Here is a 60,252-nt window from a genome sequence, read left to right as displayed (position 1 = left end):
CAACGAGACCCTTTCTGATTAGAAATGTTCTAGCAGGATTTTGTACCCCCAGGCTCCTTGTGCCATGAAGTCTCCAGGCCACATCCTGCGAGTGGGGCCAGCCGTTCCCTTCTGCAGGGCGATTCCTCCTGTGCATGGAAGTCTCCAGGCCACAATCCTGGACGTGCGGCAGCCGTTCCCTTTCTGCAGGGCGATCCTCTGTGCATGTGAAGTTCTCCGAGGCCACAATCCTGGAGTGCGGCAAGCGCTTCCCTTTCTCAAGGGACCTCTGCTGCATGGGAAGTTTCTCCAGCGCCAACAATCCTGAGAGTGGGCAGCCGTTCCCTTCTGCCAGGGGACCCTTACCCGAACCCAGGAATGAAGCGCTGTGCGAGCGTGCCTCTTGGCCGCCTGCGCCGCCCCGGGAGCCTCCTCTGGCGGGCCCGGGCTGCTGGCGCTGGGTCTCTTTCGTTTTAGGAAACTCCACGCTGCCCCACAGTCGGCCGCACCAGCTCACACTGGCGCCGCTGCAGAAGCCACTCTTTTCTATCCACATCGTTGTTCGGTTAGTAATCTTTTTCTTTGGCCACATGGCACTGGGCGATTCGTTGTTTCCCCCACCAGGGATCTGGAACCCACGGGCCCCTGCCCTAGAGCGCTGGGGTCTTACCCGACCGGGCGGGCCAGGAGGCCCGTCGTACTCCACAGACTCTTAACGGAAGGCCATCTTCGCACCGTGAGGCGGCGCCTCGGTGCAAGTTTGGATCTCTGTGGTGACGCTGAGCGTCTTTCACACACCTGCTGACTGACAACCGTGTGGTCTTCTCCAGAGAAGGGTTGCTCAGGTCCTCCCGCCGTTTTTTAATTGGATCGTCTGTTCTTTCTTTTTTGATACTGAGTTGTGTGATTCTCTGTACATTTTGTGCAATGACCCTTAACACGCGTGTCTCTGAAACACTCTGCCTCCGGAAGGCGGCCCATTCCGTCTTCCTTTTTGCGCACAAGCGCCTTCATTGCTTGGGGCCGCATGCTTGTTATTTTGCTTCTGTCGCCCTGCCTTTAGGAGCAGGCCCAGAACAATACGCCCGGCTTGTGCTCGTCCCACGGGCTGTATGGGTCTGGGGTCATCACTCTTGTACACTCGTGTGACACCTGGTGCGGCGCACCAGCTCTCCCAGCACCTTTCACAGAGGAGCTCTCCTTTCCCGGCTATGCGTTCCTGCCCTCTGGACTGTTCACTTCTAAACACTTTTCTTACGGAGGGTCTGGTTGACTTACAGCGCTGCAGACTTCTGATGCTAGCGGTAAGGTGCAGAGCACCCGCCTCTGTGTTCCCCCGTTGCTGAAGAGAGCGCCGAGCTGCACGCGGCAGGACCTTGTTTATCCATCCTGCGGCGTTCTAGTTTGCACGTGCTGACCCCGACCCCCAGCCCTTTCCCCGCTCCCTCTTGGAGCTGGCCTGGTCCTTGGCCTTTATGCCCGGGAGTTCCCTGCGGTTTCGTAGACAGCTTCAGCCGTGTCGTGTTTTAGATCCCGTATGTAAGTGGCATCATGTGGTATTTGTCTTTATCTTACTTTGCTTGGTAGGATAACCTCTCGAGTCATCGATGTAGCTGTAAACGGCGTGATTTTATTCTCTTTTATGGCCACGTAATATTCCAGCATACACATGTCCCACTGTGTTCACTTTAAAATGGATTTTATATGAATTGCCCCCCGATGATTTAAAAAATTATAGATAGCTCCTTAAAAATATAAACCATACCTTTTCATTTTAAAAATATTATTTCAAAATGAAAGTTAAGATACAATCCACAGAATGAGAAGAATTACTTGCAAGTACTAAATCTGAAAGGAATTTTGTGTCCAGAATATATAAAGCGCTCTTAGTAATAAATCTCCTAACTTAGTAATAAAAAGACAACCCGTTTTCAAAGTGGGCAAAGGACCTGAATGAGCATTGCTCCAAAGAAGATACACAAATGGCCAGGCAGAGCATGGACCAGCGCTCGGCGCCACTCTTCCCCAGGGAGGCGGGGCCGACACCACAGGGAGACGCCCCGCACGCCCCGAGGAGGGCTGAGGCCAGACGAGACGAGACGCGGAGGGGCTGCTGTCCTGGCGAGCTCCCAGCGGGCCCGGCCGCTGCGGTGGGCAGAGCCCGCCGACCCTCAGTCGTCAGGCGGTCACCCCAAGGCCTGGCAGCTCCGCGCCCTCCCAGAGAGCGGAGGGCACAGCACTGCCCTGAACCCCGCTGCTCAGAAGGCCTGGGAAAACGGGGCAAGCCAGGTGTGCAGCTGGTGAGGGGCGGACAAGCTGTGGTCCCCACCCAACCGCGTGACCTCACCGTGACAAGAAGTGCCAACACCCCGACAGCAGGGGTGATCTAGAGATCGGTGCTCAGCGAGAGGAGGGAGGGGTCTGGAACCACACGGGGGAGCCCACGGGCACGAGGCACCCAGACAGACAGACCCACCGCGGGGAGGCAGGGCTCCTCTCTCGGCAGGGCCGGGGCGGGGGCCAAGAGGGGCCCCAGTGGGTGCGGGCTCATTTGAGGATATGAAAACCTTCTCAAATTAGATCATGGCGGCGGTCACACAGCCCTGAGAATTCATGAAAACCACCAAACCGTAGACTCTGGAAGGGTGAGGGGTGTGGTGTGTGAGCAACACAGATCAGGCTGCTCTGAGTAAAAATAGTCGAGGGCGACGCAGGCCCGTCTCGGTGCGCTGCGAACCCTGGAACCACAGAAGGCAAGGCTGGTAGACTTGATCGCTGCAAAACCTGCAAGTTTCCACCGTGAAAACCACCACGAGCAAAGTCAGGACAACCTCCGAGAAACGTCTTCACCTACTGTCTCTGAGAGCAGCGAACCCGCCTCTGTGAAACCCCCACAAAACGGAAGCAACCCACGCCAGTGACAGCGGGCGGCCCAGCCCGGGGCCTGGAGGTCACACCTGGTTCTACAACGGCCCCCAAGGCGGGGAAGGGCAGGGAAGGGCCTGAGTGAGGCTGCCAGGCAGAGGCCTGCGGGCGTGGCCAGGAGGGGAAGCCTGGCAGAATCCTTGAAGTTACAGTCAGAGCCTTCCGACTTCCCCTCCAGGAATGGAGGCCGCCTTGCTGCCCTGGCGGGACGATGTGTCCGTGGGGCCATCCGTTGGCCCAGGGCCTGTCTGGGAAGGACCCCCCCGCACCCCGTGAGCACAGCGAGCCTCAGCAGGGCCCCCGCACTCCCGGAGCTGTGCACGCCAACACGACCGGGGTCCAGCCGCACGGTGGGTGTCACGGGCCTCAGAAAGGGGAAGCACCCGTGCGGGGCTCAGGCCTGGGGCGGGCTGGAGCGGAGGGCCGGGCTCCATCTGAGGTGGCGGGAATGTTCTAAAGCTGATGATGGGGACGGCCGCACGCTCGGTGAGCGTGCCGAAAACCGCTGAAGTGTCCCTAAAAGAGCGAGTCACACAACGTGTGAGCCGTATTTCAATAAAGCCGCTTTAAAGCACGTGCTACAGAAAAGCAAAGTTCAGCGAGAAACGTCGACCAGAACGCACAGACCAGGGTGCCCAGCTCTCCGCACCCTGGGCCTCCCAGGAGCCGGCCTGGCTCATGACCTCCGGCCCAGGACTCACCGGCGCCTTGCAGGCTCAGCCTCGCCGGCCCCTCGAGGTCACGAGAGCGCAAGGAGCAGAGAGCAGAAGAGGCTGGAGCCCCTCACCCCGGACCCCGCTCGCTCCTCACCCCCAGCCCAGCCCAGCCTCCCCGGGACCTCCCTGTCCCCCGCTCCTCACGAGGTGCGCGCGCTGCGGGCTTGTGTCAAGGTGGCCTCGCCCTCCCGTCTGGCCCTAGGGTGGGGGTGCTTCCAGCCACGTGGTGTGTGTCCCCGTGCACGGGGCGGCCTCGCTAGGGTACGTGTGGACTCTGAGTTGGCACGGAGGCCGGGGTGGGCCCGGGACTCTGTGGGCAGACAGCAGGCCAAGGCCTGGCTCCTGTGACCTTCTGCGACTCTGAGTGAGTTACCCACGACGCCCTGACCACAAGGGGCCCATGTGGGTTCCCGGGGCACCGGGCAGGCGGGGGCCTGCACGGGCTGGGCTGCGGGCTGGGTCTGAGGCTGCCGTGGCAGCGGGCAGGCACCCCCCCGGCCCCCGGCTGGGTCTGAGGCCGCCTGGCAGCGGGCAGGCACCCCCCACCGGCCCCCCCGGCCCTGCCATACCTCCACTTGCACGTCCTCCCAGGTGTCCAGGCGCACGGACTTGACCTTGCTGACGTGGGGGATGTTCCGGTGAATCCCAGAGCAGCTCAGACAGATGAACACCCCCAGGGTGTACGAGGCCCAGTCAGGATCTGCAAGACAAGGCCAGCCGTCGGGGGTCTCCCCTGAGACGGGGGTACTGGACCCCGGCCCACAGGCCTGCACGCCCACCCCCCTTTCTGGGCTTCGCTTCCTTGCTGGAGCCATGCGAGGGGGACAGGACACCAGGTTCTCACAGGGTCTGAGGGCCCCGAGCAGGGGTCCCGGCCACCCCCACAAAGGACCAGCCCCCCGTTGTCCCAGGAACCCCCCGTCACGCTAGCTTCCCGCTGAGGGCCTCAGGGGAGAGACTGGAAGCCGGGAGCCGGGGCTCCGTCCACTCTCAGAGCAGGCGGGACACGGAACAGACAGGTTCAGGAGGAAGACTGCCACGTCTCCACGAGGGCCCTCAACCCGGCCTCTGCAGACTCTCCGCTGGGGGCTGGGGCATGGCCAAACCCCGACCCCTGATAGGGGCCTCTGGCCACTGACAGGCAGCGGCTGCGGGAAGGGGCTCCTGTTGTAGCCAGGGCAGCGGGTTGTCGGGGGGGTACCCAGCCCAGGGACAGGGCCTGGCTCTCTCAGGCCACTGGGAGCCCCGCCCCGGCCTCACCCCTGCACGTCGGCGGGTCCCAAGCAGAGCTGGCGTGGGGGTGGCCTGGACCCAAGGCCTCAGCCAGCTCAGAAGAGCCGTAAGCAGGCCCATCCTCCCCACACCCGCTTCCTGTCCACTGCCCACATCCCCCGACTGCACCCCTGCCTGCGGGGCCCACAGACACCACGTCAGTTCTCTGGGTGGAACCCCAGGGAATTCTCCAGCCAGAGGGTGGCGGCCTGGCCACAGCCCCTGTGCCGCCAGGCCCCACTCAGCTGTGGCCCCCAGGCCTCCATGACCACCCGCTGGCCCCCGGCGGGCGCTGGGAGGCGGGTAACAGGGACATGCCCAAGCCCAAGGCCCCCACCGCGACCCGTGGACAGGACCAGGCTTCCGAGGTCCTGGGTCCCCGGGCGCGTGGGGACCCCAGTGCCAACACAGCGGGCTTGGGGAGGGAGAAGAACACCAGGCCCCCAGCTCCGAGCCTCCCAGGGAGCGGTGGGAGGGAACGCTGCGCGTCAGGGAGCCCCCGATGCCCTCCAGAGCCGGGGCTCCTGACAGAAGAGCCCTGCCCGCGACTGCTGTCCACCGGCTCGTGGGACCGCGGAGAACACGTATCTGCAGAGGCGCTCCCCGCAAGCGTCACCTGGCTGCCACCGAGGACCCAGGAAAGCGCCTGCCCAGGGCCCTGAGCAGGCTACACCCGGGGCCCGGCCCACCCGGCACGGCTACCGTGTCCCCCCCTCCCAGGAGCGCACCCTCTGAGCCAAAGCACGGCCCCCGCAGGGAATGAGGAAGCCAGGATGGAAGGTCAACAGGCCCGGGGGCATGAGGACCAGGCGCACCGGGGCCCTCGCGGGGAGCCCAGGTCCTCTGAGCAGGAACCCTCGTGCGCCGGGGCGGGGACGAGGTGGGGGCCTGGGCACAGGGCAGGGTGAGGGCCACGGCTCCCTCCCGGCACCCCCGCCCCGGCGCCTGCGCCGGCCTCCCTGCGGGACCCGGCCCAGCGGAACTCACAGCCCTGCGGCTCCATCACGCCTGCCCTGGAGTCTCAGGGTGACGGTGGCCACGTCGTCCGCACTCAGAAGGGCTCCCTTCACCCTCCGACAGTCACACCCTGTGTGTGTTGACAGCCCCAGCACCATCCCAAAAGACAGAGAAGCAGGAAGGTTGGGCCTGAGGAGCCGGCGGCTCCCGCGTCCTCCCGGACGGGCATCCAGCGGCCGGGCCTGGAGGAGCATCCGCAGGTGCGTTCCAGCCTACCCCAGACCCTCACACCTACTCGGGACGCAGCTCGGCCGCTGGGGTCCTGGGGTCCACAGCCTCCTCACCCTTGCTGACCACGGCTGGCCACGCTGCGGCCCCGCTGCCAGCCCAGTCCCACAGGAACGAAGCCCAGGGAGGCATAAGCAGGGGCTGAGGTCGCACCACAGCAGGCGGCCAGCCCGGGTCTCCCAGGACCACCTTCCTGGTTCAGAGCAGGCAGGTTCCGGGAGCGTCCACCGGCCGGCGTCCACAGGGGCCCCAGCCCAGCGGCCAGGCCGCGAGGAAGCCTGTCCTCCTCTCGGGGGCAGACGGCTCCTGCCTCCTCCTGCCTGGGGTCCCCCGGCAGCACCGGGGCAGGGAGATGGTTTCGAGTAAGTTGGAGGCAGGGGCCTCTCAGCCGGAAGCCTCCACACTGCAGCCTGTGAGCACGCAGGCTGCCTGCAGAGTGCCCCTCCGTGTGCCCCTCCGTGTGGGTGAAGAGGCACCGGCCGCCCCTGCCCCAGGGCCCGCAGTACGGGCGCTCGAGTCACCCGCTGGCCGGGCGCGTGCCTGCCTGCCCTCTGCCCTGCAAAAGGCTTCAAACCCTCCAGGCGGCAGCAGGGCACCCCTGGAGGGCCCAGAAAGGCTCTCTGACCAAGCGATTTAAGGGAGGGTTCAGACCCTGGGGGGAGAATCCTGGGGGTGACTCTGAACAGCAGTCTAAGGCCTCAGGGATCAGAACAGTGACTGCCCCAGCCGCCTGAAGCTGCCAGAGCAGGAAGTGGGGCCGAGTGCGTGTGCGGCTGTTCAGGGGAGCCGGCACCCTGCAGCACCTCTGGGTATAACTGATGACCACTTCCGGTCCACCTGGGTGTCTGCGCTTCAGTGGATCAGCAAGTCACTTGCCCAGCCCTTCCCTCCCCCGGGAAACAGCCTCTCAGCACAGTCTCCTGGGGGGGCTCAATGCCCACCCTGTGGCCAAAAGCCCCAGGCGGGGGGCGGGGAGACCTTCAGCTCCAGGGGGCCAGCTGTGCCCCGACGCCAGCACCAGGAGACGGCGCGGGAGCTGGGGTGCACGCGTTTGCAAGAGCCTCACCCTGAGCCCAGGGCCCCAGGGCGGGACAGCCGGTCGGGCGCCCCAGCAGAGGGCCCCATGCTGGGCCCAGCTCTGCTCTGGGGGCACGCCCTGGCTGGGCCCCAAGGGTGAGGGGCTGCTGTGCCCCTCTGTGCACTCAGGATGCAGGGACCCCCTTCCTGACGGCCTGGACTCAGCCGCCAGGACCTGTGTCCCCAGCAGAGGCTGTGGGTCAGCAGCTCTGGCCGAGGGCACGGCCTGCGTCAGCAGAGTACAGCGCCCCGTGGCACAGGGGTCGGGGCTGCCCCGCGCTTCTCTGGGCCCCTGCACGGGGCGGGGAGGGGGGCACGGTGACCAGACCCGCCGGCCAGCCAGACTGTGCCCCAGGCCGCCAGCTGCCCACTCACCTCTCCTGCCCTGCAGCTGCCCTGCCCCCCCAGCCACCCTGCCTTCTCCTGGGACACTGCGTGACTCAGCCCCCTGGCTCTTCCAGGGCAGATGAGACACGTCCTGGGGCTGAGGCGGGAGGAGCAGGTGTGCCCCTTGCTGAGCCCGGGGTGGGGGGGCCCCCGGCAAGGCCGCGGGCTGCAGCGGGGAGGGCTGAGCTCTGGGCAGAGGCCCAAGGGGCACCGAGGTGGGGGGCGGGCGCTAGCCTCGGGGTGCACTGCCCACGCCCGTTGCAGGCACCCCCTGCTGAGCCGCCCCCCATGCGCCCAGCGCCTCTGGGGTGTCCACCCTCGCCTCCCACTGGAGCCCGAGCTCTGGGGGGCGCTGCACCCAGCAGACGCTCAGCGCCTGTCTGTGGCCACACCTTCTCTCCTCCCGCCCAGTCCCTGGAGAGGCAAGCAGTGGACCCGGGCCTGGCGTGGCCTCCCCCCCTGGGCCCCGCTCCCTTCTCTCTCGGATCGCTCCCAGCAGCGGCCAGACCCAGTGGTCAGAGCCCCTCTTGGGCCCGAGGGCCTCCTCGCCTCCCAGCTGCGCCTCCGCCGCTCCACCGGGTACCCTCTGAGACCCTGGCCTCCCTGGCGCCAAGCCCAGCCCTCCTGGACCAGGCACCACCGCGGGCCCCCTGCCCACAGCCCCCCGCAGGCTACGCACACCCCACCAGGGGCCCTCCAGCTTCTCATCTGGGCTCTTGGCTCTACGATCTGAGCTCGACGCAGGCGGTGGTCACGCAACCAGGGGACGTTCTAAAGCCGTGAATTCTTCCCTTTCCATGGTCAGCTCTGCCTTGCGTGACTCTCGCCACAGTGAAGGTGAAGGAGAGCGAACGGGGATGCAGCTTCGGCCGGCTCTGCCGCCCCCAGCCCGGCCCTCAGCTCCGGAACCCCCGCGAGCGCCAGGCATGCCCAGTCCATCCGCCGCCAGCGTCCCGGGCGCCTGGACGGCTCCCCCTCTTCCCGCAGCCCCTCCCGGCCCTTCTGCCCGCACCCGAGCTGCCGGCACACCCAGCTCCTCAGGCTTCGACGGTCCCCCCACCACTCAGTCCTTCCGCGCCGCGGGCACCTCTGAGCCCGCGTCCCAGCGCTGGACACGCGGCCTTCTCCACTTCTCCCTGCAACAAGCGAGGCTCGCAGGGGCCCGGCAGGTTCCTGCTTCGGGAGGAGCCGCGCCCCCGTGACCGGGGGACCCTGGCAGCCACGGTACCACCTGTCCACAGGTCACACCGCAGCAACAGCCTCCCCCCGTGAGCGCCCCAGGCCCGGCTGCACCCACACGCCCCCGTCACGGAGGCCGCTCACCCCCACCCGGGGGCCCCGTACTGACCGCCGCCTGGCCAAGGCTCCACGGCCCCCTGTTGCCCAGTGCTGCCCACTCTCACCAAGGCCTGTGCCAGGGCGGCCACGGGCAGGGGAAGCCCAGCCCACAAAGGCTCGCCGGTTAACCTGGGGCCACACACAGGCGGGGGCATCCGGCCCCTCCATCAGAGCTGCCCCCCACGACAAAAGCACCTCGAGCGCTGCCTCCTCTGGGGATCCTGGTCACAGCAGGGGCGGGCCTGCTCCCTCCACGGGGCAGCTCCCACCATCCCGGGCCCCACCAACTGGTGACCCCGAGTTGCCCCTCTGTAACAGTGGGGCCCCCCTCCCTGTGGCCCCTCGAATGCTCTGCTGGCTGGGCCCCCACGAGGACCGCCCAGGGCTCAGTGTCCTCCAGCTCCCCTCCCCCGGGCCCCTGAACACGGCTCAGGCAGCTCCCCACTGAACCCACCCCAGGCCGGCCCTTAGCTGAGGTGACCCCGAGCTCCCCTGCTGTCCCCAGAGCCGCCGCCCACTCCCTGAAGCAGCCTCGACAGGGCCGGGTGGGCAGTGGCTCCAATAGTCCGAAAGCTTGTCCTCCACATTCCAGCAGGCAGCATCTTCCCGACCCCCAGGAAGGAGGGGCTGCCGCGCCCGCGGCCCGTCTGGCCTCTGCACGGGGCCACCTGCCCACCGGCCACCCCCACGAGAGCGCAGAGCTCAAGCGAGGCACAGGGCAAGGTGCCCCAACACTCACACCCAGGCAGGGCAGCGCCGGCTCTGGGGCAGATCCAAGGTCAGCCCCGGCTGACTCCGGCTCTGGGTAGGGCTGCCGTGGGCCAGGTGAGGCTGGCACCCTGCCGGCCACCTCCGGGCCTACACGCTGTCCTGGACAGCCACAGTGGAGGGCCCATCCTGGACAAGATTCCGGGAAGCTGGTGGGGCAGGGAGCACGCGGAGTCTCTCCACCTGGAGCGTCACGGCGCCCGCAGATTCGGAAGACAGAACTGGTCCTGAGCTCCGGAGCCTGCGGGAGCCTGCCAGCTTCGAGGGGCGGTCTGCACGTCTCTGCGTCGGTTCTGCTCAGCTTCAGCTCTGAGCCCACGTGGCTGCCCGCCCCAGAGTCTCCGTGTCCTTAGACTCGAACGGCTGGCGAGACACACAGAGAAACCAGAGCAGGAGCTGCACCTCTGTGCTCAGCAGGGTTCTCGGGACTCTGGCTGGAGGGTCAGGCGAGAAGTGAGAGCCATCCACCTGGCAGAGGAGGAGCGGCGGCAGCACCATCTCGTTCGCCAGCAAAGCGGCCTGGCGCGTGGAAACGCGTAAGGACGCCACCGAAAAGCCACCAAGACTAGTAGATGAATTAAGCAAAGCAGCAAAGGGTTCAAAGTTGACACGCAGGAAACCAGCTGCCGTATAGACGCACGTGTCTATACTCACACACCACATATACACACGGGGCAGTTTCAGCAGGACACCACAAAAGTAACGCCATTCACATTAGCATCGAAAGAGCAAAGTGCTTCAGAATCTTCTTAGCCAAGGAGGAGAAAGACCTGCGCAACGTAACGTTCCTGAAAGAATTTAAAGAAGAAATAAATAAAAGGAAACACATCGTGTGTCCATGGATTGCAAACTTCATACTGTTAAAATGCCAAATTACCCAAAATGATCTAAAAAGTCAATGCGATATTTATCAAAATTCCAAAAAAAATTCTTTTGCAGAAATAGAAAAACCCATCCTAAAATTCATATGCAATCTGAAGGGACCTCCAAAGCTACAGTAATTAAATCACAATCGAAACATACTGGCGTAAAAGTAGGCAGAGACCAACAGAACAGAATTGAGCCCAGAAGCAAACCTCACACATACGGCCAAATTATTTCCTGACAAAGGCGCCGAGATCAGCGGGAAAAGCTGTCTGTTCAAGAAACAGTGCTGGAATGTTGGCTATCACCTGCAGAAGAGAGCTGGACCCTGACTCACATCAGATGCAGAAATCAGCTCTAAACAGACCAGGCGCCTAAGTGTGAGGCCTAAGCCAACAAAGCCCTGAGAAGCAAACACGGGAGGACCTTCGTGACACCAGGTTTGAAAATGCTTTCTTGGACGTGACACCAAAGGGCAAAGGCAAGAAGAGAAAAAACAAGCAAACTGGATTTCATGAAAATTAAAAAAGCTTCTTCTTGGTCATGCCATGTGGCTTTGTGGGATCTTAATTCCCTGACTAGGGCCTGAACCCTGGCCCTCAGCAGTGAGAGCACTCAGTCGTAACCACTGGCCTGCCATGAATTCCCTCATGAAAATATTTTAAATTTTGTGCATCAAAATATACTATCTACCAAGTAAAAAGCGAAACCACAGAAACATAGAAAATATTTTCAAATAACATATCTGATAAGGGGTTAATATCCAGAATATATAGAGAACCCCCAAAACTCAACAACAAAAAAAAACCAACAATCCAATTTCTAAGTGGGCAAAGGATTTAAAAAGACATTTCTCCAAAGAAGATATAGAAATGGCCGGTCAGCACATGAAAAGATCCTCAACGTGATGGATGATTTAAGAAAGTGCAAATCAGGACCACCGCGAGATAGCGTCTCACACCCATGAGGCAGCTGCTGCCCCCAAACCAAAGCCAAAGACGGTGAGGATGGGGAGAGATTCAAGCCCACGTGCGCCGTTGGTGGCGTATGAAATGCTACGCCACTCTGGAAAGCAGCGCAAGATCCCTCACAAGCGGAAAGGGAGAGCTACCCAGCTGGCCCAGCAAGTCCACCTCCGCGAGCACACCCAGAAGGACCGCGAGCAGGCCCTTGAGACGTCTGCTCACCCACGTCGACAGCAGCTTCGTCCACGACAGCTGAGACGTGGACGCTGCCTAAGCGCCCACCGATGGAACAACGCACAACTAAAACGGTCCATCCGTACGGTGGCGTATGATCTGACCTTAAAATGGAGGAAACGGAAGTCTAAAGAAAGCTGGGATAGCCATGCTTAGGAAAAAATACTCAGAAAAAAAAGACTTTGAGACAAGTATTGCAATGAGAGACAAAGAAGGGCGTTCCATAAAGAGATCAGCCCAGCAAGGCAGCGTGAGTATTCACAAATGTTTAGGCACTCAAAGCAGATGGCTGGACGGCATCATCGACTCGATGGACATGAGTTTGAGGAGCTCCGGGAGCTGGTGATGGACAGGGAGGCCTGGCGCGCTGCCGTCCACGGGGTCGCAAAGAGTCGGACACGACTGAGCAGCTGAACTGAACTGAGGTACCCAACACAGGAGCACCCCAAAATGTAAAGCAAGTGTCAACAGACGTAAAAGGGGAAAAAGACAGCAACACAGCGGGGGGGGGGGGGCGCTAAGACCCACGCTCACCAGTGGTCGGACTGTCCAGACAGAAAACCAAGCAGGAAGCTCTGGCTTTGGACAACACACGTAGGAAATTCCATGCAGAAGCCACAGAGAGCACACATCCTCCCCGAGTGCACTCGGGCACCCCCAGGATCAGTCGCACGTTAGGCCAGAAAACAGGGCTAACCTGAGAAGGCCGAAATCGCACCGAGTGTCTTTTCTAACCACAGCAGTATGACACTGGAAGTCAAGAAACTGGACAACTTGGAAGAAACTGATTATTTCCTAGAAACATGCAACCTGCCGAGACCGAATCACGAAGAAACAGCAAATCTGAACAGGCCAGTAACTAGCCAGGATACTGAGTTCATAATCAAAAACCTCCCAGCAACCCAGAGTGCAAGACAGACAGCCTCACTGGTGAATTCTTCCAAACATTTAAAAAATAATTAATACTAGTCCTTCTCAAAGTCTTCCAGAAACAGGAGGGAACACTTTGAAACTCACGGTACAAGGCCAGCATTACCCTGATACCAAAATCAGATAGATACCTGGTTTTCTGTATAAAGATACACAAAAAGGAAATCACAGGCCAATATCCCTGATACAAAATCCTCAACAAACTGTTATCAAACTGAATTCAACAATGCATTAGAAGGATCATATACCATCATCAGCTGAGATTTATTCTAGGGATGCAAGTTCAGTTCAGTTCAGTCACTCAGCCGTGTCTGACTTTTTGCGACCCCATGGACTGCAACACACCAGGCTTCCCTGTCCGTCACCAACTCCCAGAGCTTGCTAAAACTCATGCCCATTGCGTAGGTGATGCCATCCAGCCATCTCCTCCTCTGTCGTCCCCTTCTCCTCCTGCCTTCAACCTTCCCAGGGTCTGTTCCAGTGAGTCAGCTCTTCACATCAGGTGGCCAAAGTATTGGAGTTTCAGCTTCAGCATCAGTCCTTCCAATGAACATTCAGGACTTATCTCCTTTAGGATGGACTGGTTGGATCTCCTTGTAGTCCAAGGGACTCTCAAGAGTCTTCTCCAACCAGAGTTCAAAAGCATCAATTCTTCATCACTCAGCCTTCTTTATAGTCCAACTCTCACCAGGGATGCAAGGACGGTTCAATATTCCCAAATCAATCAATGGTGGTGGGTTAGCCGCTGAGTCGTGTCTGACTCTTTGAGACCCCGTGGGCTGTATCCCGCCAGGCTCCTCTGTCCGTGGGATTTTCCAGGCAAGAATACTGGGGTGGGTTAGCCACTTCAGCCTCCGGGCATCTTCCCAACCCAGGGATCGGACACGAGCCTCCTCTGTCAGCTGCGCGGCAGGCGGATCCCCGACTGAGCCGCCAGGGGAGCAACAGAGTCCGTGCGGTCCGCCAGACGCAGAGAAGAAGCCACGGCCCTCCCGACAGACGCAGAAGACGCACTTGACAAGATTCAGTGCCCATCTATGAAAAAGCTCTCAGGAAAGCGAGCAGAGCGTCAAGCCTCCCGACAGCATAGTCAGCAGAGAACAGCGGAAAGCCCTTCCTCCAAGACCAGGAACAAGTCAAGGGTGCCCAGGCTCGCCACTGTTATTCAACAAAGTGTTGGAACGCTTAGCCAGAGCAAACAGGCGAGAAAAAGAAATAAATGGAACCCAAGCAAGAAAGGAGAAAGCAAGGCTGTCGCTGTTTGCAGACGACAATGGGTGATACGCGGAAAGCCAAGCCTCCATGGAGAGGCTGTCAGAACTATTCCACGACTTCAGCAAAGCTGCAGGACAGAAATCAGTGTACATCAATTTACTGTGTTTCTTTACACTAGACACCAACACACACAAATGATCAGAGGCTCCCCTAGCAGCTCAGCAGCAAAGACTCCACCTGCCAAGACAGGGGGACACAAGTCCAAGCCCCAACCCGGGAAGACCCCGCGCGCTGTGCAGGGGCCAGCCTGCGCCCCGGCCACTGAGTCTGTGCTGTAGAGCCCAGGAGCCGCCGCCGCTGAAGGCCAAGTGCCCCGGAGTCTGCTCTGCAGCAAGAGACGCCCACACACCGCAGCTCGACACAGAGCCCGCGCGGCAGCAAGCGCCCGGCACGGCCCAAAACAAAGCCACACAAATAAAAATATCAGAGAGAGAAAGTAAGATAACGGCACATTTACAGTTGCATCAAAGAGAATAACACACCTAGGGACAGGTTTGGAGAAGGCGATGGCACCCACTCCAGAGCTCTCGCTTGGAGAATCCCATGGACGGAGGAGCCTGGCGGGCTGCCGTCTATGGGGTCGGACACGACTGAAGCGACTCAGCAGGGACAGGTTTAGGCAAGGGGATGAAGGACACATATGCTGAAAGCTGCAAGGCACAGAAGCCAGAGACCGGAGACACGGGCGGACGGAGACGCGCCGCGCTCACGCATAGGGACAGCTGACATCAGAACGGCCACACTCCCCAAAGCCATCCGCAGTGTCAAAGTAGGTATCTGCAGAGACCCCTGTCAAGATTCCAGTGGCACCACAAAACAAACCATCCTAACGTGTTTATGAACCTCGAAGTCCAGACAGCCAAAGCGAGCTCTAAAAAGAGGAACAAAGCGGGCGGCATCACAGTTCCCGATTTCAAACGACGTTACAAGCTATCGTGATCGAGAAAGCGCGCAAAAAAGGATAGCATTAGCATTAAAGCAGACGTGCGCATCAAGACGCACGCAACAGAACAGGCAGCTTAGCGATCAGCCCACACCTCTGTGGTCAGTTAATTTACAACGAAGGAACCAAGACTATACAAAGGGAATCGGACAGTGTTTTCAATAAACAGGGAAACTGGACCTCCATGTGCAAAAGAATGAACTGGGACCACTGTCTTACAAAAAATCAGCTCAGAATGGACTAAAGACTTGAGTGCAAGGCCGGGAGCTGCGGAGCTCCCGGAGGAGCACAGGCAGCGAGCTCCCTGACGCCAGTCCTGGCGATGAGTCTGGGCTCTGACCCCAAAAGCAAAAGCAGAGAAGCAAAAATGAACAAGTGGGGCTAAAGACTCCTGCACAGCAAGACCACCAGCAGAATAAAGAGGCGATCCACGGGAGAAAGCATCTGTAAATCGTGTCCCTAACAACGGGCCTAAAGACATCCAAAATCACACGAACTCACGCGATAGCAAACCAACAAAAGACTCAACACTTCAGTTAAAAAGTGGGCACAGCCTCTGAGGAGACATCGTCCCAAAGAAGAGATGCCGATGCCGGGTGCGTGGAGAGACGCTCACACCACGAACCACCAGGCAAACGCAGATCAGCTCCACAGTGAGGTGTCAGCTCACACCCATGAGAAGAGCCATCAAGAAAAAGACGGAAAACAAGAAGCCTGCAAAGACGAGGATGCAACGGTGGCGGTGGATATAAGGATACATCTGGGCGAATGCAGGCAGAAGAGAGTACGGAGGTTCCTCAGAAAGTTACAATAGGACTTCCGCACAATCTAGTAATTTCACTTCCAGATATTTCACTGAGGGAAACGAAAATGAATTCATAAAGATATCTGTATCCCCGTGTTTACCACACACCGTCTACCACGGTGAAGCTATGGATGGCTGGATAAAGACGGGTCACACACGGATACTGTTCAGCCGTCAAAAAGGAGGCCTTGCCATTCGTGACCACGTGGATGGATCCTGAGGGCGTTACGCTGAGTGAAATAAACCAGACAGAAAGACAAATGCTGTATTAACACGTGCAATCTAAGAAGCAAAACCCCAAACCCCACACTCAGAGAGAGAACAGGTTGTCAGAGGTGGGGCTGGGTGAAGAGGGGTCAGAAAGTACCAACTTCCAGTTACAGAATCAACGAGGCCTGCGGACGGAATGCCCAGCGTGCTGACTGGGGCCGACAGCGCGGCAGCAGACACCCGGGAGTTGCTGAGAGCAGGTCTGAAAGGCGCTCGCCACGAGCAAGAGACGCTGTGTGAGGGGCGCTAGCTAGACTTCTTGCGGTGGCCGTTTCTCAGGACGCACAGGCATCGAATCACTGTGTTCACACCTGAGACCAGTACGATGTCGCAGCCAACGACATCACGACTGTTTAAAGAAGGCGGGCAACTGTGACGCCAGACTCAGCAGGATAAACGCTGAGGATGTTTTGCTCAGAGAAATGCATCAGACGCAGGACAGAGCCTGTGCGATCCTGCTCGTCTGGGTCGAGCCCACAGATGGCCAGGGAAGGCTGCGGGCTGGGGAGAGGAGGGAGGCAGTGTCTAACTGAACAGGCCTCTGTTGCAAGACGGAAAGAGCTCGAGAGACAGACTGAGACGGACGGTGGGGACGGCTGCGCCACGTGGATGCACTTAACGCCGCCGAGCACCCAGTGACAGGGTGACTCTGCGCGTACTTCCCCACAATGAAAAAAATAGCGACCTAAAGCCCCAGCGGGCTGCGGCTCCAGGGGGCGGGGACCATCTGCCCAGCCCACTCCTCAGCAGCCCCCTGCCAGCCACGCTCTCAGGGGACCCTCTCCCAAATCAAGCCACGATGCGGAGCCCCTCCCAGCCTGGGCGCTCCTGCCCTGCTTCACAGCAACGTCTGAAAAGTCACCTCTGCCTTGAAGCCCCCTGGGGTGGAGCACAGACCTCCTGTTCTGAGATCGGGCAAGCAGACGCTCCAGTCCCAGCTGAGGGATGAGGCCTGGCCCCCAGCCGGGTCTCCACACCACCGTCCCACCACCCGCACTCCCAGAAAGCGCTCCTTGACAAGCCCAGACCTCCCCAGTCATAACTGGTTTCACCTGGCGGTCCAGGTGACAGGCATCAAAGCCCCACAGGAGGGCCACCCACACCTCAGCCCGTGGAGGCCTCGCCCTTTCTGCCTTTCGGAAGCCAGACGGTCACCTGGTGGGTGACCAACAAGGCGGGTAACCCAGAGGGAAGAAGTGCAGCCCCCCCACCTCTGGGACGGAGACCCCCCGTGCAGGCCTGCAGTGAGAAGCACCTCCAGGAGCCTCAGACCAGGCCCCATGTTCAAGGGCAGCAGCGCCCACAGTCTAGGGTCTAGGGGCTGCAACCACCCCCAGACGGCCTCCCTGCCAGCAGCCCTCATGTGGCGACCTGCCCAAATCTATCCCCACAGCCCCACACCTGGTGGTTGGGGGGCCAGGGCCCTGGGGACCCCCAGCCCCAAGGCGCCGCTCCGGGTGGGCTGCGGTGGAGACACGGCAGGCGTGACACAGGTCAGGGGGCCGGGCACCCGGACAGCGGTCACCCCTGAGGCCCCACGCCCACGGAGTCAGCTGCAGGTCTCCAGGCCTCGGTGTCCCCAGCTGTGAAACAGGGGCCCAGGTTCTGGCTGCTCCTCAGGCTGCCAAACAGACGAGGCAAGGGTCTGAGGCCCTGGAGCGAGTCTGAAGGGCAGGGGTGTGGCCCAGCACCAGGCAGTGGCTCTCCTGAGCGCCTGTGCCCTCGGGGCAGGGGCGGAGTGCCCCTGGCCGAGTGGGTGTGTGGGCGGGTGCGGGGGCTGCAGGACCACCACACCAAGGAGGCCCCCTCTCCCTCCTGCCAGGGAGGCTCGGTGTCCCAAGAAGCTTCTCTGGGCAGGCTGGCCCCATGGCCCGGCCCCTCAGACCAGGCCTGGCAGGAGACGGTGCGGGCTGCCTTCCTCCCCAGACCACTCCCTGGCACGGCTCGCCCTCCTGACAAGTGGAAACACAGGCCCGGGAGACAGAGGTAGGGGTGGCCAGGCGGGCAGCGGCAGCAGGCGGCGGCGACGCAGGCTCCGTGCACAGCCACAGGCCCTGGGCAGCCGGCTCGGAGGGAGGCCGTGGGGAAGGCCCTCAGCCCACCCGCCTCCAGGGAAGCCTGCCACTGCTCCCCCTCGGGGCGCTCCAGCAGATTCCCGGCACCTGGAGGCGGCGGCAGCCGGGAGGAGATCCCTCCCAGCCCAGTGCGCGAGCCGCGGCCGGGAGCCGGGCGGTGGGTCCTGCTTGGCCGACGTCCACAGTCCGTGTCCCCACCGTCCCTCTCTGGGGGCTCTGCCACTCCATGCTGTTCGGCTTGCTCTGAGGGGCTCAGGCTAGGCGCCCCCAGGAGCACCCAGTGTGTCCCTGCAGGCCGGAGGGCAGCCCGGCTGCTGGGGGCTGTTCCTGCCTCACCCCCCACTGCAGCACCACCCGCCCGGGGCGGCCAGCTCCCTAGCAGGGTCCCCGGGGCCTGAGAGCAAAGCCTTTTCTCTTCCTGCCGATCCCTGAACGCTAGCCCCAGGGCTCCGGCGACTAGGAAATCACCCCAGCGCAGGCACCACCCAGGAGCGAAGTCCAGGAGACGCCCGCCGGGAGACTGCACCTGCCCAGGGCCCCACCTGAACTGGCCACTGGCCAGGGCAGCGAGGCTTGGGGGAGAGGGGCCCCGCGACCCCTTTCCCAGCGGGCCCACGTGGCCGCGGCAGGTGCTTCCTCCCCCGCTCCCAGCGCAGGGCCGGGGGGCGGCTGCAGACGGGCCATGACGTCACCGCAGGTGGGGGCGCCGGCGGACCCTCCATCCCCGCGGAGGAGCCGCGGCCCCGCTCACCCATCCCCTCCCTGCTGCCGGGCTCCCGCCGGGATTTCCTCTTTCTTTGCGGAGCCCCGGGTTTCGCAAGGCGGTGGCTGCCGGCGGGTGACAAGACACGCAGCCTGGGGGAGGGGAGGCGGCGACAGAGCCGGGGGGGGCCGGGGGCTGGCGGGATCCGGGCCCGCGCCCCACCCGAGCGGGAGCCGGGCTCCGCGGCCCGCGCCCCCCAGCCCTGCCGGCGCCGCAGCAGCCCTCCCCGGCCCGGGGCTGGCATCCAGGCCGGCACCCGGCCCGGGCCGCAGCCGCCCGGGCCCGCACCCACGCGGGCCCACAGCACCCCGGCGCGCCCGGCCGGCCCGCACCTACCCGGGGCGCCGCAGTCGGCGCAGCGCGCGTTCCCCGGCCGCTGCAGCAGCTCGAGCACGGCCTTCCGCCGCTCCTCGGCCATGGCCGCGCCGCCGGGTGGGGAGCGCCCGCCCCGCCGCACTAGGGCCCCACGCAGGCCGCCCGCCGCCGCCGCCTCTGCGCCATCCCGGGCAGCTCAGCCCGCGCGCCGGTTCCGCATTCCTGCCGCCCGCCCGGCCCCGCCGCCGCCGCCGCCGCTCTCCTCGCCGCCGCGGCCGCCGAGCGTGTGCCGGCGCGGGGCCCGGGGCGCACGGCGCGCTCTGGCCGGCGCGGCCCGCGGGCGGCCCCCAGCGGCGCGGGCGGAAGGGCGGGCGGACGGCCTCCTCCCGCGCCGGGCCCGACGCCCCAGCCCGCGCTCCCAGGACCCGCCCAGGGGCCCTCAGGGGCGGTCTGCGGGCCGCCGCCCACCCTATCCCCGTGCAGAGGGCACACCTGCCCGGGCAAGGTGCCAGCAGCCACGGTGGGGGTGGGGCCATCCCTGGTTACTCGCCCCTACAGCGCCTGGACACCTACTGTGCCCCGGGGCGGTGGGCCAGGCCCAGCGGGCAAGCAGGGGATGCTTGCTGGAAGGGTGCGTGCGCGGCCCTGAGGACCACCTCCCCGTCCTCGGCGGAGAGGCCGGCGGCTGACAAGCCCCAGTGCGGTGGGCGCTCAGGCCACAGAAGGGCCCCACTCTGCACCCCGCGGGGACAGGCGGGGCAGGGCGTGGGGGGAGAAGGGTGCTCTGGATAAAGCCTTCTGAGTCAGGAGGCCAGCACCCAGATGCCAGGACAGCATGGGGGAGGGGAGGGGACGGGCCCCTGTTTGTTCAGACTCTTTCCGTTTTCTTCTTAAATTATGAGGGCGGTGATGCAGCTGGTCAGAGACAAACGGCAGACAAACCCCACAGCCTCCCCACCACCCCCAGCCCCGGCGACGGGGCCAGCCGTTGTCGACAACTGCTAGCATTCTTCCAGAACGCCCCTCGCCGGGCAGTCCGCGGGGAGGGGCGGTGCTGTCAGTGCCTTCCGTCTGCCAGGGTCTCTGCTGGATGCTGTGCCGGAGTCCCGGGGGGCCCACAACCAGGAGAGCGCCTCCAGGACAAGGGGAAGGGCCTCTGGCCGGGGGCGGACCTGCCACCTCGCCCTCCACGGAGGCGGCATGGGCACTGCCCACCGAGGCCTGCTCTGGCCAACACCGGGGCGCGGTGCTCCCAGAGCCCTGAGGGTCCCCACTGGGCGTGAGCCTCTAAACCACAGGTCCTGCATCACCGCGTGCTTGAACTGGCCCCCCTCTCCCTCATCAGATGGCGCCCTTCCAGGAGGGATGGCTGGTGTCCTCGTCTCCGGGTCCCCATGCCAGGGTCAGTACCTGCCGCAGAGCAGAGTGGGGGGTGGCGCTTCACGAAGACAAACTGGCGTCAGTCAGAATAGCAACTACCTCACCTAGTGGCGGCTCAGATGGTAAAGAGTCCACCTGCAACGCAGGAGACCCCGGTTCAACCCCTGGGTGGGGAAGATCTGGAAAAGGGAACAGCAACCCACTCCAGTATTCTGGCCTGGAGAATCCCCTAGCCAGAGGAGCCTGGTGGGCTACAGTCAGTGCGGGCACAGAGAGTCGGACACGACTGAATGACTTCACTGACACTTACCCGACATCAGGCATTAGGTCAAACCCCTTCCCACTGAATCCCCATTTTACAGATGCTGAAAACAGAGGCATGGAGCTGTTCAGTCACACCCAAGGCCACACGTGGCTTCTAGGTGGAACGACTGGGATGAACACACAGCTGGGGGGAAAGAGCTGAGCCCCCCACCCCAGCAGTAGGGTTGCTGAGGGCCGAGGAGGGATGGGTGGGGGCAGGAAGACAGGGGCTCGTAGCAAGGAGGCGCAGGCGGGCGAGCGCGCAGCCGCGGCCTGTCTGCAGCGGGTCCTTCGCCTTCTGTCTTCCCATCCGACTATGGGGGTGATGACACGGTCCAGGGAGGCGGATTCAAGGATAGAGGTCTGGACGTGAGATCCTTAAAGAGACAGGCAGGACGGACCTCTGCAGCCCCTGACCGGGCTCCCAGGCCACGGGGAAGCACGGGGTGCACTGGGCTGATGTGGGGCTCCCAGGGCGCAGGACACACGCAGCCCCGGGCGGGCCATGCCCAACAGGCCCTTGCCCAGGCTCCGGGGGGTTGTCAGAGGGGCTGGAGGCCAGCGCCCGGCCCCTGTGCTGAGGGGGCAGGAGCAAGGAGCAAGGGGAGTGACCACACTGTCTGCTTTGGGAGGGGGCACCTGAGTGTGACCAGGAGCCAGTCCTGCCCGCCGAGGTGTGGGGGACACACTGACAGGAAAATGCCTGGGACTCAGAGCCTTGCAGCCTGAGGATGGCTTTGAGGATTGAGGAGGGCGCCCAAGCGCCCGGGAAACCTGGGGAGGGGTCCTCCTGAGGGCTGGAGACAGAGTCTGGGGCAGTCGATGGCATGGAGGCCGTGGCGGGACCCCCAGCAGGGCCGGGTAGAGGGGGACCGGGCAGGAGGTGGGGGAGTCACGAGGATGGGGCGGAGGGCAAGGGAGGGGAGGGCCCAAGAGGCAGGACCTGAGCCCCAGGGGCTGCAGGGCGACGGGTACAGGCACAGACACAGCTGGCAGGAGGCGGCGCCGGGGCTGAAGCGGGCGCCCCACGGGATGCCGGCCACCAGCCCCTGGCAGCGGTGCCCAGGCTCCTGAGGGACTTCTGCAAGGCAGAGGGGTTGGCACTCCAGCCTGGGTGGGGCAGGGTACCCAGAAGGGGACTGCGGGGCGGCCAGGCCCTCGACAGCACCCTCAGCGCGCCTGTTCTGTGCAGAGCCCTGAGCAGCGGGGATCCGTCTACCAAGGGGAGAAAACGGGGAGCCCCAGGCTGTATCCACCGCCCCCACCAGCATCCCTGCCTAAGACCTGGGTTTGGGGTGCGTGGGGGAGGGAAAGTGGACACTGCCCTCCAGCCTTTCCTGGCCTCGTCGTGGCTGGGGCTGAGCAACCACAAGCTTCCGGGGTGGCGTTGGGCAAGACAGGAGCAGGGCAGGAACCCAGCCAGAAGCTGGCTCAGCCCAAACCCTCCTGGGCCTGGGAGGGCCCTTGGGGCATTCCTCCCTGTACCCTCCATCCCCGCCCAGCCTGCTGAGCCACACCTGGGCCGGGAACCCCACGGGTCTTCCCAGGAGTGGACAAGCTGGGAGGTTGGGGTCAGTCCTCTGTTGGGGACTGGGTGGCAGCTGAGGGCAAGGTCCCCATGGGGACTCCGGGGGCTGAGGAAGCAAGCACCTCCCAGAATGTGGGAGACGCACAGAGGCACGGCTGACACGCCTGGCCATGAGCGGCGGCTTCCGGTGTGGCTGGCACAGTTCCTGTTTTAAAGCCCTCACCCTGTGTAATTCCTGAGCCTCAGCCTCCAGCCCCACCCCAGCAAAGGAAACACAGAAACACCCCAAAGAAAGGTGACCCTCAGTGTGTGGGGTGTGCGCCCCTCCCTGAACCACAGCCGGGGCGGTGGGGACGCGGGGCGGTGGGGACGGTCCCGGGACCAGGACCGTGTGTCCGTCTACAAGCGCCGCTGGCCCCAGCAACCCGGGAGGGTCTGGGGGGGTGGTCCCCAGAGGGGATGGGTGGGGTGGGGTCTCCGTGGGGGCAGAGCTCCAGGGCTCGTTCAGTGGGTGTGGCGACATTTAAAGAGTTTCTGCCTGGTATCCTGAAGAGAACAAGCATGTGGCAGGGGGAGGTGTCTGCAGGCCCCCCAGGCTCCTGGAGGACCTGGGCTCCCAGGGTGTAACCCTGGGGCGGGCAAGGGAGCCAGGGGAGGCCCAGGATGCTGTCTGGGGAGCCGGCTGCGGCCTCGGTGATGCTGTGTCCCGGGCCCCGGCTCTTTGAGCACTGACATCCAGCCCGGGACTTAAAGTTCACAAATTAGCGTGACTCAAAACTCACAAAGACCTCTGACAAGCCAGTGAGAAGAGAACCTGAGCAGCACTCTCTCCCAGGAAGACACACAGACGTACACGTACCCAGCATCACAGCTATCGGGAGACGGGGGGCGGCTGCACCAGCGCGGACCCATAATCGGAGCATCACCCACTCCACCAAGTACGCGCCTGAGACAGAACGCGCACCCGCTCAGAAACGTGTGCCTGAAAGTTGACCGCAGCACTCTCACAGGAGCCACAGCGGGGCAACCCCTGTCCGTCGGCGGAGGCGTGGGTACAGGGGTCTGGACTCGGCCGCTGAAAAGACAGCAGCGTCACAGCGCTACAGCCCGGACGAACCGCAGCGGTCGGTAAGGGCAGCCGGGCGTGAACGCCCATGGCGGGCCGGCGCCTCGGGCCTGTCCCTTCCAGCCCGTGCTGAGCCACCAGGCCCGCGGAATGGACGGGTCAGCGGTCCTCAGGGGCGGGGAGCCGGGGCTGCGAGGCCCTGCTCACCGGCTGCCCGAGGCTTCTCTGCAGGACCAGCCCCAGGCCTCTCAGTGGAATGAGCGCGAGGGACCCCGCCCCACCTGCAGGGCGAGGTGCTGGGAGTCCACAGCCCTGTGGAAGCACCCCTCAGCTCACCAGGCCCTGCAGGCTGCGCACACGGCAGGGCCAGGTGCTGGGCTGACACGCAGGGACAGGACAGGTCAGGCCGCGGACGGGGGGACAGGCGGGGCGTGAGGGGCCCCGGCCTTCCCCGGGAGGGTCTGTGCCCCACCCTGTCCGCCCGTCAGCCTCCCACACGCCCTCCCCGAGGAGATTCCTGCGCCGCCCCAGAGGTGGGGCCTAGCGACTGCCCCGCCCCACAGGGTGGGGCCTACTGACAGCCCCACCCACCGAGAGGTGGGGCCTAGCCGCTGCCCGCCCACCAAAAGGTGGGGCCAGAAGCCTCCAACCCAGGAGGACCCCGGACCCCCGCCTTCAAGACTGGGAGAGGACTCAGCTCCCGCCACTCCCCTTGTCTCCCCAAGTCTCTCCTGAGGCACCACCTGCCAAGGCCCAGTGGGGGTTCCCCACCTCCCGCCCGCCCCCCACCCGGCTCTTGTGCCAGGCACCGGGTACGGTGTCATAGGGGCATCAGCCACCATCTGACCACAGCCCGTCCGGGGCCGTGAGGATGGCAACCATCAGGCGCTGGGGTCAGAAGCCAAGCCTGGGGAGCTGCCGCTAGCGCGGGCACAGGGGGCTCTCCTCTCCAGAACCATCCCCGCATCACCACGCCCGGGACTCTTCAGAGTGGGGCAAAAGCCCGGCCCTGGCCCTCCCCCAGCGCCCTCTGCCCCGGGGCGGTCTCCTCTGCAGGGGCCCCACTGCCCCCTGGGCACAGAGCGTGCAGGTGTGGACGGCGAGCGCCCGCAGCCCCTCACTGCTCCCTGAGCCCGGGGTGACCAGGGGCGCGGGCGCTGGGGGCTGGGCCTCAGCTGGGGCCTCCAGCCTGGCCCCCGTGTCAGGAGCAACGAGGGCCTCCGAGGCGCACAGCCCTGGCCTGCTGTGTCACTCCCGGAGGGTGGAGGCCACTGCAGGTTCGCTACGCCCTTGGGGGCCCCAGGCGGCCGCCCTCCCGCAGGTGTCCCCGGGCACTGCGGCGCCACCCCCGGCCAGCAGGGGCCGCCATGCCGCCACAGTCTGTGCCCGTGGAGAAGGGCCCTTCCCAGGTCCAGCTTCTGTCACGGGGCGGCCGGCCCCCTCCAGCCAACCCTAACGCCAGCCTCACGACGTTGTAAGCCTGAGCTTGGTAAAACAGCCTGGCACCTTCAGAAGACTGTTCCCCTAGTTGATGTTTCTATTGTTTCTAAAAACCGATAGATGCTTGTTATAAGCAGTCACAAAGACAGGCGGCCCCCTGTGCACGGTGCCGAGACGGCCCTGTTCGCCAAGGGCCGGCCCGGGGCCTACTCCACACGCTCAGGGAAGCTCTCCCGAACCCCGGGGCTGGGGGGCTGTCCTGCTCTGGGCTCCCGCTGCCCCCACATGCTTCGCAAGGACAGAGAGCAGCCACCTAAGACCCCCGCTGCTCCCAAGGGCTGGAGCCGCGCTGTCCAGGATGCAGGGAGGGCAGAGGCCACGGGGCTTCTCTGCAGCAGGAATGAGGTCAACGCGCACACCCTTCACTTTCCTTTGAAGGACGTCTACTGAGTAATAAAACCACCACACACCGCAAAGCACCGCACACGGTAACACGTGAGCCACGTGTGTAAAACAAGCGGGGTTCTCTGTGTCCCCGTTTAAGCTGTTCATGTATATGAAACAAGCGGGGTTCTCTGTTGTGTCCCCCGGTTCTAAGCTGCCCGTACCTGGGCGGCCAGACATCATCATGAAGGACCCTCCCGGAGGGAGGTGGGGGCCCCGGGTCAGAGAGAGGATGGGGAGGAGGCAGTCGCGGAGGGAGAAGCCACCAGCTCAGGACGAGGACGGGCCACAGAGCCTGGCACCCCCAGGAGCTGGGAGAGGAGGACGCAGACCCTGCCCAGCGCCTGGGAAGGAGCCAGCTTGCGGGAGCTATTGAACACGAGGCCTCCAGTCTTCAGCGTAACTGTGTTGCTTAAGCCACCGAGTTGGTGCCGATCTGTTAGTGGGGAAAGAACCTAACTTGCTTTTTTTAACAAAAGCACTGCCTCCCTAAACAGACACAGAGTAAAAGCTATTCCAACCACCTTGTTTTCCTCCACTCGAGTTTTCCAGAGCTGTTACAAGGAGCTGGCTTGCTTCTTAAGGCGGGGGGCCCGGCCCTGCGCCCCCAGCTCCCGTCCCAGGGGCTCCATTAGCATCGCTCTTCAGGAAGGTGGCTGCAGGCCCAGGGTTGACGGTGGTCGTCAGACTGCCCTGACATAATCCTAAGGAAGACGCTTGGAGAACGTTCTGCCCATTGTCTTCAGGGGCCCTCTAGTAATGTCACTGGCTCATCGAGACAAGTAGATACGACAAGTAAAATGCATTCTTTACTTGACAAACGATGGGCAACCAAAAACACCTCATGGGGGCTTTGGCAGGACCAGACGAAGCCTCGTATTCTTAGCAGCGGTTGCAGGAGCTGCCGCGCCTCCATGAGGAGCCCGCGGTCCACATGCGGGGTCCTCCGGCCCCGCACCCCCTCCCAACACCACCACAGCTGCGTTCTCTGTGGGATTCCCAAATGTGTTTCAAAACACAAATTCACCCAGTCGTGTATGTACAAAGTTCAACTACAAAGAGATGAGCACAGAACATTTTTAAAATTCTTTATTTTGAAATAACTCCAACCTTCCAAAAGTTGCAGAAGCAGGCCGGAGTTTGCCTGCTTCTGACGACCCCGTGTGCACGGACGTGACACGCTGTGACCAACCAGCAGCCCCTCGCGCGTCCTCAGGGACGGCACCGTGGGTCCTCACGCCAGGCTTGGCCTTCGGGCCGGGCGCATCAGTGTCCTCGGAGACAGAGGTGATGCGCTCAGAGAAAACAGCAGTGACGCCGCCTCCGTGGGGCAGATCAGAGCAGGTGCCGTGTGGACCTTGCCGTGGGCAACATCCCAGAGGTTTTAGCCGTTGGCTGAGTGCTTCTCGGGGCGTCCTCCAGAACAGGCAAACCCGCTCACCTAACGCTGCCCACCCACCTCCGGACACACCGACGCCCAGATGCCCGTCCTTCCACACGGGCCGGGGTTGAGAGGAGGGCTGTCCCTTCCTGCGCGGGAACGTTCATCCACTTGTGACTCCCTCAGCGGGACTCCTGGGCAGGAACTGATGCTGCGGCCAAACCCTAACGGTCATTCCTGCTGCTGCCAACCAGGCCACGGGGAGCCCTGCCGCGCACTCCGGACAAGCCCATCGAGGCAACTCCTTACTGACACAAGAAGGTCCAGGGTCAAATGGACTTTCTGGCCCTGGGTCTTCCTGCTGGAGAGAGGCTCAAATCAAAGAGTCAGCCACCAGGCAAGCCCCTCACTGCCAGGGGTCATTGACCCCAGGCCTCCGGGACCCAGAGCGAAGGGAGGTCCGTCTGAACAGGGACGAGCGCGTGTACACACTTCTGTGCGTCTGCTTCCCTACCCACGGCCCTCTCCTGCCACACTGCCTTCTGGGCCCCAAGTTCTCTCTCACACCACCTGCAGGGCCATGCAGGGCACACCGTGGTCTCCCCCAGCCCTTCCGGCAGCCGCCCAGGGCCCTGCCTTGGGGACGAGCATGGGTGGCCAGGTCACCCCAATGCTTTACAATTACAAACAATGCCGCAATAACCCTGTGCATCACTGGGTATTGCCATGGCTCGGCTTGGTAACAAAAAGCAAGGCTTTTCATAAACTAGCTAGAAGCGTAGGCAGAGACGATGCTGCCTATTGACCAAGCACACACTGAGCGCCGGGGGCTGGACCCCCACGGGGCCTGGGGTGCCGGAGTCCCCAGCAGACAGCCGGCCTTAGAGGGAGCGAGGGGAGGGCCTGAGCGAGCACGGCCGCCCGCAGGACCGAGGGGAGGGAGGCCACGCGGACAACTGGACGTGGCCGGGGAGGCGCGGGGGCTCCCCACAGCCGGCCTGGGCCGCCAAGCAGGAGGGGGTCAGGGCCCTCACCCGGGTATTCCTGGCACCCCCCCGCCCCCCGACCACACTAGGACAAAACTCAGCTGACTGGGGCCAGGGAGGGAGTCACAGGGCAGGTCCAGGGTCTTCGCTGAGGCTCTGAACCCACCAGGCGCCCCAGAAACACAGCCCTGGGGTCTGCACCCCGGGGTCTGACAGCACTCAACGGGCCCATGCTGCCCTGACCCCTCACGGCCAAGAACCTCGGCTGGCCGCAGGCTAGGCCGCTCCTCAGAGGACAAGTGCCAGAGGCTGCCGCGTGCCCGCCTGACAAGGGCAGAGAGCCCGCTCCTCGGTTACAGCAGACGACTTCCTGAAACTAAACGTCTGACTGTACAGTGTCACCTGCTACGGATCAGGAGACGTGTGGCGTCCAGGCATCACCAGGAAAGAATCAAGTCAGACGTGTCAGAAGCCAGTTTCCCCTTCCAGGCTTACCCAATGTTTTTGTTTTTTTTTTAAAAAAGGAAAAGAAATGAACAGAGAATACGCTGTGAGTACCTAGAGCAACCCACTCGCTAGGAGCGTTCTCCTGACGTCTGCGTCACTTCTACGCGACGTTCTGAGCTGACTACCACCAGCACAGAGAGGACACACACAGCCTGTGACGTGAACCCAGCATCTCACTGGCGCCCACGGTGCCCTCTTGGTGGGCAGACACCACCCGGCACCTCACCTCCCCGGGGGCTGTCACCTACGCGAACTTAGGATAAACCTTCACAAGCCCAAGGGAAACAGCAATCCAAAAGGGAGACCGCTTTTCCAAAATCCTTCCGGGAGCTTCAGAAGACGCACCGTTCCCAGCGTCAAGGTACATCCACCAGGGAGAGGCATCTGGCACGGTTCCGAGCGGCATCTCGCAGGCACCCCCACAATCCCATCCTGAGTCACGGCGCCTACGAGCACGCCGCTGGGGAGGCAGGCTTCCTCCCAGCACAGCTCAGTTTTTGTCTGACTTCCCACCAATCAAATCTCCAAATCCGAGCTTTTCCAGGGGTTCCTGTGCCATCAGTTGCCTGAAAGGAAAAGTGAGAGCTGTCAGAGTCCACGCGCCCACTCGGGCCCAGGCACCTCCACCCCCTCCTGGAACAGCAGCCTCCAACCCACACCCTGCCATGCTCCCGTGCACAGGCCCCTGCGCCCCTGCCTGCCACACCCACAAAGCCCAGAGGCTTGGCAACAGCCCTTAGGACAACATCCCCAAAATGACAAACACCAGTTCATGGAACCTAGCTGGCAACAGACTACACTAACCCCACAGCGACAGAATGCACGAGATGCTCCCGAAACCCAAGGACGCAAACAACGATGAGCTCCCACTACAGTCAGAACACGGGTCCCAGAACCGGCCACTCAGACCCAACGTGGTTGACAGGCCCAGGGCCCCCAGGTGACGCCCTGAGCCCTAGAATCTGAGTGAGACCTGACACCAGGGGCAGGGGGTGAGTATTAAGGCTGCTGAGGAAACAAGGCTGCCCGTCAGCCAACTCAGAGAGGAGACCACCGTGGATTATCCAAGGGGACCCAACCTAATCCCAGGATCCTTAAAATCAGAGACCCTTGGCTGCCTCTGCCCGGAAAGACAAGACGTAAAGCGGTGGAGGATCTGAAGATTCAGCCCTGCGGGCCGTGAGCACAGCAGGCGCGCCACAGCCAAGGGCACGAAGCCCGGGAGCTGGGCCAGTCGGGACAGACCCTCCCGAGGGGAGCGCCGGGCGGCACCCGGTCGGGCCCGGCGCTTTCTCATGACCGGATGCTCTACACTCCACGCCAGGTCAGCAGGCCCGGCAGACCTGAGGCCTTGGCCCCCACGAGGATGCGCTGTGTCTCTGCTGACCGTGCAAGCCCGAGGTTAACAGAAGCTGCCGGGAGGAAGCGGAGCCCCGCCCTCAGCAGCAGACACCACTCCGGGCCGACGGGGCCCATGGGAGCCACCTGACAAATCCTACTGAGGCCCAGTTCCTAAAAAGACGCGCGTGAGGCACACGAAAGGAAGGTGTGGGGCATCAGCCAAAAGGAAAAAAACGGAGAGGAAGCAGCTTTGTAAAAGAGTGATGGAGAAGCAAGTGGGCAAGATACGGACCCAGTCAGAAACACACACACCCCTCACAACCAGATGTGGCCTGACCAACCCGTGAGGCCGCCTGAATCGTGGAACCCGCAGAGCAGCTGATGCCTTCCCGTCTGCGGGCCTTCCTCAGAGGCCCAGGGGCGAACGGGAAAAAGCCCTTCTGCTGGCCCTGCAGGGAAGGCCTCTCTCACAGCAGAAGTGGCTCCGGAGCCAAAGCAGCTGAGCCTCCAGGCAACCCTGTGCCGGGCCAGGGACGACCGACTTGGGGATGGTGACCCCAGCTTCGGGGAGGCACAGGGCAGAGACGAGCTCCAAACTCTGTCACCAAGGTCGGCAGTGCCAAGAAGAGACTCCCTGAGCTCAATGTTTCGACTGGAGAGAGTGAGTGAGGCATGCTGCTGCTACGCCGCCTCCGTCGTGTCCGACTCTGTGCGACCCCATAGACGGCAGCCCGCCAGGCTCCCCCGTCCCTGGGATTCTCCAGGCAGGAACACTGGAGTGGGTTGCCATTTCCTGCAGAGATGACAGCTGGCGTCAGGCCAGCCCACCGTTACCCTGTAACACCTGTGAGCCTGCGTGACTCACGAGGCAGAAGGGCACCACCTGAGGCCCAAGCACCAAGAAGGCCCACCTCCCTTAAACTCCCAAACGTCCGCAGAGCCCTCAACGCACCTGGGGCCCAAGAAGCACCGCCGAGCCTGCCTGGAGGGGAAGGTCCGAGTCTGTTAAGGAAATATTGACAACAGGCCCAAGTGCATCACTTTCTGTCAACCTGTCATCAGACAAGGCCTCTGACAGACTGGGTTCCCTCCTGAGCAAAGGGCTCAAAAGGCAGAAACAAAAGTCTCCACCCAAGCACATAATAACGGGTTGCATGCTTTCCCCATGATGCCTTACAATGGTACTTCTGAAGTAAAATCTCAGTGGGTCAGTTTCCTTTTGTTTAAAGGTGGGTCTTGTGAACTCTGGCCGAGACGGGAAGAGGCACTCATCTCTCACCGCTTCTCCGGCCCACTGTCTTGCCTGTCGACACTACAGACAGCTGCGAGCGGATGTCGAGCAAAGCAGCAGGTATTTTATGTTCTGAGAATGTTTAAAGAACAAGCTCTCTACCCACCGATCTTTTCACTCACTCAGCATTTTTATGATGTACGACTGGGAAACCTGAATGACTCATCACACATTCGGAAGGAAAAAAACTCTAGGAACGCAGTCACCGGAGAAAAGGTTCCCACGGCTGCCAACTGAGTACGACTCGTCTCCGAAATGCCTCAGTTTCACAGGCAGACAGCCCCTCGGGTCCAAACACAAGGAGAAGCCAGGCCTGGGTGCGGCCTCTTGGGACAAACACTTCGGCGGGAGACACGCTGGGCGGGGAAGGCCTAAGTCCTGGTTGGCAGGTACTTGCCTCTCCATCCTGCACTCCAGGTATTCTTTTGATTCATTTCTGCACAAAGCATTTTCAAAACTATTGTCCCGGAGACACTTCATGAATTTCTCTTTAAAGCTTTTACATTCACCTGGAACGAAACAGAAAAACATTTTCTTTTCAAAGTGAAAACAGGACACGCCCGCCCAGCAACCTTACAGGCAGCCCTCCTCCTCCTCCTCGGGAAACTAGTTTCCTTCAGAAACGCTCCGCAAACAGAGGAGAAAAGACAACGTCCCAGGCGGGGGAGCGAGGGCAGGAAAAGGCGGGCGTCCCAGCGGCGGCGCCCCTTGCCTGGAACATTCCTCGGCAAAAGCCTGGCAAACACAGAGCCTCTCGGAAGCCGTCTCGAAGCCCTAGCTCCCGCGGAGGCCGCGGCGGCCGGGCGCCGGCGGAGCCCCGCGCGGGCCTCACCCCCGCCACGGCGGCGGCCGCAGGGACGCCGGCCCCGCGCGCTCCCGCCCCGGGCCGCCCGCGCTCACCGAAGTGGTCGAGCGGGAAGCTGCCCTTGTCCGGGGGCCGCGGCTGGAAGCTCTTGGACCCGAAGTTCATGGCCGTCGACATGATGGCGGCTCCCAGACTCTCTCCCAGCGCGCCGCGCGCCGCACGCAGGACGGCCGGCCGACCGCGGAGCAGGCCCCCGCGGGAGCGCCGAGCACGTCGAGCGGCGAGCCGCCCCGGATCGGCACCGAGACCCCGCCCCTCGCACCCAGGCCCCGCCCCTGGGCTCCGACAGGCCGGGACCCTCGGGCACTTGCTCTGCGGTGGGGCTTCTTACTATCTTCGAGGCAACGCAATGGCAGAGGGTCCAGCCGTCATCTGTTTAGGACGAGGAAACGAAGTTCAGAGAGGGTCAGCAACTTGCCCAAGGACACACAGCTTCAATCCATAAGAAGCCAAAGGGCAGGTGGGCGCTCCTGGAAGGCTGTCCCTGGCGGGGGGGGGGGGGGGGGCGGGGCGGTCTCTGCATCCCCGCGAGGCTGCAGCTTAGGGCAACAGATTCCTTCTCTCACAGTTCCGGGGGCCAGTCATGCGAGAGCCGGGTGTTCGCTCCCTGCTGGTGGATTGCCGGCAACCCTTGGTGCCCCTGGCTTGTGGACACATCACTCCCTCGGCCTCACCACGTGGCCTCTCCCGGTGTGTCTGTGTCCACACAGCATCTTTCCATGAGGATTAGGACCCACCCCATGACCTCACCTTAGCTAACTACATATGCAGTGGCCCTGTTCCCAGAAAGGTCACATTCTAAGGCAGGGGGAGCTAGGACTTCAACACGTGGATCCAGGCACACGATTCAACCGATTAAAGAGTGAAAGTGCATTGCAGCAGGAAAGCTCCTGGTGGTCGTTTATTACTGTAAACAGTGAAAACCGAAAACAGCAACAGTAAAGGCAGGGAAGGGGCTGGGGTTGGGGGTCACCAGCTCTCTGCAGCAGGGCCCCTCCCAACCTTGTACCCTGGGCAGAGCTGATGGAGGTGGGTGGCCGCCCGCCCACCACCCTGTTGTCTGATTCTTCCCTGAGCTCCAACCCCCATTCACGCATCCACTCCACCCACATAGCGGTCCCTGGCGCCAGCCACATGCCAGACCCTAGTCATAAGCACACAGGGCGCTCAGGACTGCAGAGTCACCAGCTGGCCCCCTGGACAAGCAGTCTCCCCCCCCAGGCCCAGCACCACTGCCCCCTGTAATGTCGGGGGCTTGCCCCCCAGTCCCAGCAGCACTCCCTCCCCACAGGGCCTGGGTCGGATGCCCCCTTCTGCAGAAGGCATCCAGCATGCCTGCACCCACTCGCTATGACCCCCATGGTGCACACCGCCCAACCTCTGGCCTGAGGTGGGATTCCACCTTGTTTGTCCGGAGCCCGCCCAGAGCTCCACCCAAGTCAGTGGGCCGGGCCCATGGGGAAAGCCCAGCCCTGTCGCCGGGCCTGAGTCAGCCTGGGGCTCTGGGCCCACAGAAAACGACAGGAGGAAGATGGCACCTGTTCCTCGTCCCTGTCGTATCAGCCGTCGACACCACAGGAGCCAGGGGCCCTGCACTGCTTTTAATGCTCCAGGGCTGCGAACAACAGGAGCGTTTCTGACCCAGCAGAGAGCACCTTTCCCTGCGACCAGATCGCACCACTTAGCAGTGGAAGGGACCGCGCCTCCCCACCTCTCCTCTCCGTGGGGCGGCCCTGGGGGACCCATGCAGCCCCGAGGCCCAACGGCCAGGAGGTGTCAGCCTGCCAAGTAGTTACCGCTTCATAGGAGATGTTCAGCAGTTCATCAAATGTTTGGGTCAAAAAGCGGGGAGTAATGCTTCTGGAAACCCTCTTACACGCTGGGCTGTTGTTCATGGGCTCACAGTGCCTGGCACACAGCAGCTGTTCAGTTAGTATCTTTTGAAGAGGGAATTCCCTGGCAGTCCAGTAGTTAGGATTTGATGCTTTCACTGCCTGGGGCCTGGTTTCGATTCCTGCTTAAGGAACTAAGATCCCATAAGCCATGCAGCATAGCCAAAAATTTAATTAATTAGTTAATTTAAAATATTTGGGGAGACTCTGGTGGTCTGGCGGTTAAGAATCCCCCTGCCAATGCAGGGGACGTGGCTTCGATCCCCAGTCGGGAAAGGCTCCATGTGCCTTGGAGCCCCTGAGCCCGCCCTCGAAAGCCTGAGAACTACAACTACGGACGCTACAGCCCCTGGACCACAAGGAGCCCCTGAGCGAGAATCTTGAGCGCTGCAGCAAAGAGTAAGCCCGCTCGTCACCAGAGGGAGCCTGTGCGTAGGACACAGACTTGGTGCAGCCAAAAACAAAGAAACTGCAAAGTGAAGTTACAAATGATTTCTGAAGAATGGATGCAGTTTTCAGGTCACACATAGAGACACACGCAGGGCAAGCCCCTTGCCCAGGGTTACACAGCCAGTGTATGAGTTTTCTTCCACTGTGTAACAAACAGCCCAGACTCAGCAGTGAAACAGCAGTGATCCACTGTGCTCCGAAACGCGGGGAGAAGGCAGGCCTCGTGGAGATGGCCCCATGGGCCATCCGCTGGGGCCACCACACCTCAGGATAGGGAAGCCCCTCAGGACTGACCACGTGTGGCTGCATGCTGGGCCTGGGTCTTGGGGGCGGTGGCTCCTGTTCCCGTGGCCCTCTGCCCGCCTCCCAGGGCTTCCTCCCAGGATGCTGACTGCGTCCTGCACAAAGGATCCCAGAAGCAACAGGTGGAAGCTGTGTGGCCTTCATGGTCTACCTCCAAAGTCTCAGAACGTTGCCTCCATCACAGTCACTATCCCCCACCCAGATTCAAGGGCACAGTCCCCGGCTCGCCATGGCTGAGGGCCAAGTAGATGGAGAGCTTATGGGCTGGCAGCTGCCACTGGAAGATGCCATCTCAGCCGAGGAGTAGACGGAGGGGCCAAGTGTGGTTTGTGCAACTCCAGAGCCCTCTAGGGAACAACCTGCGCCTCAGGCGTCAGGCCAGCTGTGACCTGAGCCCCAGGGGACCCCGGCCACTCACTTCTGACCACACAGTTCCCAGGCTTCTGCTCGAGCAGCAGTACGGGGCTGGCAGAACTGCTCCCTGGACTGCAGCTGGGAGGAGGTGAGCCTCGGAGCAGGTGGTCGCTTGCCCGACAACCCCCACTCCCCAGCCCAGCCCAGAGTGCTGCCCGCAAACCCAAGAGAGAGGAGGGTTCATCAGGGTCCTGATGATGTCACTGGGCCCCCAAACCCAGCCTGGCCTGAAACCAGATCTTGCTGGTGTTTTGACGTTAATAAATTCTGCTGTCCAAGTGTAATTTTCAAAAGGCTCTCAGACTAACAGGTACGGAGCACACGGCCGAGCTCTATCTTGCCCGTTAACAAGGGAACAGGGCGAGACGGCAAGGCTGCTTCAAAGAGAAATGTGCAAATGCCGACAATCACATCCAGTCAGAGGAGAGAGCACCGGACAAGCCCGCCGAGCAGGCTCAGGACACGTTAACGTCCGACGGGCAGCAGAGCCGAGCCTCTGGGGTGACCTCCTCCATGAGACAGAAGTCCTCTGTGTGTTTACGGGGGCTCAGCTGCATCTGTCCTGTTCTTGGTCGGCTTGGTGGCCTCTGGGCCCCGTCAGTCATAGACAACAAATAGAGCGAACCCCCGTTCCCAGGGGGACTAAGTGACACCCAGGCAGGTGGTTAGATGGCGACCCCACGAAGGGACCCATGATGACCCGTCTGCCGTGTTGGGTGATGTTCTGAACCATCCCAAGGCTCCCAAGGCCTCCCAGGGCTGCCCCCACAACGGACATAGCCTGGGGGAGCTGGAAACACCACCACCACCCACTCAGCTCCGGAGGCCAGAATGCAGGGCGCCTACCAAAGATGGCTCCAGGGGGGTCCTTCCTGCCCCCGCCAGCTTCTGTGGCTCCCGGGTCCCTTGCCTCTGTCACTGAATGAGAGGCGAGGTGACTGGGTTAAAGAACCGCCCTCCAAAGAGGCCCCTGTTCTGAGGCTCTGGGGGAACGTGACTGTCGGGGGAGCATCCTTAGACCCAGTGCCCTGCTCCAGCCAGTTTGGGTTTTCCCAGGACCCTCCCCGCGGTGCCCCCCTCACTAGACGGGACGCAGGCAGAGCAACAGGTCACTCAGCAGGTGCTGTGGGGCACGCCCCCTGCACCCCTGGGGCACGGGCCACCGCGCCGCCCAGCTGAGCCCACTCCCAGACACCAGGGGCGGCTGCGTCAGGATGGGCCTCGAGACGGCCTCCCCGCGCACGGCGGCAGCACCAAGACCTGGCTCCCGCCCAGCAGGCCCCTGCACATGGGCTTCACCGGCCCGGAACAGAGCCCCCGACGAGAATGCGTGCTCCCCTCCGGCCCCGCAGCCACACTGCCCGTCCCACGAGGCTGGGCCCCCAGTGTGGCTCTGCGGTCGTGACCCAGGGCTGCCACGGCCCCCCCCACACACCGCCCCTGCAGGTCCACACAAGCTGTCCCCTCCTCACGAATGCCCGTCCTCCTGAGACCCACACTCCAGCTCCAACGCCCGAGGGGTTTTCTGCGCAAAGTCACGGCCACATGCCCCCCAGTCGCCCCCGCTGGGCTGCGAGGACCCTTCAGGATCCCTGCAGCGCCCATTCCTGCAGCCCTAGCCCCTAGAGAGCCTGGTCAGACACAGAGCTCAGTACGCGCACGCTGAGTTAACCACCTGAACTGTGCTGTGCCTTCAGCCTCTGCGCCCAGTAGGGACCTTGGGAACAGCTCCTCAGCCCAAAAGACCCAGAGACCAAGTGGCTAGAGAGCAGTTACCCCTCCTGGCAACCCCAGGACCGTATATCTGGACGGGCTGCCTGTGAGGCAGTGAGCACCCCATCACGGCAGGCATGCAAATGGAGGTTGGGAGGGCTAAGGGCCCGCAGGCTGCCTTGGCTCTGGGGTGGGTGTAGGGGCACAGATGTCAGCCCAGGGGACAGGCCCGGGGCGAGGGGCCCAGCGGCAGGGAGGGAGGTCCCGCTGCCGCTTGCCGGGGCGGGAGGCCCAGCACAGGCCCAGCTGCTTCTGGGGCCACCGGCCTCTGGGCCCTCAGAGCTCGATTCCAAAGGGCGCCTCCTCCCTCCCAGCTGGGCCTCCAGGCTTTGGAGCAGAGTGCAGCCCAGACAGAGAGAGCTCATAAACCCGGCACCTGGCACCCCAGCGGCCTTGCTTGCAGGCTGGGCCCCTCTGCGCAGCCGACCTGCCCTCATGCCCACCCTGTCCCGGGGAGACCAGGGCCATCTTCCCAGGGGCCGGGCTCAGACAGCCCCCGAGGGGCACACTGCCACTCTGGCAAGCTCGCTGTCGGGCTCTGGAGCCCTAGCATTCAGGCACTGGCCGTGTAGACCTGATGCCCGCCCTGGCCCAGGCACAGAGGTGCTGGATGGACACAGGCGCTGGTGGGCTTGGGCGGGCCACGGGGCTCCCGGGGAGGGAAGCTCAGAGCCTGGGGAGGGTGGGGCCCACGGCCCTGGAGCCCTGGTTCTGGTGGGGAGCCGGGGCAGAGGCGGATCCTGCGGGGAGTAGACGGTCACTGTGCTCTGGCCCCCCCAACAAGGCGAGGGCCGAGGAGGCCCCGAGGGCCCAACTGGACGCCGGCCCCCCAGACGGTCCCCCGCCCCCGGCACAGACTGGCCCCCACGATCCTTGCACGCCTGTCGCTTTAAGCGCCTGGCTGTCCCTGCAAACTGCTCCTTCCACATTCTCGGGGTGGTGGGGTGGCGGGAGGGTGGGGTGCCGGCACGCCCTCCCGTGAGGCCCACAAGGTGCAGGGCGGGCGGCCCCCGGGAGGGGAGCTGCCCGCCACCCGCCAGACTCATGGCTCTGCTGCTCCTGGCGCTGCTGGCGCTGCTGGCGCTCTGGGGGCTGCTCCGCGCCCGCGCCGGTACCCCAGCCCCAGCCCCCCGCTGGCCCCCAGGACCGTGGCCCCTGCCCCTCGTCGGGAACCTCCACTTGCTGCGGGGGGCACAGCAGGACGAGGCGCTGATGCAGGTCGGTCCACGGGGCCCCGGAGGCCGCCGTCCGAGGGCTGGGGCCAGAGCTGCCGGCAGACAGCAGCAGCCGGCTCTGCCCCGCTGTGTGATCCACAGAGGCTCACTGCCCACCCCCAGGCCTCAGTCTGCCCATCTGTAGAAGGGGCAGGGGAGTGGTGAGGACAGAGGGGGCTGGAGGGGCGTGAGGGGACCCCAGGGACCTGGGGGTGGGGCAGCGGATGGACCCTGCCCCTCTCTACCAGCTCAGCAAACAGTACGGGCCGGTGTTCACCGTGCATCTTGGGCACCAGAAGACGGTGGTGCTGACTGGCTATGAGGCGGTGAAGGAGGCCCTGGTGGGCACCAGGCAGGAGCTGGCTGGCCGGCCCCCCATTGCCATCTTCCAGCTCATCAACAGAGGCGGGGGTAGGTGTGTGCGGGGGGAGGGTGCCCGCATGTGTGGGGCCTGCAGGGCTTGTCCCTCTCTACGGCATGGGTGAGTGCTCCCAGGAGGCCCGGGGGAGCACCAGGGTGCCTGCCTGGCGGGCCCAGAGCAACAGGGGCAGGGCACACCAACAGACAGGCCCCGCCAGGCCAGCTGGAGGTGAGGGCTGGGGGCTCAGGGGGCCTGAGGCTCCGCCAGGACCCTGCCCCAGGGCCACTCACCACTGGGCGTGTGCGGCCCGCAGGCGTCTTCTTCTCCTCAGGCCCACGCTGGCGGGCCGCCCGCCAGCTCACCGTGCGCGCCCTCCACAGCCTGGGCGTGGGGAGGGCGCCCGTGGCCGACAAGGTCTTGCAGGAGCTGAGGTGCCTCATGGCACAGCTGGACAGCTACGGAGGTGAGTGGGAGCTGGGGCGCCTCCACCCCGCGCGGCCCGCAGCCCTGACAGCCGCTCTCCACCCACAGGCCGGCCCTTTCCGCTGGCCGTGCTCCGCTGGGCTCCCTCCAACATCACCTTCGCGCTCCTCTTCGGCCAGCGGTTCGACTACCAGGATCCTGTGTTCCGGTCCCTGCTGGGCCTCGTTGACGACGTCATGGTCCTCCTGGGGAAGCCAAGTGTGCAGGTGAGAGGTCGATGTTCTAGCCTGGGCCAGGGGGTGGGGGTGAGAGGGGGTGGGTGCGAGAGGGGGTGGGTGCGGTGGCAAGGAGCGAGGTGGGGGCAGGGAGAGCCTCCAGGCTTCACCGGCCACATGACCCAGGCCAGTGCCCTGCGCTCCTGGAAATCAGGGCAGCTGAGGGCAGCGGTCCCCACCTGCCCGCTATCAAATCAGTAATAGGCGCACCTGTTCACTGGTAGGGGTGGCCCTGGGCAGGTCCTCTCGGAAATGGGGCTCGGTTCCCTCCAGTCCCTGAACCTCCTCCAGGGTCAGGAATCGTGAGGACCAGCCCTGATTTCCAGACCCCACGGCTGCGTGCATTTCATTTTTCTCCAGAACTTAAAAATAAAGGAAGTTAGTCGCACAGTGGTGTCCGACTCTGTGCGATCTCATGGACTGTAGGAATTCTCCAGGCAAGAATACTGGGGTGGGTGTCGTTCCCTTCTCCAGGGGATCTTCCAGGCCCAGGGATTGAACCGGGGTCGCCGGCATTGCAGGCGGATTCCTCACCAACTGAGCCACTAACTTAAAGTGTTCCTAATGTGTAGGCACCGTGACCAGTTTTAACTCTAACTCGCTCAGGCACGCGTGTCTGGGTGGGGGCGGGGCATGTGTATCTGGTGGCACGGGGCTCACGTGTACTTTCCAGCCCCATCTCTCCAGGACCTGAGGCCATGGGCATGGGGCAGAGGCTGCTGGCTTCAGTCCTGATCCTAGTCACCCCTCGAGGCTGGCGGAGCCTCAGACCCGCAGGAACATTGGACTTCCTGCCGAAAGTACCCAGGCCGAGTCCCACCAGGGGGGCCCAGCTGGCCTGAGGCTGGAGGGTCAGGGGCTCCAGGGAGACAGAATGTCCCATGGCCTCCCATACCTGCACCCTGAGCGATGGCCAGGTCCCAGGGGACGGCATGGTGCAGAGGGCAGCTGACAACCGTGCCCGTCAGGCTGTGCTGTGACCCCAGCTCAAGGCGTCCTGAGCTGAAGCTTGACGTTGGCAATTTCCCTTTTTTCCGAATAACTCAGCGAAGTCAGTGACTTCCAAGGCAGCAGCCGGCCCCACCTCTCTCTCCCCCACTCTGGCGGGTGTGGAGCAGGGGCCTCGGTGGCAGCCGCCTGCTGTGACTTGCACGGACCCCAGGTGTGTTACCTGTTGGTTGGCCCCTCCTCTGCGCACCCAGGTGGAGGCTTTCCTCCATGCCCCGGGGCTGCTGGTCCCACGGGGAGGGAGAGGGAGGGTGGCACCTCTGCCAGGAGCCTGGGGCGCTGCCGGTCGGCACAGGTGGCCGCACCTCCGGGCGGATGGCCTGCCCTCAGCCCTCACCGCGCGGCCCTGCCCCCCACTCCAGCTCTTCAACCTCTACCCGCGGCTCGGGGCCCTCCTCCAGCTGCACCGGCCGGTCCTGCGCAAGATCGAGGAGGTGCGGGCCATCCTGAGGGCCCTCCTGGAGGCTCGGCGGCGCCGCACACCCCCGCGAGGGCCGGAGCAGAGCTACCTGGACGCCCTGATCCAGCAGGGCCAGGTGTGGGCGAGGCCCGCCTCCGCCCCAGAGGCCGCGGGAGAGGGGAATCTTGGGGCCCCGCCTGGGGGAGAGGGCCTGGGGAGGGAGCCGACCGACCCTGGGCCGTGCCCCTCCACCCCCTGGCCGGGCCCCTCTGAGCCTCGGTCACCTCACCTGAGAAGCGGGGCAGCTGCGAGGCCGCGTGAGCCCGAGACGTAGCATGCGCCTGTCTTCGACGACTGTCTCGAGCAGGGGGCTGGCTTCTTGGGGGTTCCATGGAGCCTGCCTCCCGCTGAGCGCGGCCCCGCCCACTTCTGCAGGGGAAAGACCCCGAGGGCCTGTTTACCGAGGCCAACGTGGTGGCCTGTGTCCTGGACATGGTCATGGCCGGCACGGAAACCACCGCCGCCACGCTGCAATGGGCCGCCCTGCTGATGGGCAAGCACCCGCGCGTGCAGAGTGAGCCGGGGGGGCGCGTCTCCGCGGGTCCTGGGGCGCAGGGGGCGGGGCTGGGGCCACGGTGGGGCGGGACACGGGGCGGGGCCAGGGTACAAGGGGCGGGGCCGGGGTGCAGGGGGCGGGGCCCGGGTCGCGGTGGGGCGGGGCCGGGGTCGCGGGGCCGGGGTCGCGGTGGCGGGGCCCGGGTCGCGGGGCGGGGCCAGGGTGCAGGGGGCGGGACCAGGGCGCAGGGGGCGGGGCTGGGGCGCGGGGGCGGGGTCCGGGTCGCCGGGAGCGGGGCCCGGGGCGCAGGGCGGAGTTCCGGCATGCTGGCCCTCCGTCTCGCCCGCAGGCCGTGTGCAGGAGGAGCTGGACCGCGCGCTGGGGCCCGCACGGCTCCCGCGGCCGGAGGACGTGCACGCCCTGCCCTACACTAACGCCGTGCTGCACGAAGTGCAGCGCTTCATCACGCTGCTGCCCCACGCGCCGCGGTGCACGGTCGCCAACACCCAGCTGGGCCCCTACTTGCTCCCCAAGGTGCGAGGGCCAGGCGCCCGCCGCCCCAGACCCTGCCCCCTCTCCTCTCGGCCGCGGTAGATGGGGCTGGAACGGGGCCTCAGGGACAGAGATGTTGAGCAGGGCTTCCCGCGCTCCCGGTCTGCGGAGAGCGGCCAGCCCCGCCGCTCACCTGGCGCCCCCACAGGGCACGCCCGTGCTGGCCCTACTGAACTCCGTGCTCCTGGACGAGACACAGTGGGAGACGCCGCGCCATTTCAACCCGGGCCACTTCCTGGACGCCGACGGGCGCTTTGTCAAGCGGCCGGCCTTCCTGCCTTTCTCCGCAGGTACTGCAGTCCCCCGCCGGCGGTGATCTGGTCCCCAGGGCCTCTGAGCTCAGGGCCCCGCCCTCGGGGCTTCCCCCACAGCCTCCGGGACCCACCGGCGCCCCATGTCCCTGCAGGCCGCCGTGTCTGCGTGGGGGAGAGCCTGGCCAGGTCGGAGCTGTTCCTGCTGTTCGCCGGCCTCCTGCAGAGGTACCGCCTGCTGCCCCCACCCGGCCTCAGCGCCGCTGCCCTGGACACCACGCCTGCCCCTGCCTTCACCGCACGGCCGTCCGCCCAGGCGCTGTGCGCAGTGCCCAGGCTGCAGGGGCGCTGACCGCAGAGGCCTGGGCTGTGTGACACACTCCCAGGGCACTGGGGTTGGGGTCAGGACAGGATGGATGGACAGACATGCAGGCCCTCACCGGGCTCTCTGCTGCGGCCACCACGGGCTGTGTGTCCCGGGCCAGGGAGCCTCATCTGGGCACCATAGGGGATGGGGTGACCCCCCTCCCCCCCGGCCCAGGGGCCCCTCCCAGCCTAGCTCTCTTCTCCAGCTCCCAGGCCCCACAGCCCAGGGCAGAGCTGGGTCCCCTTCCGCTCTGCCCCCAGACCCTGGGCGTTGCTGCTGCCTCTGTCTACACCAGGGCCCCTGCCAGCCCTCTGGGAACCCCTCAACAGGTGCCACAACCCCCCATTCCCACAGGCACCTCGGGCTTCCTGCTGCCCCTTCTCCCATGCTCCCCTCGCCACTGGCCCTCACCCGGTTCCCCAGCAAGGCCACGTGCCAGGCACAGGGGTGTCACCTGCCTGAGCTTGGGGTGCAGGGAGATAGCCGGGGCTACTGGGCCCCATGGCAACGTCCATCCAGAGGCCAACCTCGGACCAGCGTTTCCGGCTTGCTCTGCACTGTGCCAGGCCCTGGGCCCACCGGGACCTCTGCAGACCCCACCCTGTTCTCAGGGCTCCTGGGTGCCCTGTGGACCGTGGGCCAGTCGAGGGAGAGCCGCTGCCCAGAGTGGGTCAGCCAGGCTGGGGTGGGGCGGGTCGTAGGAGTTTGCAGGGAGGCCTGCTCCCAGAGCTCTTGCCCTACAATCCCCCAGGACCCTCCCCACAAGCCAGCTCTTGGTCTCTCGCTGGAGACCACACGCTGAGGGGCGAGGGGCGGGCCAGGACGTGCAGGTCAGCTGAGATCACAGCCCTGCCTGCCCAACACCACCTCTGCGAGCAAGACATGGGCAATCAAGGCATGGTTCCCGCCCTCCTGGAGCTCAGAGCTCACCGACTGAACTGACAGGACCAAGGGAGGCATGGGGCCCTGGTTCCCAGCTGGGGCCAGTAGGGCCTTCCTGGAGGAGGAGGGGGGAGGGGTGCATCCGAGGAGCACGAATTTAAAGGTCTGCCCGTGCTGAGTGTCGGTGACCACATGGGGAGGCTGCCCTCGGGGCGTAAGCTGGTGAGCAGGACAGGTTGGGGTGGGAGGAACTGGGTGACAGGCACGTTTCCCTCCAGACGTTCACATGGAACGGCCCAGGATGCCTCGGGCAGCACACAGATCTGGGGGAGAGGTGGGGAGGAGAAGCTTCCCGAGAACCTGGGGCAGGGCTGTGGGCGCCATGCGTGGGTGCCCTGATGGACGGCACAGTGGGCCTGGGGAGCAGAGGGTGGAGGCGCCGCCGAGCCCTCCTCTTCTCTGGATTTGTCTCTTTACTCGGCTGGGTTGGGCTTTCATTGCCCCACTGACCCCAGGCCAGTGCCCTGCGCTCCTGGAAATCAGGGGAGCCGAGGGCAGCGGTCCCCACCTGCCCGCCATCAAATCAGTAATAGGCGCACCTGTTCACCGGTGGGGGTGGCCCTGGGCAGGTCCTCTCGGAAATGGGGCTCGGTTCCCTCCAGTCCTGAACCTCCTCCAGAGTCAGGAATCGTGAGGACCGGCCCTGATTTCCAAACCCCACGGCCGCGTGTATTTCGTTTTTCTCCAGAACTTAAAAATAAAGGAAGTTAGTCGCACAGTGGTGTCCGACTCTGTGCGATCTCACAGACTGTAGCCCGCCTGGTCCTCTGTCCATGGAATTCTCCAGGCAAGAATACTGGGGTGGGTGTCGTTCCCTTCTCCAGGGGATCTTCCAGACCCAGGGATTGAACCCGGGTCGCCTGCGCAGTTTTAACTCTAACTCGCTCAGGCACGCGTGTCTGGGTGGGGGCGGGGCATGTGTATCTGGTGGCACGGGACTCACGTGTACTTTCCAGCCCCATCTCTCCAGGACCTGAGGCCATGGGCTTGGGGCAGAGGCTGGCGGAGCCTCAGGCTGGCAGAACACTGGACTTCCTGCCGAAAGTACCCTGGCCGAGGCCCACCAGGGGGCCCCAGCTGGCCTGAGGCTGGAGGGTCAGGGGCTCCAGGGAGACAGAATGTCCCATGGCCTCCCATACCTGCACCCTGAGTGATGGCCAGGTCCCAGGGGATGGCGTGGTGCAGAGGGCAGCTGACAACTGTGCCCGTCAGGCTGTGCTGTGACCCCGGCTCAGGGCGTCCTGAGCTGAAGCTTGAAGTTGGCAATTTCCCTTTTTTCCGAATAACTCAGCGAAGTCAGTGACTTCCAAGGTGGCCTCAGTTACGGTTTGCGGGACCTCCATCCTGGCAGGAGGAGACTTGCTGAGGTGTACTGACTCTGCTTGGGTCAGTGGGCTCCAGCGCTCACGGGCTCGACTGCTGCGAGGCAGGTGCGATCTGAGTCCCCCCGGCCGGGGATCGAAGCCTCGTCCCCTGGGCTCCAGCGTGGATGCTTCACCACTGAACCACCAGGGAGTCCTGTGTCCTCTTCCTGTCGGTCTGAAACACTTAGGCGTTGGTTTGGGGGCCGAGAGAACATGCCTTGCCCTGGGCACAGCGGAGAGGTTGGGGGGTGGGGTGGGCAGAGGCCCCGGACGCGACTGGGAACCACGGTGACCCCAGGGGTGCCCCTGCGTGGCAGAGCTGGGGAACCCCGTTTCTGGGCTGAAGCTCTCGTAGGCGAGAATCCCTGGGGGACAGGTGGGAGCTCCACCTGTGACCTCCATGCCCTGTGGTCCATCTTGAGGGCTTGGTTCCCAGGGCTCAGGGCACCACAGCGCAGTGTCCTCAGTCACCTCACCCCCAGCCCCAGCAGCACGTCCACAATCGCTGGACGCCGACCATGCCCGAGGGCAGAGCACCAGACCCAGTGGGCCAAAGCCGCCCCCCACCTGTCCAACTGTCTGAGGCAGCCCAGCGGCTCCCTGAACTCGGGCGCACCACTGGGCACTGAGGACTGGGCAGGGCTAGTCCCTCCCGGTGCCTGGAGATGTGGCTGCAGACGCCCCACCCGAGGGGGCTCCCCCAGACATCACCCCAGGGAGGCCACGGAGCCCACGCTCACGCCCCCGGGCAGAAAACGAGTCACGTGATGAGCCACGGCCCCCAGGGGCCTGTTTTTATTGAAAATACAGCCGGGGGAGGCGCGATGGCCCCCAGCCCAGGGAAGGCAGGCAGGTGGCCAGGCAGACGCAGGGGCGGGATCATCAGGAGGAGGAGGCCACGCCCCCACGCGAATGGGCCCCAGCTGACAGGAAAGGCCAGCTCTGAGCTCTAGGATAGTCGTGGCAGAAAAACAAGACGTCTCCCGCAAAAAGCACCTTCCGTGGGAGCCTGCGGGCCACCGGGAGGCCAGGTCATTTCAGAGTGACCTTGTTCTACCATGGAGCGGTGACTCATCATCCCCTCTAAAGAGTCCCTGGTCAAGGAGTCAGGAGAGAGGGCCCTTGCCCTCGCTGGGGTCCACCAGGCCCAGGTGCCCCCAAGCCACCCGCTAGGAGAGCAGCTGCAGCACCTGCCGGGCGCGCTGGGTCCCCCCGGGCGGCAGGGCGCCGGCGCCCGCCTCGTCCAGCTCCCGCATCAGCGCCTCCGCCTTCTGCACCGTCAGCTCTCGGGCGCGGCCCCTGAGGCCCTCCAGGTAGGCCAGCAGGGCGGGGAAGTGCTTGTCAGGGACCTGGAAGGGGCGGGAAGGTCGTCAGGGCGGAGCGTGGAGACACCGGGTGTCCAGGGCTCACCCCGACGAGCTGCTCCCAGACGGCGCCCCCGTTCCCCGCACAGGCTCTCCTTACGCTCCAGGGGCTGGCAGACGTCGGCCCTCCTGAAACAATGCTAACTGTCGGCAGATCGTTTTTTAAAGAGAGAACTCTCTTGGGACAGAGAATCCAGGAAAAAGTTGACAGCGTTCTGGGGCGGAGACGGATGAGGGTGCCGGGTCCCAGAAAGAGGAAGCAAGACCCGGGAGTCCTGCTCAGCCCCTCCCGACCCCCAGCCCGGCGGGGGCTGGCTGCGCGGCCCTTCTAGAAGCAGCAGCATGGGCGGGGCTGAAACGGGGGCTGGGGTCCACCTGAGAAGCGGCTGGCGCCCCGCGGCCTTCAGAAGCTAAGTGAGTGGGGAGGGGCGCGGAGAAGGGGCGGGTGTTGCCGGCCTCTGCGCCCCGCGCGCTGCCCCGCCGCGCAGGGCCTCCCGCCTCCACCCCGCCCCGCGCACGCAGAGGCGGCCCTTGACGTCCCCACCGGTGGAGCCCTCATAACTGGGATGACTCTGATGCTCGTCACGGTGGATATGACGGCCCCAAAGAAACGGATTACAGCCCGTCCAGGGAAACGGGCGAGTCTAGGCTGACGCGGAACTCACAGCCCACTGCGGGGCGGGGCAGCGGCGGCAGGACACGGACAGGCCCCGGGCAGGGTCACCGAGCGGCGGCAGCAGCAGGACACAGGCCCCGGGCAGGGTCACCGAGGGGCAGGGTCACCGAGGGGCAGGGAGCGCAGCTCAAAGCAGCCCCCAGGCAGGTGCCCGTCACTGAAGGAGTCAGGAGAGACGCTACAGGAACAAGCCCGACAGCCACCCCCCCCACCCCGGGTCACACGACTGATAACGTCAAGCCAACGCGGACCGGCCACGCCGGGCACACAAGTGCCACGCAGCTGCCCTCTGTGAGCACGCGGGGCCGGGCGGGTCAGGTCAGGTCAGAGGGCAGGTCCCGGGCGAGCGCGGTTCTACAGAGACGGCGGGACCGTTGCCTGGTGGATGCCCCATCATCGGAGACGCGCACCGCTGGGTCTGACTGCATCCCCCGGTCTCAGCGGAGGAGCCGTGGCGCGGCAGAGGGGGCAGGACCTCCAAGCACACGGACCGTGGCCTTCCTGGAGCGGCAGCCGCTTCCCGTGCTGGGAGCCGGGAGCCCCATGGCTGAGTCCGGCTGCTGGGCAAAGCCGGCAGGGCTTCTGGCCCCAGCCCCCAGGGGTCCCTCCCTCTGAGCCCAGTTTCGTCTCTGTTAGGCGGAGGAGGGCTCAGCGCGGTTCCCCCACGTGGCCTGCCTGAGCGCCATGGTTCCTTGTCCTCCTAACACAGACAGGCCCTGGGAGGGGGAGGACTTCCGCATTCCTGGAGGAATTCCGAGTCCAGTGTGGCCCAAGCAGGCGCTGCCGGCCAGTCCTTCCCTTCCATCCCGGCGAGACCGGACCGCCCCCTCGGCCCCTGGGTGTGCACAGGCCTCCCCACCCCCAGGGAAGGAGCCACACCTGGTCGCGGTCATACATGTGCAACAGCAGCCAGGTCTGCCTCGTCTTCTGGAACCTCCAGTCCTCGTGCTTCTGGGCCCAGCTGGGGAGCAAGGACAGGGCGGCTCAGGTGCCGAAGGGGAGACGCCAGCGGCCTCTCCCTGATGAGGGCCAGGGCGTCTGCAGAGGATCCTGCCAGGGAGGGCGGCCGGGGTGGGGGGAGTCTCAGGGCGTCCGCCAGGTTTCTGCTCACCTGCTGGGGGCCCTCGGCTGGGACGTCAGGCCCAGGGGGGCACGAGGCCACTTTCTTTCAGCTCTGCGTGGCCACTGGTTTATGATTCTAAAGGGATATACCCTGAATTTCACAAACCCTGTCCTTCCAGAAATACGGATGAGGCAGGGTCACCCGGATTACCAGGGGCGCAGGCACAGCCTTCCTGCCCTGGAGGATGGGGAAGGGGAGGCAGGGAGCAGCCAGGACCCCCCGAGCTCGAGGGCCACGCGGGGGTCCCCGTGGCCTTGGATGTCCCCGCCGCCGGGTGACCAGGACACTGGGCAGAGCCCAGGCGAGGCCCCAACGCTGGGACAGAGGCCCCGAGGGGGACCGAGGTCTGGGGCGAGGCTTTGGGGCCCCACCGGCCCTATCCCCTCACTGCTGGCATGGACGGGCAGGGCATCTGCCCAAAGCAATGCCTCCTCCTGACGGCCAACTCAGCCCCTGTGCGGTCAGCGGGGCCCCAGAGGTGGTTCTGGGGTCTGGGGGCGTTGAGCTGGCTGCAGATGCCCTGCCCTCGGGGGGGGGGCAGTGGGCACTGGACTGGGGCCTCGGGAGTGTGGGGCCCCACAGAAGCCCAAAGGCGGCTCGCAGACGCACCAGGACCACCTGCCCGGGGCGCTGGTGGGGGAGGGCCTGCAGCTGAAGGATCTGTGTGATTGCAGTGAGGTCAGAGGTCAGCACGGAGGGAGCACTGGCCCTTGGGTGTGTATGGGGGGGGGTGGCAGGGGACGGGGGACAGAAAAGGCTGAGCCCGACCCCCAGGAGGATGCTCTTTCTTCCCAAACGAGGAGAGGCCGGTTCAGGTGCCGCCCACGGGGCAGGGCCCAGGAGTGAGGAGTCTCCCGCGACTACAGACCCCAGGAAGCTGGTCCTCCAGGGATCCAGGGTGGGTCCACCGCCCCTCCCTGGGACCACCGTCTTCAGAGCTGCCCCCTAGTGCCAGCGGGCCGCTGCTGCAGGTGGAAGTGCCTGGATGGGACCAGGTGTAAACGCGGGGCCTGGTCCCAATGGCACCCCTCCACCTCGCAGAGAACCACCCAGGCCCAGGGAAGGCTGCTCCGCCAGGTGGCTCCTGCCCCCTGGGTTCCACACGGTCAAGGGTGGTCACTGCAGGGTAAGGACTTCCTGTGAGGACAGGGTGGCCAAAGGTGGACATCCTGCAGGCAGTGGGCAGGCCTCAGTGGGGAGCATGCCCCCACCCCGCGAGGAACCCCGGCAGGGCCGAGGCCCCCCAGCCCGCGCCCATGTCGTCCTGCTCATGGCCTGCGCCCCCGCTTTGTGCCAGGCTCCAATGGGCTGGGGGGAAGGCAGGCCCCAATCTGTCCAACAGGGGCCTGTGGGCCTTGCCCAGGCCCAGGGCGGGGTCCCCAGGCTCTAGCATTTCCCCAAGAGAGGAGAGAGGGGAAGGAAGGAGAGGGGAGGGGGAAGGAGAGGGGAGGGAAGGGGAGTTGAGTGGAATGGCTGCCCTGCAGCTGACTCCCGGGGGGTCAGCCCTGTTTAGGGATCAGGAGGATTCTGCCCTATACCAAGCCCCAGGGAGCCTGGGCAAAGCAGCTCCTCCCAAGAAGGCGGCTCCAGAATCCCACCGTCTCCACGGCGCCCTTCCTGGCCGACCTCTGGGTTCACTCTGCACACATGTGCAGGCCTGTCTGCCCTCCCAGACCACCCCAAGGGACCCCCGAGCAGCCCTGCTCCTGAACTGGCTCCAGGCCACCAACCCCAGTTCCTGGCTGGGTGTCCAGGATCCCACGAAAGAACAGTTCCTGGAGGGAAGCCTGCAGTGCACGTGACTGTGGGGGCAGTAACGATGCTGAGGGTGGGGGCCCCGGAGGACAGGGCTGGCTGACGGGTGCCGGGGGGGGGGCGGGGTGACGGGGGTGATGGAGGTGTAATGGGGTGATGGGGTGACAGGTGGGGGTGATGGAGGTGGGGTGACGGGGGTGGGGGTGGTGATGGGGTGACGGGTGGTGATGGGGGTGACGGGGTGACGGGGGGGTGATGGGGGTGGCGATGGGGTGACGGCCGATGGTGGCGCTGAGACGCCACCTCTATCACGTGCCCATGAGCCTTTCAAGGAAACTCTGAGACCGCCGTCTCGTGCGGTGCCCGCCTGACCCTCGTTTTCTTGGCGAGATACAGGCCCAGCGCCGCTCACCTGCACAAGTACTCCAGGGCCAGCGCGGCCCCTGAGCGCTTGATCGCCGGGCTTGGGGCTGCAGCGATGCCCGCCTCCCGCAGCTGCCTCCGCGCTTCCTTCTTCCGCTCCTTCTTCAGCTTCCTTTCCAGGACCCTCCGCTCCTCCGGGGACAGGGATGCGGATGCAGACCCCTGGAAGCACAGGGACCGCCGTGAGGGCGTCGGGAGGGGGAGCACAGGATCTGGGGCCCCTGGGCCCCTCTGCCCCAGACCTGGGGGAGCTGCACTTGCCTGCAAGGACCCCCGCCACCCCTAGGCCTGAGGGCAGCAGGAGGGGTGGGGGCGCTAGGGCTGTGATGCAACCCGCCCTGCCCCGCCCCGCCGGACCTCCCCAGAACACGGCGACTTCAGTGGAGTGCAGGCCGGGAGCCCTGGGCGCTGCCCCCGCACCCCAGGGTGAGGCACAGTGGGGCCTCTGGCAGGCAGACTCCTCCTAGATGCCAGCCCGTGACACCCTTTCTGCTCCCACGCCACACCCCTCCTTCCGGAATCTTCTAAAACAAGAGAGATGCTCTCCACAGCTGCTTCCGCCTTCTCCTGGAACCAGCTGGGGTTTACCCGCCTGCGTGGAGCTTCAGGGCTGCACCCCAGGACTCCCGGCAGCCCTGCCGTGAGACACGCCGCCCACCCGCACAGGAGGCGCCTTCCCTGGGGTGGGGGCAGGTTCCAGAACAGCCAGAGGACAGGACAGCAGGGTCCCAACCTGGCTGCCCCGGGTGCGTGCGCACTTTAAGAATCACACCCGTGCCTAAAAGACCAACACCAGTCACGGCCAGACTCCTGCTGACAAGGAATAGAATCAGATTTTTAAAACAGCATATTCTTTGCTGGAGTAACACTGGCTCGCACCATCACGAGCTCCTGCTTCTGAGGACCCTACGCTGCTTCGGCCGTGTCTCGACTCTGCAACCCTATGGCCTGCGTGCACCAGGCTCCTCTGTCCACGGGGTTCTCTGGGCAAGAGTAATGGAGTAGTCTGCCATGCCCTCCTCCAGATCCTCCCGACCCAGGGACTCACACACGGGCAGGTCGGTTCTCCACCACCAGTGCCGCCTGGGAACCACTCACCACCAACCCTCTGGCTTCCCTGTCCCCGGGGGTCGGCCCTCTCACGCCCGCCCCTGCCTCCCCTCTGGCTTCCCTGTCCCCGGGGGTCGGCCCTCTCACGCCCCGCCCCCCGCCCGCCCCTGCCTCCCCTCTCTGTAACCACCACCCTATTCTCTGCGTCCTCCTGTTTGCCTGCTCGTGTCGCAGATTCCACGTGTGTGAAATCACATTTATCCCAGCACGACGCACTCCAGGCCCATCCATGCTGTCACAGGTCCAAAGTGCAGCGGGCTGGGGTCCAGGAGATGCCCTGCGGCTCACGGAGCAGCCCGCGCGGAAGGACACAGGGAGCCCGGGCCCTCTGAGCCACATAGGGAGCATCGCACTGGCCACTCAGCCCCAAGTCCCGGGGAAGGGTCAACACTGACCCCCGAGGGAGGCTGGCAGGTCAAGCAGGTCAGGGAAGGGACAGGAGGTCTCCTAGGACATGGGGGCCCCGGCCACCCATCTGATGTCATGGGGTGCTGGCTGCTGCCCCCAGGCCAGAGGAGAGGCCCTCATCAGAGACCTGGTGAGTGGAGCTGGGTGCCCGGCCCCACGGGCTCGTGGGGGGGCCCCGCGGCCCCATAGAGGGGCACAGGAAGGAGGCTGGCAGGGGCCTGGCCGCGCTGCAGAAGGGCAGCAGCAGGGTGAGCCATAGTGCTCTGGGAGGGCGGGGCCGTGGGCGGGGCCTGAAGGGTCCAACCGCTCCTGCACAGTTCACAGGGAGGGCTGGCGTCCTGCCCACACTCAGGGGGCCCAGGGTCCCGGTTACCAACACACCGGCTTCTCCCAGCCGTTCTTCCCTTCCCTCGCCTCGGGGAGCAGAGTCTTCCACCACGAGGAGGCTGGCGGGCACAGCACAGACCCAGGAGGGCAGGGCAGTCTGCGAGCTGGGTCAGTGTCCCTCCTCTGGAGCCCTCCTGCACCGATCCCTCGCCACGCTCAGGTGAGGCTTTCCGGAGTTCCGTGTGTGTGTGTGGAGATAGCCAGTCAGTGTAGCCCCTGGGGCATCTCAGGTCCCACTGTGTGGGGTGCCTGGACCACCTCAGCCTCCCAGACCACACACACGGGTTCCCACTGAAGCCTGGACCCTCTGTCAGCTCCCGCCCAAGGGGCTGATGCTTGGGAAGCGGGGGTGGGGGAGTCTGCCTCTCCACCCTGAGGGTCCCGGGTCTGGGGAGGGGCCAAGCAAGGGTCAGCTGGGACGGCCAGAGTGGGGTTGTGCTGGGGGCCCTCGCCATCTCGTGCTGACCAGTTACACCAGGGCTTCGGGTTGGCATGGGCCTGGCAGGCTCTCCTCCCTTAGACTCTCGGAGCCCACCTCTGGTCTCAAGGTCCCCCCAGGCCTCACTGCAGGGCTGTGGCCCCACTGGGGGTGGTGAGATCTCTGCAGCAACTCTCAGGAGCTGGGGGGCCCCGGGGTGGGCTGACCCGGAGGGGGAAGGGCAGTGCCCATCACCCACATGGGCCCCAGAAGCCTCCTGCTGTAAAGAGCATCCACCACAACCTAGGGGTCCAGCCCCCTGCCCCCCCATCACCTGCAGGTGCCTGGATGGGGCTGAGCCAGCAGGATGTGCCCCCCGCGTGGGATTCAGGGGGGAAAGGGGCTGCTCCCGGCTGACCAGATACATACGGGCAGGGGAGGCTGGGGTGGGGGCCGGCCAGCTGCAGGGCAGCACCCCCACCCACCAGCCCATAACCCACATGCTGTCTGGGTGAAACCTCTCAACCAACCCCACACAATCAGCAGACTAGAAAGGTGTGTGTTCAGTCCCTGTCAGTGGCATAGGAGCCTGAACCAGGTCTGAGCAGGCTGGGGTCACAGTCCCAGTGGCCCTGGCGTGCGTGTCTGTGTGTGTGTGTGGGCGGCAGAGCCCAGTCCTCTGCCCAGCTGTCTGCCCACAGGCTGGGCAGCCCCCAAAGGGCACAGCTCTCTCCCGAACTGCCCAGCGCCCACAGTGCTCGTTGTCCAACCACCACCGAGGCCCAGAGCCCTGCCCCCTCTCGCAGAGCTCAGGGCTGCAGGCCAGGGGCCTCCCCAGGCCACACGGCCCGCTCTTCCTTCCGGCCTGAAGCCCCGCCCCTGTCTCAGCCCCCAGGGGACACTGCTCCGCTGTGAGAACTGAACTTTCACCAGAAGCGCTACTGCAGTTATTAAGACTCAAAAGGTTAACTCGCGATGCAGAGGAGTAGACAGTCACCCAACCATGTCCTCGCCTGGGAAGTCCTGTGGACAGAGAAGCTTGGGGGGCTGCAGGCCGTGGGGTCTCACTGAGTCGGACTCGACTGAGCAGCCGCGCACTATTCGCAGTAGCCAATCACCGTTTCCTTTTCCGAAAATAAACAACAAAAGAGAGCGTTTCCTTCGGCACTTTAACAAAACTTCAGATTTGAAATTAACTAGATGCAACCTGGACAGCAACATACAGACGCCACGAGCCCTCCACCCAGCCTCCCCACACACTCACAAAACACAGGAGACAGATGTTTCAGTTGCCCCTAAAGACAAACTGCAGGTACAAGCCGCTGGGCTCTTCAGGGGCTCGTGGCCCCAGTGCATGCCGCCGAGTGGCCTCTGCTGATTCAGGAAGTGCCGTCTGCCCTCTTTTATTTGCAGTGTCCTGGTTAGAACAACTCTAAACAACTTTAGGAAGCACAGGACGCAGGGGGCTGTGAGCGACCCCGGCAGGAACGCGGGGCTGCCGTGGGTCCTGGCCCTGCAGAGGCGCTGGTGCTGGCGGGAAGCAGACGCGGGCTCTGGCCTCGAGGAGCGCACGGCCGGACCAAGTGAGCTCCTGGAGGACAGGGACAGCGGCTGCCCCGGCTGGGCGGCCCTCGGAGCTGGGCCCTCCATCCAGACGCTGCAGGGCCTTCAGATGAGGGAACCAGACCAGACCACAGCACACAGCCTCCTTGCGTCATCAACCCCCCCAGCGCAGAAACACGAGAGGACACGCTGAGATCTCCCTGCACACCCCCCCCCCCCACCTCCTGGGCCACTCTCATCAACTGGCAACAGGTTCAGTGGAAGGAAACGCTCAAATCCAGTCAGCCCCTGAACTGGTGAGATGGAGCCCGTACTTGACCCCAACCAGGCCCAGCCCAAGTCTCCCGCTTGTAGGCCCCCGGGCTGCACGGGCACCTCGTAGAAGGGCGTCCCTTTCCCAAGCCCACCTCTGCCCTTCCAACCTCTTCTGCGCAGGGCTTGGGCAGTAAGACGCACACATCAGACCCTGTTTACACACACGAATCCTGCGTGAGACCGGCTGCTCAGTTACAGAGCAAGAGGAGAGTTTCGGGTATTATCGGGGGTCTCACCATAGCCATGGGCTGACGGCCCACCCAGACAAGCCAGGGCTCTGGGGAGGATCTTTCACAGTCATCTTTTCAAACCCTGCGGCCTAGGCTGCAAGCAGGACCTGCTCTCCACCTGGGTGGGAGACACTGGCCCTCTTCAGAGAGCAGCTCCGGAACCAAGGCTCTGAGCCGCGAGGCACGCTCAGCGGGCTGGGGGGCGCCAGGGATCACAGACTTAACTTTCATCCCGCTTCTCTTGTGACCCAAGAATTAAAATGAACGTTTATGTCCATGTGCATGGGAAAAGCCAGAAGACACAGGACACACAGATCAGGGTGCCGAAGCCAGGGAGCCGGTGACCAGCCGGCCAAGTCCTTTCAAGGGCCCCTGAGCTTCAGCCTGTATGACCTGGGGGCAGAGGGGGGGACCTCACAAGGCTGTGCTGGGACCACCTTCTGGTTTCCTCTGGCCAGGAGTGGGGTGGTGGTGGTGTCCCAGCCAGGACAGACTGTGAGCCCCCGCCCGTGTCCAAGGGGAGGCCTGGTGTGAACCCCCTGAGACAGAAGCCCTGTTTATAAAGATCAGATCCGATTCTGGAAACAGAAAACCCTGAGATGCTGCAAATGACACTCCACTCGCTCTCCCTTCCCAAAGGCCGGCCATCTGCTCCTGCCCGTGAGTGGACAAGGGAGCAAAGCCAGGCTAGAGCTTTGGGGACGGGCTGGGAGGCAGGACCCCCGATCCCAGGGAAGGGCTGTGGGAGCCCTCGGGGACCTGTGGTCACAGGAGAGCCAAGTGCAGCAAAAATGCAAACAAGACCCCTCCCCCACCAGTCAGCCAGCGGGGGCAGTAAGCATCATGCCCGCTGGCAGGCACACAGGCGGCCAGGCCCACCCCTCGAGGCCCAGGGCCTGGACTTGGGGAACCTGCTGCACCCAGCATCTGCCACCCAGGGCGCTGTGTGCAGGCCCACATGGTCCCCAGAGATACTGAGGTCTCAGGCGAGATCTCAGAACACACCGCAGAGGGGCCACGAGCACACAGCATGCAGCATCGGGAACACTTCCAGCCCTCCAAGGCAGGAAGTCGGGGGGCAACTCTGCTTCCAGAGGCCACCAGCTCCCCAATGAGCTGAGCCAGTGAGTCCTCTTACCGGGTGTTTAGCGGGGAGCCGCTTGCGTCTACTGACCTACAGGGGAACCTGGCTCCTCACCCAGCCTTCAAGGCCTTTTAAGGACAGGAGGGGCTGCCTGCCCCGCTTCCTCCGCCACAGCCCCTCCCGGCTACAGGGGCCAGGCATCCTCATGAACCCCCAGACCGCATCGCTTCCCAGAATCTCGGCTAGGCTTGTAGGCTGATCTCACCCACATCCAGGGAGCCAACAGGCGTCAGCTGTCTCCTGCAAGAGCTTCGATGCGCATGAGTAACACTGGCCCGTGCGCCGTCCGCGGGCTTCAGGAACGCGGGCAGTCCTGCACGACCCTCCCTGAAACCTTCACTACTGGGAGGCCCACACAGGCTTGCAGCCCAGCTGCCCTCTGTTCAGTCAACAGCCTCACGTGGGCCATCCCAGCTACCGGAAGGCAAAGGTCACCCGGGCTCCACTGCCAGTGTTCAAAGAAGCCGCTGTGCTCCGCAGGCCAGGGCTACGCCCGCCTCCTCCCTAGAGAACCCGCTGCCCTTTCATCTTTGGAGACGTGAGGCCCGGGAGGGGTTTAGGCTGCATTTTGCGTTTCACCTGGAAACACTGTTCCGGCCGAACAGTCAGCACCGGTGGAGTGGGGCGAAACGTCAGGTATAGGAGCTGCGAGCGTGGAAACAACTTCCAACACGCAGAAGGCGCCATTCCCAGCGACTCCCGAAAAATCAGCCAAGCTGCTCCTAGTTTGGCAGCCCTGATCTTGCCATTTAAAGGAAAACCAGAGTCATTTTAAGAAATACGTACAAGGCCTCTTTCCCCTTCAGTCGAGGTGGGCCCGGCACCAGCCTTCCCACTCCGACACTGCTTCCCTCAAGCAAAGCCCCACGTTTCTGCACAGGACTTCCAATCACGTTTTCGCCCCGCGGCGACCCAGCAGGCTCTGGACAGTCCTCCTCAGCGGCTCCCGGGCCCTGGGCCCTCCGGGCACCAGGCTGAAGACTGTTCAGGGAAAAACACAAGACAAAGCACGTGACTACCTCATCCCTTCGTTCGCCGTTAAACGTAATTTCCATAATCACTTCAAAACACTAGGGAACCGCTGGTTGGCTTTTTTTCCTCACTTCCCAAGAATTCTTGAGTGTACCAATGAATTTTTAAAAAAACTCACAGAGCCAAGTAACGAGTTACTCACACTCAAGTGATTTCGCAAGCAAAGCGGTAAACGCTCCGGCGGGTTCCGCCCCCAGGCCCTGACATTTAACGCTGCGGGGGTGGGCCTCGCGGGGCCACGGGGGCCTCCGGCGACCAAGGCCCGAGTGCGGGGCCGCACGAGGGGACAGCCCCGCGGGCGCGGTGCAGACGCCGCCTGCCGGCAGAGCGAGAAGGCGCGCGGGGTCCCGGAACTCGCGCGGGGGCAGCGGGCCCGAGGCCTCGGCGGCAGGGGGACCGGCCGAGGCGCAGCTCGGGGCCCGGGCCCGCCCCGCGGCGAGCGCGCCCAGGCCGGCCCCGAGCCCGCGGCCCGCAGGCCGCCGCCCCCGCCCCGCGGGACGAGCCCCCGAGCCCCCCACGGCCCCCTCCCGGCCCGGAGCACTGACCTCCGGATCCCCCGCCGCCAGGAGCAGCCGGCAGCGCGGCGCGCCCGGCCGCCGCAGCCCCCGCGCACTGCGCATGTCAGGCCGGCCGGGCTCGGCTGGAACCAGATCCAGCCGGCTGGGCGGTGACGCAGGCGCGGCGGGGCGCGGGGGCGGGGCTGCCGGCGCGGGGGCGGTGACGCAGGCGCGGCGGCGCGCGGGGGCGGTGGCGCAGGCGCGGCGGGGCGCGGGGGCGGGGCTGCCGGCGCGGGGGCGGTGGCGCAGGCGCGGCGGGGCGCGGGGGCGGGGCCGCGGCAGGTCTGCGCCCGCTGGGGAGGCCGAGGGCCACGGGCCCGGAGCGAGGCCAGAGGCCAGGCCCTGCGTGCAGCGCCCCTCAGGGCACAGGGGCCCGGCCCCCTGGCGGCGCGCAGGGGAGCAGGAAGACCACGCGGTGCCGCCACCTCGCACGCACGCGCGCCGACCGCAGGCTGGGTCCTGCCCGCGGACTGGAGCGCCACTTCAGCCCCCAGCTCCAGGAAGGCCTTCTTGCCTCGCCCGCTAAACTCACCCTAGAGCCCTCTATCAGTGTCTCGACCCCCACACTGTGAGCTGCCCGGGGGTGGGGGCGCGTCTGCCCACCACCGGGACTGACAAAAAGCAGGTGCTCCGTAGAGGCTCGCAGTCGAGACGACGCCGCAGGCCAGCGCTTCTCGCTGCCCGCGTGCGCCCGCCCTGGAGGCGGGGCTGGGTCCGGGGGCTGCTGGGGGGGCCCCCTGGCCTGAGGGCACGCTGGCCCTGGCTGCTGAGGGTGCTGGCAGCCTCTCTTCATACCCCGCGCTGTGCGCTGGCGGGTGTGGGCTTCCCGCTTTGGGCGTAGGTGTCCCAGCTTCCCGGCCCGATAAGGATCTCCCAGCTCCGGAGCCAAGACTGCGTCTTTCTGTGCTCTCCCTCTTGGCCGTTTCCCCGCCACCCAAGGCCGGTCCACACACAAGCGGGCTCGGTGGTGCTGGTGGGGGCAGGATCACAGAGGACTGGGCCAGAGCTGGGTCCGGGGGAGCAGAGCGGAGGACGGAGCTCGCTGCTAGCCCAGCCTCGGTGTTAGGAGGTTTCACCTCTGTGATCCTGTTCACACTCCCTGGGCGCGTGCATCGGTACTCTCGCCTCACAGAGAAGGAAACTGAGGCTCGGAAATGTAATCAAGCAGTTTCCACGATCTGCGATTCCGTGGAATGGACTCCATTTAGGGTCTCCTGCACTTCCTGTGTCAGCCCTCTGACCCGAGAACCCCTGATCTGGTCTCCTCCTCCCACGGTCTTGTCCTGGTGACGCGAATGGGCCGCCGTGGGAGACTGGGACAGAGACGAGAGCAGAGCGGGAAGAGCGGAGAGCTGGCCTGGAGTGGGGGAGGAGCTGGCCCACTGTGCGGACCAGAACAGATAAAAATGCCTGCTACCTCAGACCAAGCTCCAGTCCCCCAGAACCCCCGTATTATACTCCTACCCACCCCCACCCCCTGTGATGGCACTAGGGGGTGGGGCCTTTGGGGGGTGATCAGATGGTGAGGGTGGGGGCCTCCTGAAGGGGATGGGTGCCCTCATCAGAGAGACCCAGGGAGCTCCTCCCACCCCCACCCCCCCACCCCCACAAGGGGACCCGGCGAGATCTGGGACGAGAACCCGCCAGACACCAAGCCCACCAGCGCCCTGGTCTCGGACCTCCAGCCTCCAGAAGTGTGAGAGAGAAACCTGCTACTTCTGAGCCACCCAGCCTACGGTATTCTGTGACAGGCTGAACCAAGACACCTGGCTGCAGGGAGGCTGCCCTGGAAGGCCATACCGTTACGGAGGAAAATGAGGTGCGGCAGAGGGAGCAGGTTCATCTTCGTTCTGTGATTTAGAGCGGCTGTAGGAGGGCACAGGCCAAGGAAAACGGCCTCCGGGAGGTGACTCTCGAGACTCGGAGGTGAGGGCACCGCGCGCGGCTGTTTGGGGGAGAGGCGGCGCAGGCCAGGGGTGCAGCAAGCCCATATCCTGGCGGGGGCAGCGCACAAGTCAGGGTGGCTGGGGGCGTGGGGAGGGGGGACAGAACAGCTCTGCCAAGCTGGAGTTCTAGGAGGGTGAAGGTGCCACCAAACCCCTCCCCCGAGACAGTAAGAGCAAGCTTTCGAAACCAGGGCGCCGGTGCGGTGCGAGAGCACGGGGCTCGTTCTGCGTCATTAAGGGAAGAGTCAATCCGTCTGACACGGACGCCATCAAGGAGGCCATCTGGCTGATCCGATCGCGGCTTCCCGGGCATGCGCCTCACTGCCTCCCGGAACCAAGCCCTGGTGCAGTCCACAGGAAATGCTGCGGGGGGTTGGAACACTCGGCGGGTGGGAACTGTGAGTGTGGGCATGAGGGGAGCCTCAGCCCCCGGTGGGGTAGGGGACGGGAGCAGAGTCTGCGAGAGGAGGAAGCAGAGTACTTCTGGAGGCTTCCGTGCGGCTGCCCACTAGCCCGGGCCATCACTAAAGTGACAGGTGATGGCAGGCCTGGCTCCAGAAGCCTGTGTCCAAGCCTAGATGGTTTTCCTGGAATTCTATGAGACACTTAAAGAAGCATTAACACCAATTACATAACCTCTTCCAGAAAATGGAAGCAAAGAAACCACTTCCCAATTTGCTCTATGAGGCCAACGTTACCTTGATACCAAATCAGACAAAAATAGTACCAAAAAAAAGGCAAAGAAAAATATAGATGAAAATCTCATAAATATAAATGCAAAAATCTTATTCGGCAATGTATAAAAAGAATTACACACGGTTAACAAGTGGAGCTTATTTCAGAGATGCAAGGCTGGTTTAATATCCAAGAATCAATCTATAAAGCTAAAGAAGAAATATCACGATCGTGTCCACTGACACGGAAAAAGCGCTTGACACAATTCGAAACCCACTCATGATATGCGTTCTCAGAAAACCAGCAATAGAGGAGAGCTTCCTCGACTCGGTGAATAACACGCAGACTGGCCCGCTCCCCCAGCAGGCTGGGAACAGGGTGAGGGGACCCGTCCTCACTGGCGCTGTCGACACGGCTCTACAAGTCCTAGCCTGTGCAGTAAAGCAAGGAAGTGAAGTCAAAGGCGCACAGACGGGAAACGAAGAAGCGCGACCGTCCGCCTCCCGGCGGCCCCAGGCGTCTGAGCATCTTCTCTGCAGGTCCTGCCGCTGCAGCGCCGCTTGCCGTGCAGACCGCACCGAGCCTCCTTCCCCCTCCTGACTTGCCCCTGCACCTCTGCCGGGACTCAGGCTGCTGGTGCGGGGTGCTTCCGGGTCACTATTCAAACACGCGTCTCTCCCCTCATCAAACCACACTGTCAGGGGTTTTTTTGTTCCACCACTAATAAATATTTGGAAATTTCTAAACCTGCCAGAGTGGCACTTGCCAAGCCTTAAGAGGCAACCTTAGGGGCACCATCCTTACCAAGCTCCCAGGGGCCACAACAGGCGCCCTCACCCTTCCCCGTCACCTCCCCCTGCCGCCCACCAAGCATGTACACCCACCTTCAGACCCTGCCAGAGC

The 60,252-nt window shown here is 64.0% G+C and overlaps 5 protein-coding genes across 6 annotated transcripts; 1 reads left to right on the top strand and 4 right to left on the bottom strand.

Annotated features, from left to right (window-relative positions):
- Positions 1-4,189: 4,189 nt before the first annotated feature.
- Positions 4,190-19,387, bottom strand: LOC108634545 (arf-GAP with dual PH domain-containing protein 1-like; the record flags this gene model as incomplete). The annotated part of the gene is given in 2 exon segments (XM_018044509.1): positions 4,190-4,320; positions 19,168-19,387. Coding segments are annotated over 2 exon segments (213 nt in total), but the record flags the coding sequence as incomplete, so codon positions are not given.
- Positions 19,388-26,378: 6,991 nt separating this feature from the next.
- On the bottom strand, positions 26,379-39,097 carry LOC102172862 (cytochrome c oxidase assembly protein COX19). The gene is made up of 5 exons (XM_018044507.1): positions 38,994-39,097; positions 38,666-38,753; positions 31,714-32,050; positions 31,211-31,322; positions 26,379-28,747 (listed from the first exon to the last, which is right to left on the bottom strand). Exons 3-5 carry the CDS (start codon positions 31,793-31,795, stop codon positions 28,672-28,674), a joined length of 270 nt encoding a protein of 89 aa, XP_017899996.1. The 5' UTR covers positions 31,796-32,050; positions 38,666-38,753; positions 38,994-39,097; the 3' UTR covers positions 26,379-28,671.
- On the top strand, positions 37,396-43,402 carry LOC108634544 (cytochrome P450 2W1). Its single transcript, XM_018044508.1, has 9 exons — positions 37,396-37,728; positions 37,973-38,135; positions 38,399-38,548; positions 38,617-38,774; positions 40,154-40,327; positions 40,627-40,765; positions 41,097-41,281; positions 41,448-41,589; positions 41,706-43,402. The coding sequence occupies exons 1-9, from the start codon at positions 37,555-37,557 to the stop codon at positions 41,900-41,902; spliced, it is 1,482 nt and encodes a 493-aa protein (XP_017899997.1). The 5' UTR covers positions 37,396-37,554; the 3' UTR covers positions 41,903-43,402.
- Positions 43,403-44,988: 1,586 nt separating this feature from the next.
- On the bottom strand, positions 44,989-56,805 carry CUNH7orf50 (chromosome unknown C7orf50 homolog). 2 transcript variants are annotated; one of them, XM_018044505.1, is made up of 4 exons: positions 56,717-56,805; positions 49,554-49,726; positions 47,143-47,224; positions 44,989-45,572 (listed from the first exon to the last, which is right to left on the bottom strand). In XM_018044505.1, the coding sequence occupies exons 1-4, from the start codon at positions 56,789-56,791 to the stop codon at positions 45,393-45,395; spliced, it is 510 nt and encodes a 169-aa protein (XP_017899994.1). In that variant the 5' UTR covers positions 56,792-56,805; the 3' UTR covers positions 44,989-45,392. The 2 variants fall into 2 exon arrangements, with proteins under 2 accessions (XP_017899994.1, XP_017899995.1); XM_018044506.1 differs by lacking the exon at positions 56,717-56,805 and adding an exon at positions 55,345-55,702.
- LOC106503625 lies at positions 49,733-55,336 on the bottom strand. The gene has a single exon (XM_018044503.1). The coding sequence runs from the start codon at positions 52,387-52,389 to the stop codon at positions 51,202-51,204; it is 1,188 nt and encodes a 395-aa protein (XP_017899992.1). The 5' UTR covers positions 52,390-55,336; the 3' UTR covers positions 49,733-51,201.
- Positions 56,806-60,252: the final 3,447 nt, after the last annotated feature.

Source organism: Capra hircus, unplaced genomic scaffold (assembly GCF_001704415.2).
Source record: "Capra hircus breed San Clemente unplaced genomic scaffold, ASM170441v1, whole genome shotgun sequence".
NCBI lineage: Eukaryota > Metazoa > Chordata > Mammalia > Artiodactyla > Bovidae > Capra > Capra hircus.
This window is presented reverse-complemented; position numbering and strand designations above follow the sequence as displayed.

Excerpts from the sequence above, each read along its gene's own strand:
- CUNH7orf50 (XM_018044505.1), bottom strand. The coding sequence starts at position 56,791 with ATGCGCAGTGCGCGGGGGCTGCGGCGGCCGGGCGCGCCGCGCTGCCGG. Across the intron at positions 49,727-56,716 it reads TGGCGGCGGGGGATCCGGAG|GGGTCTGCATCCGCATCCCT; the intron begins GTCAGTGCTCCG and ends CTGTGCTTCCAG. Across the intron at positions 47,225-49,553 it reads GCCCTGGAGTACTTGTGCAG|CTGGGCCCAGAAGCACGAGG; the intron begins GTGAGCGGCGCT and ends CTTGCTCCCCAG.
- LOC108634544 (XM_018044508.1), top strand. The coding sequence starts at position 37,555 with ATGGCTCTGCTGCTCCTGGCGCTGCTGGCGCTGCTGGCGCTCTGGGGG. Across the intron at positions 40,766-41,096 it reads CAAGCACCCGCGCGTGCAGA|GCCGTGTGCAGGAGGAGCTG; the intron begins GTGAGCCGGGGG and ends TCTCGCCCGCAG. Across the intron at positions 41,590-41,705 it reads CTTCCTGCCTTTCTCCGCAG|GCCGCCGTGTCTGCGTGGGG; the intron begins GTACTGCAGTCC and ends ATGTCCCTGCAG.
- LOC106503625 (XM_018044503.1), bottom strand. The coding sequence starts at position 52,389 with ATGTGGGTTATGGGCTGGTGGGTGGGGGTGCTGCCCTGCAGCTGGCCG.
- LOC102172862 (XM_018044507.1), bottom strand. The coding sequence starts at position 31,795 with ATGTCGACGGCCATGAACTTCGGGTCCAAGAGCTTCCAGCCGCGGCCC. Across the intron at positions 31,323-31,713 it reads CTTCCCGCTCGACCACTTCG|GTGAATGTAAAAGCTTTAAA; the intron begins GTGAGCGCGGGC and ends GTTTCGTTCCAG. Across the intron at positions 28,748-31,210 it reads CTGGAGTGCAGGATGGAGAG|GCAACTGATGGCACAGGAAC; the intron begins GCAAGTACCTGC and ends TTTTCCTTTCAG.